The sequence below is a fragment of the Bidens hawaiensis genome, unplaced genomic scaffold (assembly GCF_021521415.1).
Source record: "Bidens hawaiensis isolate Kalapana, Puna unplaced genomic scaffold, B.hawaiensis_p1.1 tig00048329_1, whole genome shotgun sequence".
Classification (NCBI taxonomy): domain Eukaryota; kingdom Viridiplantae; phylum Streptophyta; class Magnoliopsida; order Asterales; family Asteraceae; genus Bidens; species Bidens hawaiensis.
Window position 1 is genome coordinate 35,354 of NW_027506077.1, and position 63,460 is coordinate 98,813.

General features: G+C 36.0%; 2 protein-coding genes and 2 pseudogenes across 2 annotated transcripts; all 4 read left to right on the plus strand.

Moving 5' to 3' along the window:
- The first annotated feature begins 5,823 nt into the window (after nucleotides 1–5,823).
- On the plus strand, nucleotides 5,824–6,713 carry LOC143616621 (RING-H2 finger protein ATL40-like). The gene has a single exon (XM_077089405.1). It carries the CDS (start codon nucleotides 5,835–5,837, stop codon nucleotides 6,711–6,713), a length of 879 nt encoding a protein of 292 aa, XP_076945520.1. The 5' UTR covers nucleotides 5,824–5,834.
- Nucleotides 6,714–14,796: 8,083 nt separating this feature from the next.
- On the plus strand, nucleotides 14,797–20,439 carry LOC143616618 (carotene epsilon-monooxygenase, chloroplastic-like). Its single transcript, XM_077089403.1, has 9 exons — nucleotides 14,797–15,285; nucleotides 17,069–17,365; nucleotides 17,450–17,647; nucleotides 18,740–18,841; nucleotides 18,946–19,086; nucleotides 19,184–19,291; nucleotides 19,383–19,465; nucleotides 19,682–19,844; nucleotides 20,090–20,439. Exons 1-9 carry the CDS (start codon nucleotides 14,818–14,820, stop codon nucleotides 20,147–20,149), a joined length of 1,620 nt encoding a protein of 539 aa, XP_076945518.1. The 5' UTR covers nucleotides 14,797–14,817; the 3' UTR covers nucleotides 20,150–20,439.
- Nucleotides 20,440–20,996: 557 nt separating this feature from the next.
- On the plus strand, nucleotides 20,997–22,746 carry LOC143616619 (putative pectinesterase 15; annotated as a pseudogene).
- An 8,800-nt stretch (nucleotides 22,747–31,546) lies between these two features.
- Nucleotides 31,547–38,201, plus strand: LOC143616620 (uncharacterized; annotated as a pseudogene).
- Nucleotides 38,202–63,460: the final 25,259 nt, after the last annotated feature.

Genomic DNA, 63,460 nt, shown 5'->3' on the forward strand with positions numbered 1-63,460 from the left:
TTCAGAGCAATCTAGTCTGATTCTCACGCCGGAGGGTGGTCACAAGGAAGAACCCCCCCCCTTCTCAGTGACGAGCTCACTGTGTCTGTTTTGCAGGTCAAGAAGAATAATCATCTTTGCCGGACCTAACCCTCGTGGGAAACATCTACTTAACCTCCAGATTATCCGTAATCTGCCGGGGTCACTTAGTGTTTCTTCAATGGCAAAAGAAATGTAATTAATAACCATCGATCGTTACAAACGAGTCTTATTTTAAAGTGTCAAAAACTTCATGTACACATAAATAAAAACATTCATATGTCAAAAACAAGTTTTACATTTACACCATGTAACCCTTCAAGCCAAAACACACAATACAATAAATAAAGATTAATAATACATGGCTCTCTTTTTTGTGGTGGGGGTGGAAAGGCATGAGAAGGGTATGGTGAATTGGTGAGACATGGTCAATGGTGATGAGTGTGTAAAGGGATCGAAAGGGGATATGTGCTTACGAGGGGCATTAAGGTCATTTACATTATTTGTACTTAGTTGGGTGCCCTATGAGGAATCCCCTTTCTTCTTCTAGTGGAAGGAGTGTGAGTGTAAATGTGGTGATGTTCTTCTTCATCATCATCATCATCATCATCATCATCCAATATTATCCCTATTCTTCTTGTTCTTGATGATGACATTAATCTTGTGGTTGATGATTTCCTTTCTAATATAAACCTTGCATTTTCATTTCTCTTTATCCCAACAAGCTACACAAATAAGTTCAACTCCAAGTTGTCAATATTAACAAATTTGTATAACCATATATCATTTTTATGTTAAAAATATATAGAGAAACCAGATCATATACCTAATGCACAACAAATATGTATCTAGAAGCTAGAACCATGAAAATTGCAATGTACAATGATTTTTTACAATGAAAAATAATAAACTTCAAATAAATGTGACAAAATAACTTTTACTAAAAAAAACTTCATGAATCAAAACCAATATTTCTCGGGTTGAAAAATTTTTAAACAACCTAGAAAATGATATAAAAATACATTATAAAGAAAATGTAATACAAATGCTACAAAAATTAAGTATATTCATTTAAAGACACTTGATAACAAATAATTCATGAAATAAAAACAATGTCACGTAGCATATTTATCAAAAATAAATCAAGAGGATGATTAATCAGCAGGAAAACTAAAAACATTTGGTATTAATTAAATAATTCACAATGCATGTGTGATTATTGGTAGACAATGGGTTGGCTTAACTTTTAGTTAATTTGAATTTGCATGATGAAGTAATGAGCAAATTAGTGAATGCCAATTCACATTGTGAGTTGTGTTGTCTAACAATGTGAAGCAAAGGCAATTAAGATTAAACTAAAAAACTTAATTAAATTAATAATAATTATTATTGTAATAATTACTTTTTCAAGTTTGAATCTTGTATCATTAAAACTCAAAAATTATAAAAGTGGGAGAATAATTAATGCTAACCTTACAACCAAGTGAACAAAAAAGAAACATATCCAAAAGGCTCCTTCCACAAACTTGACATATTTTAGAACCTGTTTTTCCTGATAATTTAGGTTGTGGTCGCTCGTTTAAAAACAAAACCTTCGCACTGTTTATAACATATGTTTGAACACCATCAATGTTCAACACCTTCTCTATCTCTGAAACTCTCACAACATCATGATATGAAGATCTCCTGATCTACAGCGATGAGCAATAAACAAACCGTTAACCAAAACCAAACCGTTCATATTTTTTTATATATTTCTAACTTGTATTTATATCTCTAATTCATGTATTTTTAATTACCATCATTTTATGTATTTATACATTCATTTCATGTATTTCTAAGCTGAAAAAATTTAGTCCAAGTTTGTTTTGATTATTAACCGAACCGACAAGCTAACAGAATATACCAAACCGATTAACCGAAAACCAATTGGTTAATAAAATATATTAACCAATGATTTCAGTTTCAGTTGAAGCTAATAACCGAACGGAACAAAACTGAGCACACCCCTACCCTACATTGTGTAATGCAAGTAAAACACATGATAATATAAACTTTTCAGAATGTGTATGAAAAAACACCATAAAACACACACTGACCTGAATGACATGATGTTCATTATGTTTAGAAGATTTACAATATAAGCAAAATGCTTCATCATTGCAATCTAAGCAGTACATGTTAGATTCACTTTTAGCGGCGTCTCCATGTGTCCGGCACACCCGAAAAAACTCCGTTAATAGCAGCTTCTCCAGCCATGGTGGCGGCATAATCTGCTGCTGTTATTATAAATTCAACATTCAACATACAAAAGCATACATTATACATTTATGTTAAATGAATTAACATACATATATGAATTATGTCATTGATCATTAACAATAATATAAAACATATTTACCATTATGAAATTGGTGATAATTTGGAAGATTGGAAAAAGGAAGATTGCTCAGATTTGGAAGATTTTGTTAGTGAGAGAGAAAGAGAGTAAACAAGTTGTAAGTTTGAAGTCATCAATGAAAGTACGAAACAAAGCATGTAAATGGACAAATGGAAGCCACCTTTTTCTATTAATATTGAAATTTAAAAGTGCTAATGGTCCCTTTTTTAAGTTTTAAACTTTTAATATAATAAAGAAAATATATATGTTTGGTTACTAATTCTTTCATCATTTACATGTTTGATCCCTAAGATTTTTGTATGCAAAGTTGCTCAAAATTATGTGATAGGTATGCATACGGATTTGCTTCTTTCTTTTTGATATTACACCTTTTAATTAGTATCACTTTTGAGAAAGTATGATGTTTTTTTAGTCTTTATCATACGTTAAGAAATTATCATTTAACTTGTCATGTTAAAGTATTTACTTAGGAAAATATTATTTAACTTGTCATGTTAAAAAGTATATAGTAACAAATAACAATTATAAAATATAATAATCCCATACCCTAACCTTTTCCTACAAATCAAGAAAAATGTCTCTATGGTCCCCTCTCCCACCCTTTCTTCCACAACCTAACTAATTTGTTCAATTCCTTCTACCATCGCAACACCACCGTTCGACACCTATGTGTATCGCTCACTTCTCACATGTTTTAGTCTTGGTCTCCTCTCCAACACCTAATTAAGTGACTCCAATTGCCACTTGCAAATATCATGCTTTGCTAACCACTAACGTGGTGATGCTTGTTTAACCAATTTATATATTATCTCTATAACACAAGTATCAAAAATGAATGCAATTTGTTAGTATCTCATGTATCAAGAATGAGAAATGATGAAGTCTAATATACTAATTTTTAATTATTTAAAAAATATTAAATTACGTAGTGTACTTTTAATTTACTAACACAGGTTTAGTCATGTCTTAAACATATTAGGATTTGCTAGCCTTAACTATAGATCAATTAATTGTTTGATAAACGCCACAAATCCGCAATGATATATGTTTGGAAAAGTCATTCAAACTGGTAGCGCGTGCGACTTAATGTAACGTTTGATGAGATTTTATGTGTCGCTTTCGCAATAAACTAATTATGTGTTTACTACCGTCTTAAATTTATCATTTACATGTGTTTGTTTCCTTGTATTTTTACATGATTTGTTTACCAAAAAAACACATTATTGAAACTTTGTCTTCCAAGCTCCATCCATGTACACAGTAATTAATTATATACCATACTTGTAATTTGTAGCTCATATTCTAGTATATATTCTAAACCGTATGGTTTCATAGCAATGCAAGAAGCAAACAATCGTGGCCACCTCTACTGCTGAGGCAGAATGCGTTGTTACTTCGAGCAACATGTGTGATTTTATGTAGCTCCAACATTACATGACTCTATGTTTATTTTTATTAAAAATATATATTTGAAATTACGAGGATATATATATGCTATATTAGATACTATAAGGACTAGAGGAATATAATTACTCTTTCAATGTATGGGATCTATATATAGTATGTGGATTGTAAAAAAATAATCTATTTTATTCGATCAGTATAGATCTGATAAAAAATTATTGTGATTCACAAGTTAAGTTCTTAGGATTTCTATTTTATTTGTATGGTTGAGTTTTTAAAGTTAATGTTTAAATGATTAATTAAAACATTAACTAGAAACTTTTATCAAGATTCAAGACATGTTTTTAGTCCTTTAAGCGGATAATTTCGTTGATGTGTATGTGATATATGCATTGATAAACTCGGTGTTCCCAAACTATCCGATTTCACCTCACACAAAGCAATATTGTTCTTTGTCCAACATTTAAGATACTTTTATCCGACTTATTTCACCACGTCACTTTGCCGAACCAATGAAGGTCGTGTTCTAGTAGTACCCGATCAATCTGATATGGTTTCCAGAGTACGCACATACACCCTAGCTAACCCATGTTAAAAGAATAAAAGCTTTCAAGTTTTAACAAAAGAATAAAGTGGCAATTTCCATGTATTTAGTTATGAGTTTCAAGGTTTTAGGTCAACTGAAAAGAGTCAAGATTCATCAAAGTATTTCTGAGCCTTATAATTAATATTCATTTTTTCAAGATAATATGATATTCACATTTGAATCATTAATGATCCATTTTTTAAACCAACTACAAAAATGTTTCTGGTTAACATGACATTGTCATGTCTCTTTCACCTTACAAAAAAGTAAATGTATTATATTTACATTGTTCTAAAGTTTTTGTATCATGACCCAATATGTCCAACCTTCTGTTTAAAAATTAACTCCGGTCCAATAAGTTGCACTTAAAAGCAATGGCACTATCGGTTTGGTCCAATATATTGGGTGTAAATTAACCGTGGAATTTTCAAATAAACAAGAAGGAAACAATAAAAAAATATTAAAGCAAAGCCATATATGCTTCTCTCCTCACATTGCAAAATTGACCATCTTTTAAAACTAAACCGACATGTTGAAACAGAATGATATCACTACCCTACTTAAAAAAAAATTATGATCCCATAAAAGTATAAACCGAATACCGTATTGACTTATCAGTTATGTACTTGTACTACTGAAATACCATAAAAACACCCGAAGCCGAATGGTATCAATACCAATAACGTGAAAAACAAAAAATGGTATTGATACCAATCGTATTCAATCAACTCGATACAAAATTGCTCATCCCTAGATTGACTCGGTATTGCTAGCTAGTGGTTCAACTTAACTGCGTGGTTTAATTATTAGACTATGTACTGGGTTAGTGTCCCAAGCCACCTCACCATTTTTAACTTGCCAAACTAAAACGGGAAGGGCGTCGAGGGCAGGGTACCCCTTTTGGCGCTACATTGTCAACTGGCTCAAGATCTGAGGCCACAATTAATCCAACCTATCAAATTCAAAAACTCACTTTTTGTATATAAAAATATCAATTGCGTTGCTAATACACTATTACACGTTTTTTTGTGAAAAAATAAGTTGTAAGAGTCTCGTGGTTACATGGCAGTGACATGAAAGTTACGTTTCTAATTTGTTTTTATTTTTTCTTTTAACCATTACATACGGTCTTAGACTTCCCATTTACACTCAGTAGGTTTGGGATTTATATATTACTATTTTTAACATTCCACCTGGCCATATTCCCACCCCTAGTCACCACCCTAACTACCCTTTCGACAAGTGTTCACCTACTTCTATATTGTCCAACAACCTAAACCTTTTAACCTTAAAAGTAGGCAATTGTTTCCCATCAAAACATCTCATGTGATATACCTTCAACAAACTAACAAAACACAACCGATTATAGACAATATTTACTAAACCAATTACCTGCTACAACTCTTCATTTCAATGAACAAAGCCATGCCGGATCCTTTAGAATCATCATCAGGATCACAAACAGCCATATCCAACAATTCATTCTTCACTCCTTTAGTCATATCAATAATCGGAATCACTGCGACCGCACTCGCTGTTATATTCTACCACCTTCTACTTGTTAGATATTGCATTAGACGACACGCCGCAAGAATGGCGGCGTTACAAACATTTACGGGAGAAGAAACACTCACGGGAGTTGATGACAAGACCCTTTCAACAATCCCCATAATCACATACAAGAAACCGAACCCTGAATTGGTTTCGGATCAAACTGAATGTGCGGTTTGTTTGGCGGATTTGGAGGATGGAGAGAACGTTAGGTTGTTGCCGGAATGTAAGCATTTGTTTCATGTGGGGTGTATTGATGAATGGTTTGATGGTCACACGAGTTGTCCGGTTTGCAGGGTTCCAGTGGTAGCACTTGCACCACCGGAACCACCGGACAACGAGATTAATTGTCCGGTTTGTAGGGTAGGAGGTACGGTTGCTGATGACCGTACCTCTGTTGGTTCTGATGACAGGACCGAGGTTGATAACATTGGTGGATTAACATCCGGGCCAAGGATAATGCTACGTCATTGTCATTCGTTGGTTTTGCCTGGAGAAATAAAGGGGAAGTTAACCGGGATGGAGTTAAAAAGATCTTTTTCGATGGGGCACAGTGCATGTGTGGTTATCGATATCAGTATTGATTATATTGATCAAGATTATACGTATTATTGGCCGTTTAGAGATTTCTCAATTCGACAGTTTCAACGTGTGTCCACGAAGGGGCACACGAAGGTGAAGCAATCGGTTTCTCGCGTATGTGTAGGACAAAGACAAAGGCAAAGACATGGGAGTGGGATTCTCCCATATTGAGATGTTTCTTGATCCTAGCATTCTATGTTGTCGTTAGGGTTACAAGAATTCTTTCCAACGTAACAGGAGAATCTTGTTTTGGATCGAATCGGTTAATAAGCAAATCTATTTCCCGATTAAATGGATCATGATTGATCCGATCAGGTCAAACTTGGACCTGATCAGATTAGATGATCATAAGACATGACTAAAGATCTAGTTAAATATACATACATAAATACTTACATATATATATATATATCAAGATCGATCCAACTAATCTAAAAATTTATCTTTTTATTTTGTGTCTAGTTTTATTTCAAATTAATTGTTTTTTCATGATATTACGTGAAATCTTTGGAGAAGCCTTCTCATTGACAATGGTGGTAGTCGTAACTTGTAAAGCTGATAATAATCACACGGCTCTACTGGTGGTGATTTGGCATTGTGGCCCTACGTGGAACACCACGGCACCCTTGGCCGGACCACTAGTGGTGTTCCCACTCAGGGTGATGGTACCCTAGCGGCTTATCCTCATAATCGGTGATGATTTAACCTAGGAAGTGTAATGATCATGACCCGAATTTTATGGCTAAAAGCCTGAATGTAAAGATGGTACAAAGTCTCATTCTTACATGAAAGAACTAGCATGAACGAAATCTTACTGTCACACCCCGAACAAAGGCGGCGGAACATGCCGGGGTGCAACGGTTGCTCATAAGCGCATGACACTATTTAAAGCGATAATATTTAACAAATTTATTTCATTTTACAACATCGAAAATGTCACATAACAATATTCATAAGTCAAATACAACAAAACATAACAAAACATAGCAAATCAAACATTTTTCATTTTTGCTAATATCCTAGAGGTATTTGTGACGTTTTCTTTTCCAAACTCCATAATCAACCTAGATGCAAACCTGTAACATTTCATAAAATAAAGTTTATCAACACAAATGTTGGTGAGCAATTCATAAGTTTGAACAATATGTATATAATAAGAAAAGCCACAATCTTGTATACAAAACAACAAATACATAGCAATAATTTGGATAATATGAGGTCGCTAATAAGAATATATTAGCGACACCGTCTATAAGAGAATATCAAATAGATTCGGATTTCATGAGGTCGTTAATAAGTTTACATTAACGGCACCGTGTTATAAGAGAATACCATATAGTTCACGGATTTATGATTCAACCCTCCAAAAGCGGTAATCATGTAAGCACATAATCATGTAAGCATAGAACACCAAATCGAGCATTTATTTAAGTAAAATATACAATAACGTTTGTGGTTTAAGACTCAAATATAAAGCATTTAATTTGAATAAATATGAAATGTCACCCCCAAAACAAAAAAACGGGGGATGAATGTACTCACGTTCAAGTAATAAACTTGAAAAGTTGGTAATTTGAAGATTTACCGGAACGACGAGTTTAACGTATGAAGCCTAAATAAAAGAAAGTTTTGGATTTAGAAAGGTTGTTTTGAAGATCTTAAAATAAAATAATTGTTTGCAAAAAGTAAACAATTAATGTTCAAGGTTTAAAATGTAACTATTTAAGAATTTATAATAATAACCCTTTAAAAATGTAAGTTTGCTCGAAACCGGGTTAAAGTATCTAACCTTAATATTTACTTAACCAATGTTAAGTAATAAGGTGGAAAAAAATGCAAAAATGCAAATTCCTTTGGGACAAAGATACTAGAACGGGTCTTTAATGAGTGTTCGGGTTGTTGGTTTGGGTCTTGGTAATTGGTCAAACCCAAAGTCAACTTTCCAAAATAATGAATGTTATGAGATAACTCAATAAAACTTAATAAAGACTTAACCAAGTATGTAGATCTATTGTTTTAGAACTAAAACGCACGTTAAGCGAGTGTTCGGTTTTGTCGGTCCAAACTATGTTATGAGATCAAGTTGGATCCAACAATTCCAAGTACTTAAGAAAATAATTAAAATCAGTTTGTAAACTATTTTTAAAGAAATATACAAGTCTTGATAACTAAAAACACATTTGTGCGTCTTAAGCTAGTAAAAATCGGATCGGTTTGGTTTCCATCTCACAACAAGTTCATAGACGGTTTTCACATGCCCAAATATCATAGATCTTGTATAATAATGTATAAATGAAAATATCAAAGTTTTGCAACTAAAAAGTCAACAACGAATCTTTTAAGCAAAAGTTCGGTTTGGTTCGGTTTCCATCTCACAACGAGTTCATAGATGGTCTCCACATACCCAAGACTTGTAAATGTGACAAACAAACTAAAAATGAGCAGAAGTTAAGTAAGATTAATATGTATAAACAAGTTATATAAGTGTGTGTGTGTATATATATATATCAAGAACACGAAGCCCTCCATGAAGCCTTGCCTTACGAGGCCCGAAACCTCTCCAGTCGGAACCGGAGAAGTAACCACCAAAGGTAACAAGGGGTATTATATTATATATATGTCGTGCCACCATAAACAAGTATTAATAAGACTACATAAGCTAATTAGAATGAAAGAAATAACTCAGTTTGACTTTTAGAAGTCAAACATTCAAGAACACTAAGAAAACAACCCTAAGATCTTTAAATTTGAGAGAGTTTTTGGAGTTGTAACAGGGAATAATGGATGGAAATGGTGGTGTATATATAGGATAAGTTGAAATGGTCAAGTAAAAAGTGTTCTGCATGAAAATGGGATGATTTGGTCACATGTTTGCATAAAAATAAGTATCTAGGATCATTTGTTCAGAGCGATGGGGAATTAGACAGTGATGTGACCCATCGAGTTCAGGTAGGATGGTGTAGATGGAAAGCAGCCACAAGTATATTATGCGACAAGAGTTTTCCAACTAAACTAAAGGGAAAATTTTATAGGGTAGCAGTTAGACCTGCAATGCTATATGGAATAGATTGTTGGGCCATCAAGAAGGCACAAGTGCGGAAGATGGAGGTAGCAGAGATGAGAATGCTACGCTGGATGTGTGGGCACACAAGGTTAGACCGAATAAGAAACGTTGTGTTTCGAGAGAGATTAGGGGTAGCTAACATATCAGACAAGATTAGAGAGTGGAGATTGAGATGGTTTGGACATGTGAAGAGAAGACAGACGAACCCGTTTAGATCGGTAGAAAACATTACTATAGAGGGGAGGAGGGGTAGAGGACGACCTAAATTGACGTGAGATGAGAGGATTTGGCATGATTTGATAGACCTAAATCTCTCAGAGGACATGGTTAGGGATAAGAATTCTTAGAGAAGTAGAATTAACGTTAAGGATTTTTAGAGAGAAATGAATACCTTAGGGGCCTCTATTTACCTTATTTTTGGTCACACACCATTATGGTATTTTCTTTCCATATATATATATATATATATATATATATATATATATATATATATAGTTGAACTTTGATTTCCTTTTATATTTCCGCATACAAATGTAATCAAGAGCTGAGGGTCTTTCTGAAAGCCACCTCTCTATTCCATTGGATAGAGGTACGGTGTGCCTATATCCCACACTTCCCAGACCCTACTTATAGTTTTACTATTGGTGGGACTACACTGGGTATGATTGATTGATTTTGCATAAAAATAAGCCAAAAACGCATTCTGTGCAGACCTCCCTTAGCGCGGCGCTAAGGTCTCTGCCCCTTGATCTTAGCGCGATGCTAAGGTCACAAAGGGAAAATTCTGAACTTTCAAAATTGGCAGTTTTGGCCCTCGAGTTGTTTTTAAGCGTTTTAAGGCCATTTTAGGGACTGAAAAAGGTGTTTTTGAGACCCGACAAGTATAAAACAATAATGTAACATAAAATCCATTATTTTGATTATGTGGAAGGTTTCGGTTTACAAAACGGGTCGGTTTACATAATAAAAGATTGCAAAACGAATACAAATCGAGACCCGAAATTGACGAATGTCACACTTACCAACCATACATTTAGTTTTGAAGTTTGGATAACTTGTGATTAGTTATACATTTAAGGCTTTAAGTAGAGTCTTACTCTCACGCTTGAAGGTGGTCATAGAGGAAACTTTTTCCTCTCTAACGAGTGACGAAGGCTAATAAATGTTGTTAAGGAGAAGCACCATATTTATAATTCAAAATAGCCGAAGGAAATAATAGTTAAATATGTCTAACAAGTTCATACCTCATCATGCTACCATGATCAATAGAAATCAATGTCGCATAGCAATTGAAGCAATTCAAATGCTTCTACCCCTTACCGAGTGTCATTGAAGACATTCACTAATCATCACGTAGGCATAGGCGTCATTTACTAACCGTCACGTAATGATTTAATTGAAAACACAATTATTTTAGAAAACATTTCTTTTTTCTTATTTTTCATCTATTTTATAAATGACAGTGAAATATTATGATTGGTTGGTTTTATAGTTAGTCCAACCATTTAGAGCTCATTGCCCGTTGCTACACTATTGCACAAGGAGGCATTTACTTGTTTGACGCCTATATCTTTGAAGGATTAATGGTTTGGCCGGCATGATGCCCATAACACATAACACATAGTCTAACAACAAAACGAAAGTTTAAACCATCCTTTTTTTTTTCCTTTTTTTCTATTCTCTCTTTCTTGATTTGTGGGACAAGAAATTAAAAATCAGCAACAGATTTGCTGCCTCATTTTACGTGCCCAACCCCCTTTTGTTTCTTTTATTCGGCCATGAGCCATGCTCGTTTCAGGAAGCCCGCTGAGTTTTTTTAGTTGAGGTGAGGCCCGACTATTGTTATTTTTATTTTTTTTTAACTCAAGATTCACCGTAATAAAACAATAAATTAATTGTAACGATTTGTGACAGCAATGACCATTGCAACGAGGCTAAAATGATAAGAATTCTAGAAATTGTCAACATCAAAAGAGAGAACGGATCAAGTTTACACATAAGAAATAAATTTAGGAGTTTGTTTTTATTGTTTTTTTATTTATAAATAATAAATATATCATCCATTTTTTTATAGAAAAATTGGTTTTAAATAATCTCAACTATTGATGTTGGTAAATAGCAGTTCCAACTAACAACATAGCTAACGGATGGTCGAATCTTGTAACATGTGTGTTCGCTACGATTCGTGACTAACATAACTCTAACGTCGTTAGTTGCAGGTCGCCGGCAAAACCTTTTTGACGGGAAAACTCACAACTCAACCTAAACACCACCAACAACAACAAATGACTCACCACCAGCCAACCACCATCACTTGAGCACCACCAACTGACTCCGGCAATGGTTTTCGGATTCCAGCGACATCAATAACTAAGTTTTTTTAATAGAAAAGGATTCATAAAAGCCCAATCTAAGAGGTTTGCAATGAAAATGTTGAATTTTCTGGCGGAAAATGTCACTTTTCAGACCAAAAATGTTTTCCGACGACATACAACTAACGCCGTTAGAACTGTTAGTCGTGGACAATTGAGAACAAATATGATAAAAGTTGGTACATCGTCAGCCATGTCGTTAGTTAAGACTTATTTGCCAGCAATCAATATTTGAGATTATCTAAAACCAATTTTTCTTAAATAAAAAAAACAAAAACTATTATTTGCTACCGAGCCAATAAAAGATACAACCATGAGGGGTAATTTAAGTATTTAACTAAACTAGTTTCACAAAGAATGTAAACCATGTGTCCATGACCCTAAATATATATTTCACGAAATAATTAAATACCAGGACAGGTACACTGTTTGAGAAAAAGACATAAGCCTGAATATGTCCTCTTGTTTGTTCTTTTATATATGTGCGAGTGTATTGCTTATGAAAGTTAAAAAAATTTAGGAAAATATTAATTTTCAAATGTTTATATTATTGTCAATGTTTAATGGACAATACGTAAAAAAATATATTATAAAGTGACATATAATTTGTTTTTCCGAAGAACGGGTTACAAGTTTGCTCATTTCAATGACATACTTAGGGGTGAACATAAATCGGGTCCCGAATCGACCAGACCTTGTTATTTACCATAGGATCGGTTCTTGTGTACTAAGAATATCATTAATAGGGTTCGGATGGACCGGATCAGGTATTGCAAGCAAGACCTATTTGCTCATCCCTAAACATATTTACCTTTTTAACTTTGTTTACTAATAGAAAAAAGGTTTTTAGAAAAAAACCTTTAGAAAGATATGTGATCTCTACACTTTTATGTATCTTCAAATGAAAAGTGTTCTCCAAATCTTTTTTACTTTTTCTATGTAGATTTGTAGTGGAGAGATCAATGAACTTAAGTGCAATAAGGCTTTTTTTTTTTTTTGGGCATACTTCAACTACTTATGTACTTATGCCAATATTCAATTGTGGTAATCTGCAACTACCTTTCACAAAATGAAAAAAACATGAATAGAACACATCAATGCTTTAGAAAAGAGTTGTGTTTATATAAACTTTTAAGCTTGTGATTTATAGAGTTGTTTCATTTTTCGTGTTTATGTATATTTATATATATTTTATAAAAACTTAACATACATGTGAAACCTTTAACCTCAATCAAGTTATTACTTTTATAACTATTTGGAACACTGTTTTGATTTAACTACCGGTGTAAACGACTTGAGCCATAGATCGAACTCATCTAAATTAAAGCTCGACCACATCTAAACTAAAAGAACTCAAGTTTAACTTATAAGTCATTTTCAAGTGAGCCAGGACTTGTCTCGACTTTATAATTACCTTTACAAATATATTTATAGTTATAAACTTTTATTACATATAGCATACAAAACAACAATGATACTCAGTAGAATCCAATAAATAGCCAAGCTATCAATATGATACGTGGACGGTGACATGCACACAAACTATACATTTATCCCAAATGCCAAAATAATTACTTCCAGAAAGACATTTAACTCCAATAACCATCTATAGACATGAAAAAATAAAACATAAACATAAAGTGTCTCTTATATAATCAAGACAACATAAAATGAAAAGTATTGAACATGTATTATCATTAGTTTATCAATAACTAGAAAAGTGAAAAAAAAAGTAACAAAAAAACGTCAAAGATACACGAAAATATGAAGAAAATAACATGGAAAGCCTATCACAAGGAAAGACAAAATTAAGCACACATGTCAAAACTAGGCCACATTTAATCATCTTTATCATAATTTCACCTATAATAATCGGCCCTAGTCCGTTTTTCAAACGAGCTTAGTCTATGTCTGAGCTCAATACGTATAAGTCTGGTTCAAGTATGTTGATTAAATAAGCTTCAATATAGGCTCGAGTAGAGGTGCACAAACCAGTTTAAAACTCAAATCGGCTTGGGTTGAAACCGGTTTAGTTTGGTCAACAAAGTCAAAACTAATTTATGAGCGGTTTCGGTTCGGGTTGAAACGGGTTTCTTGACCAAGTTACCATCAGTTTTGGTTTGGGTTTTGTCTAGTTTAAGTTCGGTTAACCGGTTTGAAACTGATTTTGGTGGAGAAAATTACGAATCAGTTCCGAAAATACGGTTTCAATCGGTTCAAAACCAGTTTCTATAAAATCGGTTTCAAACCGGTTTGATTTTCATGTTGCTTCAGTTAACCGGTTTATTTGTCAACTACTAGGCTCGAGCTTGTTTATAGTGAATTAAATTTAAACTTTTAACAAACCAATCAAAACTCATGAATAGCCCACCTAATTCAACAAAGTACAATTTCATAACTCATAACATCCTTAGGGGTGGTTGGGATTCCTTATTTTCATCACCTTGTAACTTATAAACTTTTTGAAAAATTAATAAAGTGTATAAGGTGTTTGGCAAACCATAAGGCCTTTTGAATTTTAACTTATGGAGTAGGCAAAATAAAAGGGTTTTGAAAAGTTAGGAATCTCTAACTTATTAACTTAAAAGATTTGAATTACCTATTACACCATTTAACCCTCAAAACCCATTACACTTCTTTTAAAAAAGAGTGCCTATTTTGATCATTTTGGTTTTCTCCACCACATAAGCTAATCCAAACATTTATTTGAAAACTACTTTTCAAAAATTCATAAGTTTATAAGTCATTTTTTACTTATTAAATAAGCAATTCCAAACACACCCTTAACTCAAAACATAAAAACACAAAGACACAACATACTTTCAATCCTCAAAACACCATGCCCACCTTACACTCACTCTCACCTCTCATAACCACCACAACTAACCACCATAACAAACACCATAACCACCACCACCACCACTTCACCATCAAATCCTCCCTGAAGCCCAAACCCATATCCAAATCCGGGTCATGGGTCAGCCCGGACTGGCTAACCTCCTTATCTCGGTCAATCACCACCCAAACAGACAACTCAAACATACCCATTGCAAATGCTCAGCTTGATGACGTGTCAGACCTCCTGGGTGGGGCCCTGTTCCTGCCGTTGTTCAAGTGGATGAATGACTACGGGCCCATTTATAGACTGGCTGCTGGCCCAAGAAACTTTGTGATAGTGAGTGATCCTGTGATGGCGAAACATGTGTTGAGAAACTATGGGAGTATCTATGCTAAGGGGCTTGTGGCTGAAGTGTCCGAGTTCTTGTTTGGCTCTGGCTTTGCTATTGCTGAAGGCTCACTTTGGACGGTAAATAATAAATGTTTTATATTTGTGTGATTTTATAAATTTTGTTTGTTGGTAATTTGAAAAGATTTAGAAGGAGTTGTTATTGTTGGGAATTTGAAATCAAGATTCTTTAAATTGTTAATATTGTGTTACTAGGGGTTTCGTCGAATTAGCATATATTTTACTATTTTAGTGTAATTGGATTGACTTGACCAATGTGAATCATTATATTCATCAAACAAGTTAGGAGGTGTGGGGTGGGTGCATGCTTGTTTAAGTTTATTAAATAAATGTTTTTTAATTTGTGTGATATTCCGATTATTATTTATAGATAACTAGGTTAGATAAGAGGTGTCTTTTGGGCTTTGGGTGTTTCGGGTTTTTGGCTGGAAAAAAGTGGCCCGATAATCGACCCATTTAAGGTTTGAGTTGGTTGGGTTCGGGTATTCTCAAATTCAGGTTTGGGTTTCATGTAAAAATGACAACCCTAGGTTAGATATCCACGTAATACTAAATAAAGGATGTTAAATAATAAATGATTAGTAAAATTTATAAAACATCATTTTGATATAAGATATGACCGATTCATATTGTTTTTTTAATTATATTTTTTAAGTAAAGAAATGGTATACAGACGGACGGACATAAATGTGATATGTGACGCAACCAGTCACTTATTATTAGTTATAGATTTGGAAAGATTTGAGTTAAGGAAGTTGTTAGTTATTGCTGGAAAACCTCAAAAATCTTGAAATTCTGGGGAAATTTGAAATCAAGATTCTTTAAACCGCTTAGTATAGATATTAATATTGTATTATTAGGGTTTAATAGAATAGACAAAAGAAGGCCCAAGCCTTAGAAAGGTACAAGTTAAGCTATGAGTAAAATTCGGGAGCCCATTATCGAGCCCATTATCGGCTGTCAGACCCAATTTCCTAGGGGTGCAAATGAGCCGGCATGCTTGCGAGCTACTCGAGATTGGATCGATAAAAAACTCGAAACGAGCCGAGTTTTTTTTTAGCCCGAGCCTCAAGTTATAGCTTGATTAGCTATCGAGCCCAAGCTCGAGCCTTGTATGGGAAGCTCGTTTAGGCTTGTCGATCATTAACGATCCTTTTTATTTTTAAGTTTTTGGACTTCTATGTATTAATTTCACATTGTAGAATCGAGCTTGGGCTGAGCTTTGGCTTGTGTAAGGTAGTACATGAGCTCAAGCCGAGCTTAGGCTCGTTTAAAGTTTTTCTCAAAATATATAAAAATAATTAATAAACGTATATAGCTTAGTTAATAAATAATAAACGAGTCGAGCCCGAGCTTGAAATAACGACCCATGAGCTGAAATTGAGCTTTAGAAAAAGAGCTCAAAACGAGCCGAGCTTAAGCTCTAGCTCTCGTAAGTCAAAACGGGCTTAGCTCCGGCTTGGCTTGACTCGGCTCCATCTCCATCACTTAGGTTCCGATTTCGCCAATAAAGATTTTTCCACAAATATGATAATATTCAAACCTCTCCTTATTTAGCATCAACGCGTTTTTTCACTGATTAGCATCGTTTATTCGTTTACTTTCATGTTTTTAGTCTTAAGTCAGTATGCATAATTTGCAAACCAGCAAAATTTAGAATTTTCTTTATAAGGGCACCTTGTGTAATTGTTTTAAGTATTCAGAAATTTATCAACTTTTATTTGAGAATTACTTTCTGTGTTTCTTTATTTCTTGCTTCCGCTCTGCGTCAAATCATGTAAAGAACATGATTAATATTAAATTGATTATCTCAATTTTGGTTGCAAATTCTAATTGTTGATAGGCGAGGCGCAGGGCTGTAGTTCCATCACTTCACAAGAAATACTTATCAGTAATAGTGGATCACGTGTTTTGCAAATGCTCCGAGAGGCTGGTTGAGAAGCTGAAATCATACGCGCGCAATGACACGTCTGTTAACATGGAGCAGCAGTTTTCTCAATTAACTCTTGATGTTATTGGCTTAGCAGTATTTAACTACAATTTTGACTCACTTACTGCTGACAGTCCCGTAATTGAATCCGTTTATACTGCATTGAAAGAAGCCGAAGCCCGTTCAACCGATCTTTTACCATATTGGAAGGTTTTTAACTTTTTATTACTATCTGTTTTCATTTACTATCAAAATAGTCAGTGTTTGACTTTTTGAGGTCAAACATTGGTGCAGATAAAGGCATTATGTAAGATTATACCGAGACAAATAAAAGCCGAACAAGCGGTTACTGTAATCAGAGAAACGGTTGAAGAACTTATTATGAAATGCAAGGAAATGGTTGAAAAAGAAGGTGAAAAAATTGATGATGAAGATTATGTAAATGATGCGGACCCGAGCATCCTTCGGTTCTTGCTTGCTAGCAGGGAAGAGGTCTGCAAATAGTGATTTTTGTCAACTTCTTTTCATGTCAACGGGTGGGGTAATGGGTCAACCGGGTAAGGTCGACCTGAAACCTTTATGTCACATATGATTACAAAAGTTATTTTATTTCAATCATTATCTAACTTAGGCTGTTGACAAGTCAGCCGTCTCGGCTCATGTTTTTTTTAACAAGTTGAAATTTTGAGCTCAGGCTTGGCTCATCAAAAGCTCGTGGCTTGTTGAGCTGGCTCGTTTATTTTAAAAATGGCTTTCTTCTTTTGTATATATATATAAACCAAAAATAATATTTGTAATATTCACATAATGCATAATTTATAAACTATCGAATTCACAATTTATAAATATTAAAATTTTGGCTTTGCTTTTAAACAATTCAAATATGAATTTTCAGTATGAAGTGAAATTTCATTCCCCCCCCCTTTTTTTTCATTAAAAAATGTCATATAGCTTTAAGTTAAATATATATATATATATATATATATATATGGTTTGGATCAAATACAAATGAAATTAACGTGCTAAACGTGAGAATCAAGTAGAGTAATTATGTATACAGGTAAAGCAATATCATAGAGTAATTACATAATTACTCTATGATATTGCTTTACCTGTATACATAATTACTCTACTTGATTCTCACGTTTAGCACGTTAATTTCATTTGTACGTTAACCTTCCCCTATATATATATATATGTGTGTGTGTGTGTGTGTGTGTGTAAATTTGGGCTTTAGTTTTAAACGAGCTAGCTAACGACCAGGCCGACTTGGCTCTTTTGCAGACTGAACCGGTTCAGCTCGAGTCGTTTACAAATGACCCGATTTCGAGCGAGCCTTAGGCTTTTTGAACAATCCTAATTTAACTTACAGAATAAATTGTTTCAAGAGGTTTTATGCGCCAAGGTTACAATTTGGGAAACTTTCAAGTTTCAACCGTTTCCCTTTAGTGTACTTTTTTTTCTTTAAATTGTAAGTGTTGACCCGTTAGAGAGATAATATAAACCGAAACAGTTGCTATTCAAATTGTTAGTTGCTATACAGATAGTTAATATTTGGTCTTTGTTCTCATCTTTTGAATTTAGGTTTCAAGTCAACAGTTACGTGATGACCTTTTGTCAATGTTGGTTGCTGGACACGAAACAACCGGTTCAGTGTTGACTTGGACTGCATATCTTTTAAGTAAGGTACCCTCAACAACTCATCAAACTTTTTATATATTAATTCACGTGTTACAACAATAATAATATAAATCTTTGACATGAATTTGACAGTTTTAATTTATATGTAGGACCCGTCTTCTTTAGCGAAGGCACAAGAAGAAGTTGATCGAGTTTTACAGGGCCGCAATCCAACTTATGAAGACATAAAAAACCTCAAATTTGTAACACGATGCATAAACGAGTCTATGCGTCTCTACCCACATCCACCGGTATGCGCATACACAACATTTTTAAATATTTTGTTTTATGTCTTTTTTACATTTAGGTTTTAAAAATTGTTACACATTTTAATGACATCTTTATTAGGTCTTGATAAGAAGAGCCATAGTTGCAGATGAGCTTCCGGGAAATTACAAAGTCAACCCTGGTCAAGATATAATGATATCGGTTTATAACATCCATCATTCATCCAAGGTGTGATTATTACATTGTAACATTATACATTGTTTCTTGTGATTTTGCATTTTACCTTTTGTATCTATTTAATTGTTTATGAATTCTGAAGGTTTGGGAAAATGCAGAAGAATTCATTCCTGAAAGATTTGGATTAGACGGGCCGGTGCCAAATGAAAGCAACACTGATTACAAGTAATCTCGTATTCACTTTGACTTTGACTTTATATGTAGTCAAACAAGTCACTTTTTAAATTTGAAATTATTATGCATTTGGTTTAGTTTTGCATCAATCATTTTTATATGCCATTCATTGGTATAATGCTATATTTATTAATCGAAACTTGAATAACTTTATTAATTTTGAATTCGAAAGTCAACTTGTTTGATCAGCAAAAGTCTTCATTGTAGGTTTATTCCGTTCAGTGGTGGCCCACGAAAATGTGTAGGTGATCAATTTGCAATGCTGGAAGCAATTGTTGCGCTTGCAATATTTTTGCAGAATATTGAATTCAAGTTGGTTCCAAATCAAAAGATTAACATGACAACGGGTGCAACCATTCACACGACTAGTGTAATTTCTCACACGAATCCTTTTAATATGTGGTAAAATTGGCGGGATGGGTCTGGTAAGCGGGTATATTTGTACTTATTGAAATGGCCGGGTCGGGTCGGGTCAACCCAAATAAGAATTACATTATTTTAATGATGATAATAATAATAATATAATTTTTTGACATTGTTACAAAGTACATATATGTATTTGTGCTTACCTTATTGTTTGTCCTACCGATAACTAAATATTTACGTCTTTTACAGGGTTTGTACATGAAAGTCAAAGAACGCAAAGTCAACTATATGGCGGTATCTTCAACATAGGTCGTGTATGGCAATATCTTGAATGTAGGTCGTGCACTTCTACATACAAGGATTCGCAGTAAATTTAAACGCATATCCATTTTCCCTAGAGTTTAAATGTAGAGTTCCTATATTTTAATAGTTTGTGCCAGTTTGTACCGAGATTTGTTTCTGTTGTTAAAAGCAGTTTCGGTCGGAAAAGATGTCAAGTTAACGAGCATATACCGAATGCAGCATACACTTCAAATGTAACTTATCTTGTACGTGATATAATATAGTGATATAAATCATAATGGGATGGCATATGGAAATCTTTGGGTTTGTTACATTTAGAAATTGGTCAATATGACATCAGTTGTGTCACGTTTAGAAAACGAAAGGCGATAGGTCAATAATACAGTTTGATTCCCATGTCACAGGTATGGTAACACGTTTGCAACTTATTATAAGACAAGAGCATGGGTGGCGTAAGCCGAGAGTTAAATGTATTCGTGATCCTTGATGGGATAGGCCTACAAAAGGGTTTGTTCTATATACAAATATATTGGTATTACGCCTTCAAGCTTACATACGAAACCAATTAAATCTACATCGTGTAAAAAATTGATTTTATTTAAAATGTTATAAAAATAAAATATAAAATATACACACAAACATTTGATATCAAGATAGCTATGATAAATACAATTAAAATAAAACTTATCAAATACAATCTTGTATTTATAGAAGACTTATAAAAGATATACTTATAACAAGCTAAATAAAACAAGTTCATCTCTAATATGCAGACCATAAATTAATCATGTAATAGATGATAAATACAAAAACTAATCAAATAGAATACCTTATTACATAAAAGAAAAGATAATCATAACGAACTTGCTAAAATTTAACAGACATATTTATCACTTTTTTTATAGTTTATCTCTATTACAAAGCCTTTAGATTCTTATGTATATATATAGCAATTCACCTTACAAATTTTTTTAATTACAATCCTTTGGTCTGAAAACATGAATACTAACAAAAGCATATTGTTTGGGCTCTCTGCAGCTGCAGTTGTTCTTCTTTCAATCTTAGTTTCTTTCTACATCACCAACCATTCAAACATAACCACTTCCATCAAAAGTTCCAAAAACCAAACTATTGCCCGCCATGATAGGCTACTTGCCTGCGACGAAACAAAGTGGAAATCCCCCCTCATAGCAAAATATGGGGTGGCGCTTACGTTAACCGTCGATCAAAAGGGTTGTGGCAAGTTCAACAGTCTTCAGAAGGCGGTGGATGCTGTTCCTGATAATGCACCACCTGAAAATATTTTTTGTGCATAGTTTTTGGTTAAAATGTGTGAAACTAATTAACCGAAATCGTTTTATTGTTTTGGTAGGGAGAAAGTACAGGTGGAAAATACTAAATCCAATTTGATAATTCAAGGTCAAGGTTATAAAAATACATTCATTGTTTGGGGAGACACGGCGGCTAATTCTAATGGCACAGTCAACAGTTACTTGGTTGGTGTTTTCGCACCAAAGTTTATTGCTTACGACATCAGTTTTAAGGTAGGTTATAGTTCAAGTAAATCATTCTCACGAAGCGCAAAAAAGATAGTTTTTTTTTGTTCTTATATATTCAAGATTATTGATAAGCTTGTGATGTTATCGAATGATAAAGAAAACAGATCCTCCTCCAAAGCCACACAACGATGGACAAGCGCTCGCATTCCGAATAAGTGGTGATCAAGCAGCTTTCTATGGTTGTGGATTTTATGGACTTCAAGATACTCTTCTTGATGACTCAGGAAGACATTATTTTAAAAATTGTTTCATTGAAGGAACAATGGACTTTATCTTTGGAAATGGTAGATCACTCTATGAGGTAACTGCGTTTACCGTACATTATTATATACGACAATGGATCTTTGCATATCGAAATAACACGTCTGTAAATCTTCATCAATGATAGTCTGTTTTCTAGTAGTGTTTCTATATTTTTTTCATGTATATAAGTTTAAACATATTCTACGCGTGCATATAGTATTAACAACTTCTCAACCAATTCAATATATTCCTAAACTGATTAGAAAAAAAAAGTGTACGCCTTTTAACTATTTTTCTTTTATCTTTATTTTAGAATTGTAAGTTGAACTCCGTGGCAACCGGGCCTGGGATCAATGGAGCGATAACAGCCCAAAAACGTGAATCGTTACAGGAAAACACCGGGTTTTCGTTTGTGAACTGTGAGATTCGAGGACATGGTAACATTTGGCTTGGGAGGGTGTGGGGTCATTATTCAACTAGTGTGTTCATAAAAACTTTCATGCCTGCTATTATCGCTCCTGGAGGCTGGGATGACATGAGCGACGCCTCTAAAGATCAGTTAAGGCTATTTAGTTTTTCTACATAATATTATGATATGCATCATGTTAATCATTGTTATTCACATATGTTGTGTCTAACCTTTGATTGTTTTTCAGGAAAGTGTTCTTCGGACAATACGAGTGTGATGGTCCCGGATCATATACGCAAAGGGTGAAGTATGCAAGAAATTTAACCTTGGCGGAGGCAACTCCTTACATGAGTATTGCTTACATTGATGGAAAAGACTGGCTTCATGCATAACATCTATAACAGCATTTTTTTAACACATATATATTTGATTTATGTCATGTGCATAGCGCCTTTAATGCGTTGTTACTATATTTTCTTAATCTGATAATATAACAAAAAAGTGTTGGATGAATTTTTTGTTTGGTTGATAAAGAACGATTAAAGTCGTTTAATGATTAGCGAGATTCATTTAGAGATCATTTATGACTATTTAAGGGGTACTGTACGTTTGGCGTTGTTTTGTTATAATATGATTATCTTAGCTTCATTAGCGAGTTGGTTCTATACTAGATACTTGAGTTCGATACCTCACTAAGAGCCAAGAGGAACCTCTAAATAACATCTTGTTAGCAGTGGCGGATCTAGAAGATTATTTCAGGGATAACCCAATTTTTTTTTACCGTACATTGGTGCACGTCTATGAGAATTCTAGAGTCCTCAATGGCTTTGTACGAGTGGAAAAGTGGACCCCTTAATTTTTACATTTTAATTGGGTTAATGTCTAAGACTCTAGTTGTTTATAACATCATATTTGACCCTACTCGGTTTTAAATGAAATTTACGTCAAAACGTAAAACGGATAGTTCGAATAAAATTTATATAAAAACGTAGACAAAAATAAACACGACTAAACTATATATGTCGAAGTTTAGAGAACACTATATTTAAATTTACAAAAAAAAAAAATTAAAAAAAAATATGACAAATTGTGGCTTAAACAGAAATTAGCAACAATATCATAATATATATTTGTTTATATCTGATTATCAGTTGCCTGTGAATAAAGTAAGAAAACAAAATATATTTTAAAGTTTATATATAAATAAAACAAAAGAGTTAAAGTATTAATGAAATAGGATATAAACTAAAGTAACTATACCAACAAATGTATAAATAAGTAATAAGTAAAAAATTACAAATTCTAGATGAACTTTTAGCTTCCTATTATCAATATTAGTATTTTTTTATTTTAATTTAATAAAAAGTCAAATTAAACCACATTAAATAAAAAACAATTTACCTTTATTACTTCATACATCGTGCATTTAAAAGAACCTATAGTCTATACCTAACTACAAAACAAAACCTTCTTTTTATCTTATCATCTTCTTCATCCTTCAACTCTACATCGCCGGAAAAATAATTCCAATGAAAGCATGAACATTCCTCACTTTTTTTCTTTATATAAAATTTGCTCAGGGGTAACCTAATACATGAAGAAGGGAAGAAAAATTTCGTTTGCACTAATTTTACATATCATCGTGAAAGTTGAGGGGTAACCCAGACTACCCCTGGATAAGCCATAGATCTGCCCTGCTTGTTAGGCATGTTTGACCCGCTCTAGTTACCTCTCACGTGATGGGCTTGTAATCGGTCTAAGCTAGTTATGGGTCTAAAATATTTTCTCATACTAAAAATAACTTAAATTAATTTGATAACGTGTAGACATGTACAAACCCTTAAGTATTTATTTACATAAATTAATATGATTTGACTGATATTCTCTTACTAAACATACATCTACATATATGTATGTAGATATACATCTGCAAATCTTCAAATATACATCTACATACACATATATACAGCATTTTGTAAATGCAAAACCAAATAATATATTTAGAAAAAAGTTTCAAAATATTCAAAAATCATGTTTCAAAGCACCACAAATGCAATCCGCATACAAAAATCATGTTTGCAAATCTTCAAATATACATCTACATACACATATATACAACATTTTATAGATGCAAAACCAAATAATATATTTAGAAAAAGGTTTCAAAATATCCAAAAATCATGTTTCAAAGCACCACAAATGCAATCCGCATACAAAAATCATGTTTCAAATATTCAGTTCACAAACTCTAACTTTCATCCTTGCAACCCAGGAGACACGACTTCAATCTTCATACTTGCAATGCAATCCGAATCCAAAGTCTTCATACTTGCCTAACAAAACAACATATCCAAAGTCTTCATATATGCATTTACACTGACACAATCATATGTATTTTGTACTACATGTGACACGTATATATACATATAATGCCACACCTAGGTGTTTATTCAATAAAACAAAAAAACTAATAATAAAGTTTAGCTTATGGCAGTTTACGCATCAACCATCCAATGCAGGTTGGAACTTAACCCTATAGTTGCATGCATTTTTCCACCGGAAGCTAAACTCAAAAATGATAATAAAGTTACCTAAAATATAAAGTATTCAGTTCACGACAAAAGGCAATTTCGTCATTAAAAAACCAGTATCGTTTAAAACCGCGAACAACACAAGTCAAAAGTTAATCAAACTCAAACCCTACTACATACTAATATTTAAGCGAGATTGTACTTGACACGTTAAATATAAATGAACATAAAATTGTAGAATTTGGGATAACCTTAGGAAGCTTTAGAGAGTTTCATGATCGGCCCTCAAATAATCAAACTCCAAACACCTTAGTAATCTAATGACCCATTAATTCTACGACCATAAACTCGATGTTCTAATGAGAAGTAATCTCTTTTGTATTCCACAACTGAAATAAATAAACAAGGTATCTAAATGTATACATATAAATAGAAAAGTTGATATTTTAAATATGTAAAACACTTACCTTTTCAATAAAATCATGTTGAATGGTCTCAACAAACTCTCACATATGTTTAATAACCATAAAACCACATTCCCATGCTCATTTTTGTTGGTTGCATTACAATTAAAGTTCACAATTAATTATTTTAAACACTTGAAAATAATACGTTGATAAAAGAGTAGAGAACATACATTCACCATTATCCAAGTAAATTTTCTCCCGAAAGAATTATCAATGAGACCCGATATGATGTAACTCTCCTTATGTTTCCCCCTTTTTAAAGAATCAGCAATATAGGCGGTTGAGATGCCCGATTCAAATATTAAAAGCGTCCAATGAACAATGAAAAGGAGAAATTATAGAACAGTTAAATATGTATGTATATGATTATATGTATGTGTATGTACTGTGAAAAAGTAAATATTACCCTTCAATATATGGTGCAAGAAAATATCTTTTGTTTCCATGATATTTGAATATTTCTTTGATGTATTCTACAACAGCATCCGAACTTGTGTCACATTCTATAGCTTTATTGCAGTTCGGATTAGGGCTGTTCAAAAAGCCCGTGGCTCGCGGCTCGCTCGAAAATAGCTCGAAAAAATCTCGGCTTGAAAAAGCTCGATTCTAAATGAGCTCGACTCGTCTCGGGTCGATTTCTAAACGAGCTGAGCTCGAGCCAGGGTCGGCTCGGCTCGTGGCTCGGTCTTGGCTCGACTCGTTAGCTCGACTCGTTGGCTCGTTTAGATTAAACGTTAAATTTTAATATTTATATATAATAATATCATACCAAGAAAAATAAATAAAAATTATACATATATTATCTCACTCGATACCTAAAACCTTATAAAAGAATAACGAAAATAAAACATAATAATTTATAAATTCTCTAGTTTATAAATTTTATATAATATGTATGTTAAAATTATATTTTTTGTATTTTATATATCAAAATTTGTAAAATATAAAATTAAAAAATAAAAATAAAAAAATAAAAACAAATTAAAGGAGCCCGGCTCAACGAGCTTGAGCTCGGGTCGAGTTTTAAACGAGCTGAGCTCGAGCCAGCTCGATTAAGTTCGAGCTCGAGCACACTCTGGCTCGACTCGACTCGGCTCGACTCGACTCGGCTCATTTACAACCCTAGTCCGGATCAAAGAATGCGCATCCGGATTTGGGCAAGAGAAAAAAATACCTTGAAACAAATATTATATATGTGTGTGTGTGTGTGTGATAATAGTTAGAAAAGCAAATTACATTTAAATGACTAAATAGTTTATTGAACTGTATTTAGACAATAATAACTTACATTGCAAATGAATGTATAATGCTCAAATCAAGACACTCATTTAAAAATATTCCTAACATCTCCGAATATGGGATTAAAAATGCAACTCGTTCGGGGTACATCCCTTGGGGTGAAGAAATGCAAATAGAATGGTGCTTACCAACAAATTTGTGTAAATGATTAAACATAACTCGAATGATACCCGTTTTTTTTAATCTCTCCAATTTCTGTTCCAAATCAGGATCTTCCCATGCGTTCAGAATCATTTATTACTGTAATTTGCGGTTCAGGCTCAGGTACGGTAGCATATGTAGCAATATGTTGTTGATCCATAGTTAATAACTAAAAACGATTACATAAACATTAGTACGATTGTAAACATATATGTGTATATATACTAAGTTTTATATAAACAGGTTTTTGAAAACTTACAGCCTTTAAAAAACCATCTTGAAAAGGATCAGGATTTTCCATTTGAACTTGGTTTCCTTCATCAACCTAAAATAACAAACGAATTGTTATAACAGTAATAAATCAAACGAAATTAACAAAAAAAAAATAAAAATAAGAGCAAATGGGTCGGCTACTAAATGATAACATGAACTACTCACCATGTTGTCAGTGTGGACGTTCGATAAGTCACGATGCAATTTAGCAACCTAAAATCACAAACAAATTGTTATACTATGAACAAATCAAACTAAATTAATAACATAATTGTTAGAGTAAATGAGTCAACCTTTTGTGGACGATAACTTGAAGTGTATGTGGTGTCATCGTCATGCATTTGTGGCGATGTATTTGTACGACCCTGTGACCCGCGACTTGAGTCCACTCTTGGGGAACTATGTGACTTGCTAGGTGGCCCTTGGTTCGCAAGCTACAATTTAACAAAAAAGTTACAAAAACAAATATTATAGTAATTAGTATTGTATTGATAAACTAAAATATCTATCTATTCTAATAAAAGACTACCATTTTTGCTACTTGTCAATCTTATAGTCATCTTTACTTATTTTTTCAACCAGTTTTAATATATGGTTCTTATCTTTTAAGTTATTTCAATATATGAATAACAGTTTATTTTTATTAAATGTAAATACAAACTGATTCATTCATCAACATTAATGGTGAAATAAAGAAATATCAAAATTAAAGTTGCAAGCCTGTTAAAATAAAATTTGAAAGTCACATGTAATTGCAAATTTAAAAAATAAATTGCATCATTGTCAAAGAATTTGGATTTGTATGGTAAACTACAAATTGCTTTTAAGTTGGGTTTCGAACAACACTGCATAATTTTTTATATAAAATTGGTTTCTAATTTGGATTTAGAATTTTCTCATATGCATTTGAACTCATGAAATTTGTATTTTCTTAATTTTCTACAAAAGAATTGTATAAATATTACAAACATGAAGAATACATATTATATATATATACATATATATACATACAGGGAGGGGTTATCCTAAAAAGATGGGTGTGTCTAAAAAGTGTAGGAAGTAATCTGGATGGTTAGATCTTGGTAGTCAATGGTCAAGATTGAAAGATGGGTGTAGATGAGGAGTGTTTTATTTTAAAGCGTTAATTTGGTGTGTTAAAGGGTAGTTTAGTCATAGTATGTATAATAACTTACTTTAGAATGTCCTACTTTTAAGCAATGATTCTCTCAATCTTCCAAATTATGGTTAATAATATAAAATATTTGAATTTTAATTTCAATCTCTCAATCTTCAACCCAAGTCACTTTATTCTCCAAATACCACCGTCACTGATGAATAATTATTTATACATCTTTATTGCATCATTTTATACTTGATTCATGTTATTTTCATGATAATATTATTGAGAATCGGTTCTAATAAACCTCTATTTGTTTTTGTAAAAAAATGAGCTTAGAAAACCAAATATGAAGAAAAACAAAGAAAAAAAATCAAGAAAAATGAGAATCTGTCAGCTAAGCATGGGCCAAGCCTCAGCCAGGCATGCCCCATTTCCATCTGAAGACACATCAGCTAAGCATGAGGCTGTGCCTCAGCAGACATGCCCCAAGCCTCCTCAGAAGATGACAAAATAAAGTACACTGTTGGCTGTCCCCCTTTTTGAAGACACACAGGGTCATGCCTCACCCGGGCATGCCCCATGCCAATCAAGCTGCCAAGAAAGTAAAAATCAGTAGCATGCACATTTAATGCTTGAGAACCAGCACAGGCCATGCCTCACCCAAACATGCCCTGTGCCTAGCAATATGCCAAAGAGTACAACTAGGGAGCACGTGGTGTACTACATGGGGACCAACATGGGTCATGCCCTACTAAGCATGGGTCATGCCTTGAACACAAGTGAGCCTATATAAAGACCATGCATGTTGCTCATTTGGTGTGCACAATTTTGGAGAAAAACACTTACATTTTCACTTCAAATATCTATAGAATTAATAGAAGAGAAGCTCTTGAACCTTCATACAACATCAAGAAGAAGTCTTAGCATCATCATAATTATCTAGCTTGGTTAGATTATCTTAATATTAAACATGAATGCTATATTATTCTATTTTGGTGTATCTTTTATAATTATCATGAACTAAAACTCTTTATATCACCTTAACCCATGATGAAACTTGACAACTTTTGATGGTTGGAATTAATATATGACAATTTTATGTTAAAATAATGACTAATTCTTGGTTATCTTTTGATGAAATATTGTGTTTAAACAATTGAAAGTAATATACAAGAATTATAAATGGTACATCTTGTTATGTTCAAAGACTCTTGATTTTATCATTTATTTATAAATGTTATTCATGCAACTTTATAACTTTTAATCTAGAAATAGTTAAAATAATTCTTGTATGATACATGAAAATTAGTTAAACACATATCCTTAAGTTTAGATTTGAAAAGATTGAACATTTGTTATGAATTGATATTCTTGTTAAGTAATATTATAAATAATTTGTTAACACAACTATTTTAATATTACACTTGGGTTGAAAATTCATAAATCAAAGGAATACTTGAACTTAGTCTAATTCAATCAACCATAGGTGGATTATGTGTTGTTCATGTAATCTTTTCGACCGGTTGTTAGATTTGAGTTTCGTAATTGAATGATAATCTATATCTTTAAATTTCAACATAAAGGTTCACTTACATTATAGTATGAATTGAGGTGATTAGTTTGTATAATTCATACTAAGTTTTCAAAAAAATCATTTGGATGGTTATCTATAACTAGAAACTATTCTTTTTAAAAAAACAAAATAGTGAATTTATCATATATTTAAGTTTACCATCATTAATAGTCAAGTGGATTCTAAGTTAAGGTGACAGCTTCTTAATTCTTATTTATCTCCATTATCGTGTTACTTGCTTTAATTTATTGTTACGAGTTTTTCTAAAAAAAAATTAATCTTAAAAACAAATCATTTAAGCTCATTTCTCACGGTTATTATATTTGCAAAGGTTTGATATTAAAATTTACGTGTCCATAGATTGATACCCGGTTCTCGCCGTTACTATATTAACACACGACGGGTACACTTGCCTTTTGTGTGTGTGGTTAAGTCTAGGTGAAAACCATTTTTAAAACCCGACAAAGTTTGAAAAATCTTTAATAAAAATATATATATCTCACGTCACATCAAGTTTTTGGCGCCGTTGCCGGGGACACGGTAAAATTTTAATACTAATCTAAGTTTTTTTATTTTAACTGTTGTTTATAATTGTTCAAAAAAAATTAAATTAAATTTTTTCATTTTAGTTTATCTAGTTTTAGTCTAATTATTAAAAAAAAAAGAGTAATTAGTTTATTTAGTTTTAGTCTAATTAATTAAAAAAAATAATAATAGTTTATTTATTTTCGCTTTACGTGTAGTTCACTTTTACTTGTTAGTTTCTTTATTTATTTTCTTAAGTAATGAATGTCCACCACGCTCGCACCTGAGCTTGTTTCACTACTTTCGGAACCCGAACGTCACCTTCACCAAAGGTTACGCAACCGTTCACGTGTAGTAGCTGAGACAATAGAAAACGAGGCATTTGCGGACATAATTACCGAAGAAAACGTAACGGAACAAAACATGGCGGAACAAAATGGGCCAGAAAACGAACCTAACATGAACCAATACGGCAAACCGACCCTCGAAGGTTATGGAAGTGGCGTAGCACCACCGGAAATCACTGTAAACTTCGAAATCAAATCCAGCATCATTCTTATGGTGGAAAATTCTGTTCAATTCCATGGGCTTCTCGATGAAGATCCCTTGTCTCATATCTCTCGATTCTTACTAATATGCGGTACTTTTAAAATCCAAAACTGCTCTGAGGACCAAATTAGGCTCAAGCTTTTTCCCTTCTCCCTTCGAAGCCATGCCTTGGATTGGCTAGAGTCACTCCCATCTAGCACCATTACCAATTGGGACCAGATGGTAAAACAGTTCCTCCTAAAATTTTTTCCACCAGACAAAACCGCAAAGTATCGAGCCAGCATCACCGGATTTAGAACCGACGAAGACGAATCGCTGCACGCAGCCTGGGAGAGATACAAAAGCTTGCTAAGAAGTTGCCCACACCATGGGTTGAACAAATGGCTACAAGTTCAAACATTCTTCGATGCCCAATCCAGCCAAAACAAGCAGGCAATTGATCAAATCGCCGGTGCAGATCTCGGAACCAAATCTCCTAACTAAGCATTCAAGGTTCTAGAGAAAGCAGCAAAGAAAAGCTTTGCGTACAACCCACCACGATCAACCCCATCACACAAGGGTATGCACCATGTTGACTCCAACACTCTTGTTACTGCATAACTCGAAGCACTCTCAAAGAAATTTGAGCAACTACAAACAGATTTGGTGAAAGCCAAGACCAAGTGTGACACTTGTGGGGGTGAACACAAAACGAAATATTGCCAGCAAAGCATGATGGTTGAAGATGTTGACTACGTGAGCCAACAAAACAACACCTTCGGGAACACATATAACCCTGGTTGGAGGAATCATCCTAATTTCAGTTAGAAGGATGGAGCAAACAATCAAACACCACCTGGGTTTGACAAACGTCCTTTTAACCAAACTCATCCATCCCAACCAAAGCCTCAATACCACAGCCAAGGGCCAAGCACCAGTCAACACCCAAACAGTGGGGATACTGTGGAGATTCTTTTAACACGAATCTTAGCCAGTACTGAAACTTCAAACAAATTGACCGAAGAAAGGTTACAGAAGAATGAGGCGGAGTTAAGGAATTAGAAGGCATCTTTACAAAACATCAAAAATCAAATGGGTTAACTAGCCCAGTTGCTTTCTGAAAGACAACCCGGTGGTCTTCCAAGCAACACGGTAACAAACCCAAATGCTCAAGCTAATGCCATAACATTAAGAAGTGGCAAGACCACTCAAGATGTGGTATCCCCATCACAGCCAGTTGATGATGAGACTGAGATTCCTGACAAGGTGCATGATCGGCAAGTCCCAACAAGTACCGCACAAGTCAGAGATCCAGTAAAACCATATGTCCCACCCATTCCTTACCCAAACCGTCTTAAGAAAGAAAAGACGGAAGCCCAGTATGGCAAATTTCTTGAACTCTTTAAACAATTACACATCAATCTTCCTTTCATTGAGGCCATCTCACAAATGCCAAAATATGCAAAGTTCTTGAAAGATGTGTTGACAAACAAGAGAAAGTTGGAAGAGTTGTCACATGTAACTCTGAATGAAGAATGCTCTGTTGTCCTTCAAAACAAGCTACCGACAAAGAAGACCGATCCAGGGAGTTTTACCATCCCTTGCTTGATAGGAGATTTATTTGTCAGCAATGCCCTAGCTGATCTCGGAGCTAGCATTAACTTGATGCCTTATGCGGTTTTTTCTAAATTAGGACTAGGAGAACCAAAACCAATCCGCATGAGCATCCAGCTAGCCGATCGATCAGTGAAGTATCCTAGGGGAATAGTTGAAAACATGTTAGTCAAAATTGATAAATTTGTTTTTCCAGTAGACTTTGTAATCCTCGATATGGACGAGGACAAATCTGTACCCCTCATCTTAGGAAGACCGTTTCTAGCCACCGCTATGGCTCTCATTGATGTTTGCACGGGCAAACTCACACTAAGGGTTGAAGATGAGGAGGTAACATTTGATATAGGCAGATCCATGAAACACCCGCAACACACTGATGATTCAGTTTATTATATTGACGTGTGTGAGTCTATAGTGAGTTGTCACCTTCTTGAAACCATTGAAAAGGAAGCATGCAACACTCAACTGATTGAGAAAAAGGCATACGCCATCCTCCATGAGGAGCAATCCACTGAGGATCAGGAGGCAAGTGAACATCAAGATGCGTACGAGACCGTTGACCGCAAATTGGAACGAAAGGCGAAACCTTCAGTTGAAGATTCGCCAGTTCTTGAACTTAAGGAACTTCCCTCCCATCTCGAGTACGCCTTCCTCGATGGTGAATCTCAATTACCCGTTATCATCTCTTCATGTTTATCAAATGAGGAAAAGAAAAGATTGCTTGAAGTTCTCAAACTCTACAAGAAAGCAATTGCTTGGAAAATCATGGACATCAAAGGAATCAGTCCATCATTTTGCACTCACAAAATCCTGATGGAAGAGGACTTCAAACCTGTCGTGCAGCATCAAAGACATCTCAATCCAAACATGCAAGAGGTTGTAAAGAAAGAAGTCATTAAGTTGCTTGATGCTGGATTGATATACCCAATCTCCGATTCCCCTTGGGTAAGCCCAGTACAGGTGGTACCAAAAAAGGGTGGTATGACGGTTGTAACAAATGATAAGAATGAATTAATTCCCATGAGAACCGTCACAGGCTGGAGAGTTTGCATTGATTATCGCAAACTGAATGACGCTACAAGAAAAGACCATTTCCCCCTTCCTTTCATTGATCAGATGCTTGAGCGTCTATCAGGGAAGATCTATTATTGTTTTCTTTATGGTTTTTCGGGATACTTCCAAATTCTTATCTCCCCTGAAGATCAGGAGAAAACGACATTCACATGCCCTTATGGCACATTTGCCTACCGGCGAATGCCTTTTGGGCTGTGTAATGCCCCGGCCACTTTTCAACGTTGTATGGTGGCTATTTTTCATGACATGATCGAGTACTCTATGGAGGTATTCATGGATGATTTCTCTGTTTTTGGAAGTTCTTTTGATCATTGTCTTGAAAATTTGAGAAAAATGTTAACAAGATGTGAAGAATCCAATCTTGTTTTGAACTGGGAAAAATGACACTTCATGGTCAAATAGGGCATTGTCTTGGGACATAAGATACCCCAGGCAGGACTTGAGGTCGATAAAGCAAAAATCGAGACCATTTCAAAGCTCCCGCCACCCACATCTGTCAAATCCATTCGAAGTTTTCTTGGCCATGCTGGTTTTTATCGCCGCTTCATAAAAGACTTTTCAAAAATAGCTCGGCCAATGACACAACTTCTAGAAAAAGATGCTCCCTTCGTGTTCTCCGAGGAATGTCTAAAAGCATTCCAATTTCTAAAGGATAAGCTTGTTGATGCCCCAATCATGGTAGCTCCGGACTGGACACTCCCGTTTGAACTCATGTGCGATGCAAGTGATTTCGCAGTTGGGGCAGTGTTGGGTCAAAGAAAGGATAAACACTTTCATCCTATTTACTACGCCAGCAAAACTCTCAATGATGCTCAAGAAAACTACACCACCACCGAGAAGGAGCTTTTGGCGGTAGTATTTGCATTTGATAAGTTTCGTTCTTATCTTATCCTTTCCAAAACCATTGTCTACACAGACCATGCAGCCATTAAATATCTTTTTAGCAAATAGGATGCTAAACCTCGATTAATCCGATGGATTCTACTTCTTCAAGAATTCGATATTGAAATTAAAGATAAGAAGGGCGCCGAGAATGTAGCAGCCGACCACCTCTCCCGTTTGGAATGCCCAGCTTCAAAAGAATTAGTGGGGTCCTATATAAATGACAATTTCCCCCACGAACTTCTTATGTATATCCAAACAAAAGAAGAGGAATGTCCATGGTTTGCTGACATTGCTAACTATCATGATCAAAGGTTTGACACATCAACAAAGAAGAAAATTCTTTTCCGATGTCAAACATTATTTTTGGGAGGATCCACACTTGTTCAGAATCGGATCCGATCAAGTCGTTCGTCGATGTGTGTTCGGAGATGAAGCAACCAAAATCCTCCAACATTGTCATGAAGGACCCACGGGAGGATATCATGGGGTCACATCCACCGCGAAGAAGGTTTTTAATGCCGGTTTCTTCTGGCCTACCATCTTTCGAGATGCTCATGACCTTGTAAAATCTTGTGATGCATGCCAACGGGCAAGCAACGTTTCTGCACGAGATGAAATGCCTCAAAAGGGCATACAAGTTTGTGAAGTTTTTGATGTTTGGGGGATTGACTTTATGGGACCATTCCCAAATTCATTTGGAAATCGGTACATCCTAGTTGATGTCGATTATGTTTCAAAATGGGTGGAAGCTCAGGCTTTACCCACCAACGATGCTAGGGTAGTTGTTAAATTCCTAAAAAAATTATTCTCGCGCTTTGGTGTCCCAAAAGCACTAATTAATGACTGTGGAACACATTTCTGCAATGCCCAGATGGAAAAGGCATTGTCTCGCTATGGTGTCCACCACAGATTTTCAACATCATACCACCCACAAACCAATGGGCAAGTTGAAGTCACTAACCGGGGCATTAAGCGTGTTCTTGAGAAAACAGTCGGACAAAATCGTAAGATTTGGTCTGAAAAGTTAGATGACGCATTATGGGCTTTGCGGACTGCTCATAAAACTCCTATCGGTACCACACCATTTTGGTTGATTTATGGAAAAGCTTGTCATCTTCCTGTGGAATTGGAGCACCGAGCTTACTGGGCGTTGAAAGCCGTTAATCTCGACTTAGTCGATGCGAGCGAGACTCGGTTCATGCAAATTCATGAGCTAGACGATTGAGAAATCAAGCTTATGTGAATTCCATAATATACAAGAAACGCACTAAGTTGTTACATGATAAATGTTTGAAAGAAAACAAAGAATTCAAAACGGGTGATCGTGTTCTACTTTACTGTAACATCCCGAAATTTCAAGATAATATTAATTATATTACTTAATAATAGAGGGAAAGTTTACTCGGGTTATCAGGAAATAAATAAAAGAGTAGGAGTTGGTATGGGTCGGGCTAGTGTCGGGTAATGGACGTTGGTTATGGATTTGGATTAATTGAGATGGGTTAAATGAGAATGGGATTTCAGGGATATAAATACCCCCAAAATCCCAAAATATCTTCATTTTCACCAAACTTCCTAAACACACACATACACACACACCAAGCACACCCAAAACCGCCGCCGGCCGGGCCGAGAAAGAAGGGAGGATCGAGCGAGGTCCGGGTAAGAGAGAAAGATTAGTGGTGATACCAAGATAAACGAGATCCAAACAAGCTCAAAAGGTATGATTCTTGATCTTGGAAGTTTAAAGATCCGAGCTTTTAGTGTATAAACGACCGAAAATGGTCGGGAAGTATAGTGGGTGGTATTGAACCTTAACAAGGGTGTTAAAATCGCCCGAAATGTTGATCAGAAACCGAAACAGCGGACATCTGGGCAACTTCGCCTTCATCTGGGCAACTTCGCCTTCATCTGGGAAACTTCGCCTTCAAGCGATGAACTTCGCCTGCAAGCTAAGTTCGCCTGATGATAAGTTCGCCTGAGGTTTAACTTCGCCTAAAGCCAAGTTCGCCTGAGGTTTAACTTCGCCTAAAGCTAAGTTCGCCTGAGGTTTAACTTCGCATAAAGCTAAGTTCGCCTGAGGTTTAACTTCGCCTAAAGCCAAGTTCGATTAGAAAATAAATTAAAAACCTAATGAAAAATGTGTTAAGACAGTTAATGGAAATAAAATTTTTCCAAGCTGACCTGGCAGCTCGACCCCAGCCAGGGGCTCTGCCCCTTGGACCCTGCTAGGGGCTGCCGCCCCTAGACCCCGCTGCCAGGGGCGCTGCCCCCGGACCCCCGTTCGTTGTGGGTCATATAAAGATAGAAATACATTATGAGAAGTGATAGTTAATTGATACGTATACTTGTTATACAGTCAGCCGTGCACAACTGAAGAAAGGGATTACGATTAACGGTGAACGTAACCGTGTTCAGGTGAGTTTCTAGCCCCATTTATGTGTTATGTTTTCGGGGCTGTGTGCATACTCAATATGTTTGTCAATACACTTATCCTAAGAGATAAGTGTATGCCTTATATGGATAATGTGAAATATATGAATGATTGCTTGATGGTACGTGAACGATCTTCGGATATCGCACGTACTGTCAGGTTGCAGCGCTAAAAATAAGGTAAGTATATCATGTATGTTTATGTGTATGAACATGATAGAGATAATAGAAGAAAGAAATGATAACGTATGGTTGTATGGTTACGAAGAGGGTACCGAGCCCTAGTAATACTCGAGGAATGTAGGGCGTAATATTCTTTATAACGTAAGATATGAAAGTAAGATAATACTAAAGAAAGTAAGAAAGTATGAACGAAAGGATATAAATTTTATGTGTATGCCTTATATGGATAATGTAAAATAGATGAATGATTTGCTTGCCGGTACGTGAACGATCTTCGGATATTGCACGTATCGTCGAGGGAAGTGACTAGCTCCTTACATGGATATTAAATAATAAAGTATAGAGTTCCTTTTATGGAAAGTATAGTGTTCCTTTTATGGAAGGTATAGTGTTCCTTTTATGGAAAGTATAGTGTTCTTTTTATGGAAAGTATAGTGTTCCTTTTATGGAAGGTATAGTGTTCCTTTTATGGAAGGTATAGTGTTCCTTTTATGGATAGTAAAGTGTTCCTTCTATGGATAGTATAGTGTTCCTTATATGGAAATTATATATGGTAGGGTAATGGTAATGGTTCTTTTAATAGATATTACGTGACGATCCTCCTATGGATATTTATATAAGGTTAAGGTAGTAATATGTGTCTTCGGATACGGGAAGTAATATATGGGAATGGATTGTATGTTGCCTGATTAACTAGAACTCACTCAGCGTAGCTGACTTTTAGTATGCACGCAGGTGAGCCGATTACAGAGCTAGCGAGAGGATGACGCATGGCATGGATTGAACGGCTGGCATCTGAAGAAAGAAGTAAAAATGTTTTGGATATAAAGTTTGGTGTTATGGTATCAAAGAAAAGATTTAATGTTTTGTAACAAATGATTGATGTTTTATATTCCGCGAAAAGTTTTAATAAACTCTGATTTGAAGGACTGTGTTTATGAGTAAATCCGTCACTAAAGTAGGGCTACCGGGTTCGGGGCCTTACATTTACAACTCTAGGTTGCGTTTATTTCCCGGAAAGTTGAAGTCTAGGTGGTCGGGTCCGTACACGGTCCGAAAAGTCTTCCCGTACAGAACCGTGGAGGTAGAACATGATGACGGTAGCAGTTTCAAGGTTAACGGCCACCGCCTAAAACAATATCTCGACAGACCGGTCGAGCCAACTTTGGAGGTTGTTCACCTCCACCCCAAAAACGAATAAACAATTCTCGGGTCTCGCCAAGACCCAAAACAAAACTAGGCAATTGTAAGTAGTTATTTTAAGTTAAAAAGAAAAAAAACTATCTAATTAGTTGTTTTAATTTTCGTATTTTAAATTAAACAAAAAAAAGAAGAATCAATCTAATTAGTTGTTTTAAGTTCTGCGTAACAAATGAAAAAAAGAAAATAAATAAAAGAGGGTAAATTATTATTAATAATAAATAAATAAATAAACAAGTAAGTAAGAAAGAAAAGACAAAGGTGCCTAGGGATAGGCTTGGTCTTATGTTTCAGAATATCATTTTCCTTGATTTGTGCTGCACTTGTTGCTTTTTCATCAATGCACACAACAGTGGAGCAGGCTTGGGGCATGCCTCGTCCAGGCATGAGGTTATGCCTACATGCATTTTTGGCTATAAAGAGCCATCTTCACTTTCTGTTTATGCACACATTTCCTATTCACTAAATCATGTCTTCCAAGGCTAGCATTAACAGCCCAATTCCCAAGAAATCCCGTACCGAAACGCAAGAGGCGACTCAGACAGCAATGTTGATTCGTCTCCATGAGCTCGTCAAGGAGCTTAGTTGCTTGGTGATGATGAATGGCCAAAAGCTCATCGAAGTGGGTAAGACAGCCAACGATGTCAAAAACGAGATCACTTTTGCTAATGCTCAAATCACAGAGCTCGGTTGTTCGGCTATCAAGAACGAGAAGAAGGTGGCGGAGATGACCGACACCATCAATGAGCTCAAGAACGAGCTCCTGGCTGTGTAAGCTCAAGTCAAGGAACTTGAAAGCGGCACCTTGCACTACCCGATTCCGTCGTTCCCAACCGACCCGTTCAACGGAAACCTTTTTTAGGAAGGAATTTCGTTTTTATGCTAGTATGTACTTATGTTTCATGAGCCGTATTTTCCCGTGTTCGGCTCACCCGGATATGTAACCGTTATCTTTGAATGAAATTTTAGTTTCGAATTTATTTGTTATTTGTTATTTTTATATTTAGGCTTCAAAATTTATTTATTTTTTATTTTTTTAGCCATTAAGTTAATTTATTTATTTTGCATAATCGGACCTACTTTTGAACTCAAAAGGTGTTAACTACTTTAGGATAAATCTGAACAGGTTTGAATTCTGTCATATAAAGGCAAGCTTTGGGCATGCCTTATCCAAAGCATGTGGTTTGGTCAAATTGGAATCTTTTCCTTGATCATCGCTGAATGCCAAATCGTCCTTGTCTGAATCTTTGATATTATGCATCAGCATGGGGCATGCCTCTGACACACATGGGTCATGCCTGAAGCCAATGTTTCCTTATAAATTCATGCTGCTTCTTTTAGTTTTACTCACACCTTTAAGCACTTCTAAAAAAAACTGTATGAGAGAGAGAATGGAGTGGTGCCCGGTTAAGAAAACCGCTAAAGAAATACGTGTGCCAACTTCCGAAGAAACCTTGCACAACTTGCTCGAGAAAATGAAGCACGTGGCGGAAGCTAGTGTTGCAAACGAGAAGCGTTTAGTTGAGTTAGGAAAAAAGGTCGAGCTCATGAGGCTCGAAATCCATCTTCAAGTCGAGAGGCGTACGCTTGATCTCGACCAGAAACTCAATCGGTTGCGTACCGATTTTGCAAGCCTCACTAACCAACTCCATGAACCGCTTGACCGCAACCGCTTGTGCGCCGATCTCGCGCGCAATAGCAACCAGCTCAACGAGCCCGTCAATCGCACCGCTCACTTTCCAACTCCGCCTCCACCCGCCGAGTACGGGATGGGTAGGGGTCGTTTCATGCAGTATCTCGGTTGTAGTATCCTCTAGTAGGTTTCGTTTCTATTGTAATTTTTTTCTTTTTAGGATTTCGTGTTTTAGGATTCGTGAGCCTAATTTTGGTCGTTTTGGCTTACTCGGCATGTAATCGTGTTTACTATTTTAATGAAATGTTATGATGTTTAGTAATTTACTCTTCGTTCCCATATTTTTTTTTTCTTTTTCACTCTTAGTATTGTTTAAAAATACAATTCTGCAGCAGCCAAACATGGGGCCATGCCCATCTTTACACCTGCACAAATTAATTAAATGAATATGTGAAGTGTTTAAAAGAAAGTCCTTGTCTCTTTCCCCCACCCATACACCTGCACTTACTTTCTTAAAACCCTGGTGTTGAGTTGAGTGTCACCTACTCTCTTGCACATATTATTTTAAATTCCTTCACCTGTGCATTTTTTTCAAACAATCGACATCTCCATTCCTTTTCTTTCTTCCATTTCATAATAGGTATGTCTCTTAGTAATTATTGATTTTAATTTTTTTAGGGTTCATGATTTGGGGGTCCCTTGAAATCGGTTGAAACTTCATTCGAACTTGGCATGATAACCTAGAATCAACTTGATTTTTATTTTAATTTCAATTGTACAGCCGTTTTCTCTTGTTTATTAATCGTTTTGCCAAACCGGTTCGGGTTCGATTCTGTCAAGTATACAGCCGTGGTTTACACCTCATTTAGGAACGGGTTTGAGCATCCTTCTCAAATATAAACCCATACCCGTTCTTAGCTGTACTTTAACCTTTTTACACAACCCCCGAATCAGATTTTTATTATTCGCAAACAACGCGGGCATGACCAATGCCCCGCCTAGGCACAACGCTGTGCCTTTTCTTAGAATAGGTCCTGTCCATTTTAGTTTGTATTCCTTTGCTGACTTTAATCGTTTTTAGGACCATGGAGCACGCGTACTTGGTCTTCTAACTCGATCATGAAAAATTTTGTCGTGATCGCCTCCGCATCCTCCTCAATCGTCGTGAAGATCCCAACTTTTGGGTCTGTGAAGAAACTTTAAGACAAGTCGGTAAAGTGGATCGTTACAACGAACTTTTTACGGGCCCTTGGCGCCGTCTTTTTGAACGCGATAGTCAATCCGTTCGTGAACTTACCTTGGAATTTTTAGCTTCGTTCACTTTCGACATTCAAAAGTTGGACCCATGGGACGATTCTGTCATTAAGTTTTGCCTAGGAGGTTTGTGGAGAAATTCATCTATCGCCCAATTTGGAGTTGATTTGGGCCTTTACACAGTTGATGAGATCGAAGAGCCTATTTTCTACACTACGAAACATACTTTTTCCGATGAGGAAACCGGAGATTTTTATGGTAGTGGTGATCAGCGAGCAGCATTCTGGGCATTAATTGGGACAGGGGAACATAATCCAAGTTCAACTAAAAGTACGGCTCTGAAAGACCCCTTACATAGGTATGTCCACCGTCTTCTTGCACGTTCAGCTACCGCGCGCGGTCAGACGGCTGGAGTCGTCACATTAAGTGACCTTTTTGCCCTTTACTCCATGGTGACAAAGGAACCATGCAACATCGTTCATCTTTTTTGTCACATGTTCAAAACCAACTCCACCGCCATCTCGAGCAAAACTCCGTTACTTGGTGGGTGTTGGATTGTTGAGCTTTATAAAAATTATGGAGTGTCGACTGAGGGCACTGCCGGGGTTTCTACAAAAAAATTGGCCATTGAACTTTGTTCAAGTATGGGGATGATTGCCGACTTACCGGGCCCTATTCGTCGCTTTAAGGATTCGTATGGTCGGGTTTGGGACCCGAATGATCCCACTCAAACTACTATGGAAATTGTTACAGTTGATCAAGATGATGAGAACACTTATGCTCCACTTTCGCCAACCCGCTCTGAACAGCGCGATACCGCATCCCCTTCCATGGAGGATCTCATGACGGCCATTCGGATTGCCTCCAATAACGCTCGTCGGGCGTTGGAAATTGCACGGTTAACTTCTCACCAAGTTAGCGAGCTTGCGACCACGCTTCATCGTATGGAACAAGGCATCACTTTTTTACGCCAACACATGGCTAGGAAGTCGGGATCGGAGGATTATAGCCGAACCGTGTGTTGTCTTCTTTTGCTAACGCTAGCTGCTCCACATCGTTTATTTCGTTTGTATCTTTTTAGGTTATTTTGTACCCAGTTCTAGTTGATCTTATAGTTTTGAAACCTTTCTAGTAGTGTCTATGTTGGCTAAATTTGTAGGACTGTCTTTTTATGCTATCTATGTTTTGTTTGTTTGAATTTTTGCGTTTTAGGCTATTATGGGCACCGACCATACGCTTGGGTTACTACGGCATTCAGGGGAGTCTCATTTTACCTTGTCTCCTAATACTTTATAACACACTTTATGCTTATTTATTTTCACATTGAGGGCAATGTGAGATTCAAGTGTGTGGAGGGGTTTACTTAAACTTTGTTTTGTCCAATAAAATATTTTTTGAAAAATCTCTCCAAATTTTATTTTTATGTCAAAAAAAATAACAATAATAATAATAAAATAAATAAATAAAAGACCGTTAAGCCTTTTAATGAATTTTTGACAAAACCAAAGGTTAAGGTTGTATTTCAAAAAGCGCTCGTTCAAACCAACCACCGAATCAACTTTAACTTAAAGTGAAAACCGAAAATATGGTTTGTATTTTTTCGAGACAAACTTTATGCAAAATGTGGCGTGCAAACCCAATCCCTCTGTTTCCGTGAGCAAAGCTTCAAGCCTTATTACAATATATCATCGCTTACGTTTTGATGGATTGAGTGAGTCATTTGTTTCGTGTGATTTAGAACTTGTCTTGGGAATGCTTTTCGAGATCATAATGAAATGTTGCATAAAAATGGAGGTAATATATAGCCAAACATAACCCTTCCCTCAAACACCATATATAACCACATCCTCCACTTCACTTCAAAACTTCCTATATAACAACCCTTTCAAATTTAGCCAACTCCCATTTTTATTTCCAGTTCAAGTCAAGTCTCAAGGATGACCAATGCTAGTCAAGAATTAATCTTCATATTTCGGTCAACAAATTTTATAAAAAAAAAGAAAAGAAAAATGGTTTCAAGAAAATCACCACAAAATAGGTGATAAAGAGAGCAAGAAATTGTGAACTCAAGACATTGAAGACAATCAAAAAGCTCCCGATTCAAGATTGTACATACACATCTTTCAAAATAAAATAACTCTAAGTCACCAATCATACCCACACCTTCACAACAGAAAACCAAAAAAAACAACTTATATTACCTCTCCGTTTATGCAACATTTCACATTAGTTCGTGAAGATTAGATCCCTCGACAAGCTTATTTTTCACAAGTTGCATTTTGACAAGAGTTTCATATACATACAACATTACATGTATGATCAGATATAAAGACAAGTGTGAGTGAACATTGTGAGAACGTGTAATTTTGCATAAAAAGAAACTCATAAATACAAGCCATGTTTTCCTATGTCACTACATATATTCATACGATCTCCGATGGTTGGGTTGTCCGTGTGTCTTTCTTTGAGACCACCTTAACGTTTTGGGGGTGTTATAGCTATGGTCTCGTAATCTTTTACAATTTGGAGAATTTTTATATTTAAGTTTGCTTGAGGACAAGCAAGGTTTAAGTGTGGGGATGTTTGATGTATAATTATTTATACATCTTTATTGCATCATTTTATACTCAATTCATGTTATTTTCATGATAATATTATTGATAATCGGTTCTAATAAGCCTCTATTTGTTTTTGCAGAAAAAATGAGCTTAGAAAACCAAACATGAAGAAAAACAAAGAAAAAATCAAGAAAAATGAGAATCTGTCAGCTAAGCATGGGCTAAGCCTCAGCCAGGCATGCCCCATTTCCATCTGAAGACACATCAGCTAAGCATGAGGCTGTGCCACAGGCAGACATGACCCACGCCTCTTTAGAAGATGACAAAATAAAGTACACTGTTGGTTGTCCCCCTTTTTGAAGACATACAGGGTCATGCCTCACCCAGGCATGCCCCATGCCAATCAAGCTGCCAAGAAAGTACAAATCAGTAGCATGCGCATTTAATGCTTGAGGACCAGCACAGGCCATGCCTCACGCAAACATGCCCTGTTCCTAGCAATATGCCAAAGAGTACAACTAGGGAGCACGTGGTGTACTACATGGGGACCAACATGGGTCATGCCCTACTAAGCATGGGTCATGCCTTGTGCACAAGTGAGCCTATATAAAGACCATGCTTGTTGCTCATTTGGTGTGCACAATTTTGGAGAAAAACACTTACATTTTCACTTCAAATATCTATAGAATTAATAGAAGAGAAGCTCTTGAAACTTCATACAACATCAAGAAGAAGTCTTAGCATCATCATAATTATCTAGCTTGGTTAGATTATCTTAATATTAAACATGAATGCTATATTCTTCTATTTTGGTATATCTTTTATAATTATCATGAGCTAAAACTCTTTATATCACATTAACCCATGATGAAACTTGACAAATTTTGATGGTTGGAATTAATATATGATAATTTTATGTTAAAATAATGACTAATTCTTGGTTATCTTTTGATGAAATATTGTTTTTAAACAATTGAAAGTAATATACAAGAATTATAAATGATACATCTTGTTATGTTGAAAGACTCTTGATTTTATCATTTATTTATAAATGTTGTTCATGCAACTTTATAACTTTTAATCTAGAAATAGTTAAAATAATTCTTGTATGGTACATGAAAATTGGTTAAACACATATCCTCATGTTTAGATTTGAAAAGATTGAACATTTGTTATGAATTGATATTCTTGTTAAGTAATATTATAAATAATTTGTTAACACAACTATTTTAATATTACACTTGGGTTGAAAATTCATAAATCAAAGGAATACTTGAACTTAGACTAATTTAATCAACCATAGGTGGATTATGTTTTGTTCATGTAATCTTTCCGACCGGTTGTTAGATTTGAGTTTCGTAATTGAATGATAATTTATATCTTTAAATTTCAATATAAAGGTTTACTTACATTATAGTATGATTTGAGGTGATTAGTTTGAATAATTCATACTAAGTTTTCAAAAAAATCATTTGGATGGTTATCTATAACTAGAAACAATTCTTTTAAAAAAACAAAATAGTGAATTTATCATATATTTAAGTTTACCATCATTAAGAGTCAAGTGGATTCTAAGTTAAGGTGATAGCTTCTTAATTCTTGTTTATCTCCATTATCGTGTTACTTGCTTTAATTTATTGTTACGAGTTTTTCTAAAAAAATTAATCTTAAAAACAAATCATTTAAGCTCATTTCTCACGGTTATTATATTTGCAAAGGTTTGATATTAAAATTTACGTGTCCATGGATTGATACCCGGTTCTCGCTGTTACTCTATTACCACACGACGGGTACACTTGCCCTTTTGTGTGTGTGGTTAAGTCTAGGTGAAACCATTTTTAAAATCCCGACATAGTGTGAAAAATCTTTAATTAAAATATATATATATCTCACACCACATCAGTCACTTTAATCTCTTAGTCTTCTACCCATCGTATCTCAACTTCCGACGACATTAAAATTACGTTGGTGAGTTTTATTAATATACAGTTCAACTAGTTAACAAATACACACTATTACAAAAACACACCATAATTGAAACACACTCTAATTTGAAATCTTTACTATATTAATCTTTAAAGACATGCTCGTTTGCCTCTTAATTAAATTGCATCCACGATTACATCCATAAGTTTTGGATTCTCTCAATCTGGGTAGAACAGTTCTTCCTGAAATACTTTCCACCAGACAAAACCGCAAAGTACCGAGCCAGCATCACCGGATTCAAACCGACGAAGATGAGTCACTGCACGCAGCCTGGGAGAGATACAAGGGCTTGCTAAGAAGATGCCCAAACCATGGGTTGAACAAATGGCTCCAAGTTCAAACATTCTTCGATGCCCAATCCAGCCAAAACAAGCAGGCAATTGATCAAATCGCCGGTGGTGATCTCGGAACCAAATCTCCCAACGAAGCCTTCGAGGTTCTAGAGAAAGCAGCTAAGAAAGGCTTCGCGTACAACCCACCACGATCAACCCCATCACACAAGGGTATGCACCATGTTGACTCCAACACTCTTGTCACTGCACAACTCGAAGCACTCTCAAAGAAGTTTGAGCAACTACAAACAGAGTTAGTGAAAGCAAAGACTAAGTGCAACACTTGTGGGGGCGAACACAAAACGAAATATTGCCAGCAAAGCATGTTGGTTGAAGTTGTTGATTACGTGAGCCGACAAAACAACACCTTCGGGAACACATATAACCCTAGTTGGAGGAATCATCCTAATTTCAGCTGGAAGGATGGAGCAAACAATCAAACACCGCATGGGTTTGACAAATGTCCTTTTAACCAAACTCATCCAGCCCAACCAAAGCCTCAATACCACAACCAAGGGTCAAGCACTAGTCAACACCCAAACAATGGGGATATTGTGGAGATTCTTTTAACACAGCTGTTAGCGAGTGCTGAAACTTCAAACAAATTGACCGAAGAAAGGGTCCAGAAGAATGAGGCGAAGTTAAGGAATCAGAAAGCATCTTTACAAAATATCGAAAATCAAGTGGGTCAACTAGCCCAGTTGCTTTATGAAAGACAACTCGGTGGTCTTCCAAGCAACAAGGTAACAAACCTAAATGCTCAAGCTAATGCCATAACATTAAGAAGTGGCAAGACCATTCAAGATATGGTATCCCAATCACAGCCAGTTGATGATGAGACTGAGATTCCAGACAAGGTGCACGATTGGAAACTCCCAGCAAGTACCGCACAAGTCAGAGAACCAGTAAAACCATATGTCCCACCCATTCCTTACCCAAACCTTCTTAAAAAAGAAAAGATGGAGGCCCAGTATGGCAAATTACTTGAACTCTTCAAACAATTGCACATCAATCTTCCTTTCATCGAGGCAATATCACAAATGCCAAAATATGCAAAATTTCTGAAAGATGTGTTGACAAACAAGAGAAGTTGGAAGAGCTATCACATGTGACTATGAATGAAGAATGCTCTGCTGTCCTCCAAAACAAGCTAACGACAAAGAAGACCGATCCAGGGAATTTTACCATCCCTTGCTTGATAGGAGATCTATTTGTCAGCAATGCCCTAGCTGATATTGGAGATAGCATTAACTCGATGCCTTATGCGGTTTTTTCTAAATTAGGACTAGGAGAACCAAAACCAACCCGCATGAGCATCTAGTTAGCCGATCGATCAGCGAAATATCCTAGGGGCAAATCTGTACCCCTCATCTTAGGAAGACCATTTCTAGCCACCGCTAGGGCTCTCATTGATGTTTACACAGGCAAACTCACACTAAGGGTTGAAGATGAGGAGGTAACATTCGATATAGGCAGATCCATGAAACATCCGCAATACACTGATGATTCAGTTAATTATATTGACGTGTGTGAGTCTATAGTAAGTTGTCACCTTCACGAAACCATTGAAAAGGAAGCATGCAACACTCAGCTGATTGAGAAAAAAGGCATACTCCATCATCCACGAGGAGACCGTTGACCGTAAATTGGAACCAAAGGCGAAACCTTCAGTTGAATCTCAATTACTCGTCATCATCTCTTCTTGTTTATCAAATGAGGAAAAGAAAAGATTGCTTGAAGTTCTCAAACTTCATAAGAAAGCAATTGCTTGGAAAATCATGGATATCAAAGGAATCAGTCCATCATTTTGCACTCACAAAATCCTGATGGAAGAGGACTTCAAACCAGTCGTACAACATCAAAGACGTCTCAATCTAAAGATGCAAGACGTTGTAAAGAAAGAAGTCATTAAGCTGCTCGATGCTGGACTGATATACCCAATCTCCGATTCCGCTTGGGTAAGCCCAGTACAGGTGGTACCAAAAAAGGGTGGTATGAAGGTTGTAACAAATGATAAGAATGAATTAATTACTATGAGAACCGTCACAGGCTGGAGAGTTTGCATTGATTACCGCAAACTAAACGACGCCACAAGAAAAGATCACTTCCCCCTTCCTTTCATTGATCAGATGCTTGAGCATTTATCAGGGAAGATGCATTATTATTTTCTTGATGGTTTTTCTGGATACTTCCAAATTCCTATCTCACCTGAAGATAAGGAGAAAACGACATTCACATGCCATTATGGCATATTTGCATACCGGCGAATGCCCTTTGGACTGTGTAACGCCCCTGCCACTTTTTGACGTTGTATGGTGGCTATTTTTCATGACATGATCGAGGACTCTATGGAGGTATTCATGGATGATTTCTCTGTTTTTGGAAATTCTTTTAATCATTGTCTTGAAAATTTGAGAAAGATGTTAAAAAGATGTGAAGAAGCCAATCTTGTATTGAACTGGGAAAAATGTCACTTTATGGTTAGAGAAGGCATTGTCTTGGGACACAAGATAACCCAAGCAGGACTTGAGGTCGATAAAGCAAAGATCGAGACCATTTCAAAGCTCTCGCCACCCACGCCTGTCATATCCATTCAAAGTTTTCTTGGCAATGCTGGTTTTTATCGCCGCTTTATAAAAGACTTTTCAAAAATAGCTCGGCCAATGACACAACTTCTAGAAAAAGATGCTCCCTTCGTGTTCCCAGATAAATGTCTAAAAGCATTCCAATTTTTAAAGGATAAGCGTTTTGATGTGTGACACTCGTCAATTTCAGGTTAACTCCGTTAATCCAAACTCCGTCAATTCAAACTTAAGATCACTAGAACTATAACGCACATCTCATTACATTTAAACTAGGGTTTTAAATAACGCTCGACAATCACTACACATGTAGTCTTTCGGGATTGCACCGAAACGTAAACGAGTTGACTCAAACCATTGGTGAACAAACGAAAAACATCAAAACAACAAATACGTGATAATTATATGTTACTTGATATGTTATGTGTAATGCTAAACACAAGAAGCAAGAGCTAATTGTTTACACTAGAAAATTAATAACTAAAAGTAGAGGGGCCATTGTGTAACATATTATTATTATAATAATTAACAAAACCCTAAACTCCCTCCCCCTCCCAAGAACCGGTCGGCTCTCTCCATCTCTTCCCCCCCTTGGCTGCCGTCACATCACACACACATACATACAACCTTTTTCAAGTTTTATTGGAGAATTAAGGTGCTAGTAGGTAATTAAAAACTCCTCTATGCATTCTATGTGTTAAATTTTGGTATTGAATGGGTTAATCAAAACCCTAATTCTCGAAAATTGATGATTAAGATGAGTTAGGGTTTGATTATATGCTTGATGATGAATTGCTAATGAAATTGATAGCTAGTTGTGTTATTGTTGCTTGTTAATCACTTGTTCTTTGATTTTAAACTTTCAAGAAAAACCCTAACTATGTGTGTAATGTGAAATTGATATGCATGGTTGGTTAATCTTGTGTCTAGAGTGTTATATGCATGGATTATGATTCATAGATTGTTGTTATGTTGAGTTTTGATGTAAACTGGTGCTGGACAGATTGTTAAATTTATGTTTAGACGACTGTAACTGAATGTTAATGTGGTAATTGGTCAAAATTATTAACACTACAGTGTACTAGATTGAGTCTAGTTTCTAACAAGTCCATTTTTGTAATTTTTGAACGTGTAAAAGTTAACTTTTATTATTTTACAAAAACGTAGTGCAAGTCTGAATTGTGGGGTCTGCTGTTAGGTCGTTTTGAAATTATCATATCTCATAAACTACAAGACCAAATGGGTTAGTTCCACTTCTGGAAGTTAATCAAGAATCTAACCCAATTGGTCTTGCATTAATTGAATTTACCATTTAACAGGAATAACAAATATCACTCTGTTGCGCACGATTTTGACTGCTGTGAGTTTACTGTAATGTTTTGGTCTTTGTGAGAAAACTATGTGGAATAAAAATACAATAAAAATAGTTCTGGAAACCTAACTCATGTGTTCTTTTGTGAAGAGTTTTGGTGAATTAATTGATATGTTATGATCTATTGAATAAAGTAATCTTTCCAAGTAGAAATCTGTCTTGATAAAACTAGCTGCTGAGCTATGTGAAAATACATGAAACGTGCTTGTTGATAGATAATTGCTATGTTTTTGACTAAATTGCCCTTATGGGGAATAATTGCTAGTAATGTACAATGTTGATACTTGACACTTAAGTAGTTGTTCACACATGTAACGTATCACCAACGTGTTTGTCTAGTCGCACTTATTTCACAAACGAAACACGAACGCATCTCATGCATAAGATGTATGTGTCGAGTCTAGGGACTCACTCGTAGTTTAAATACTTAGAAAATCTCGTTTTTGTTTTTAGAACACTAGTGAGGATTTTCTGTGACGCACACCTTTTCTCGGATCTTTTGGTTATCTTCGCAAACAGTGAGTTTCACGTTCCCCTTTTACTCTTTTAAACGCTTTTTACATGGGAGAGATAACATACTCCAAACACTTTAGATTTTGTTATTGGTTATATATCGCTTGTAAGGCTAAGTGGCAAACAAACAAACTAAAGTCCTTCATAACATCGAACCGTTTAGTATTTGTATAATAGCGAGTCACTGTTGAGTAGTATTACTGGGTTTGACAAACCCCACCCAACTCTAAACTCGATTGTAGGTCGAGTGGGTGTAATCTTGGCTAACACATTACCATGGTCGTGGTTGACATGGTGGCAAGGCATATGATAAACAATCAGCTTCGGTGTCGAACACTTAGTAATACTTGTTTTATAGGCTAGCTACCTATTGATATATAATTGACTTAACATTATCTAGTAACGCAAACGCAAACACTTAAACGTAAACGTTTCCTTTATTTATATATGTGAACTCACCAACCCTGTGTTGACACTTTTAGTATGTTATTCTCAGGTAGCCGAGGCGGGTGCGCAGTATAGGGACATGCATTTCATTGAACACTATCGTTTTGAAAACTTGCTTTTAAACTTTTATTAATTTGGTTTTAAGTCGTCCTGCGTGACGCAGCACTTGGCTTATGATTTACGCTTCCGCATTCATTAAACTTTAATATTTGTGGTTTAAGAACTTTGAATATGATGTTTGATTATAATTAATGATTCTGATCCTGTTAGTTCACACCCTCTGACGGTAAAACTCCGTTAGTGGATTTTGAGGGTGTGACAATCAGACAAAATGGAAAGACTGACTCGCATCTATATGAAAGAAGTAGTGTCTAGACACGGAGTGCCTGTCTCAATCATATCTGATCGAGATTCCCGCTTCACTTCGCATTTCTGGAAGTCATTACAGAGTGCACTAGGCACCCGCTTTGATATGAGCACAGCATACCATCCTCAGACGGATGGGCAAAGTGAGTGCACCATTCAGACCTTGGAGGACATGTTGCGTGCATGCATGTTGGATTTCGGAAAAAGTTGGGAACCATACTTGCCTTTGGTAGAGTTTTCGTATAATAACAGCTACCACGCAAGCATTAAAGCAGCGCCATTTGAAGCGTTGTACGGAAGAAAGTGTCGATCACCTCTCTGCTGGGCAGAGGTGGGTGATAGCCAAATCACTGGTCCAGAATTAGTACTTGAAACCTCTGAAAAGATTGTTCAAATCCGAAACCGCAAGGCAGCAGCACGAGATCGCCAAAAGAGTTACGCCAACAAGCGCCGAAAGCCTCTTGAATTTCAAGTGAACGACCAAGTTTTACTCAAAGTCTCACCTTGGAAAGGTGTAGTTCGCTTCGGAAGGCGAAACAAACTCAATCCACGATACGTTGGCCCTTACCGGGTAACTAAGCGCATTGGTCCGGTAGCGTACCGATTGGATTTACCAACGGAACTCAGTAGCGTACACAATGTATTCTATGTATCCAATTTGAAGAAATGCTATTTCGATGAAACCCAAGCGGTCCCTTTGGACGAGTTGCAAGTTGATGAACAGCTACGCTTCATCGAAGAACCAGTCGAAGTTTTGGATTGGGAAACCAAAACACTCAAACCCAGCAAAATTCCAATCGTTAAGGTTCGTTGGAACTCGAGACGTGGACCAGAGTTCACGTGGGAACGCGAGGACTAAATGATGAAAAAGTATCCTCACCTTTTTGAAGGGTTGACCAAACACCGAACCGCGAAAGCTGTCAAACCGTCAGAAATCACCAGAGGTATGAATTAAATTTCGGGATGAAATTTCTTTCTACTAGGAGATGATATGACAAACTGAAAATTTTTCTTGCTTTTTCAGACACCCATCGCGACTTGACTCAAATTTTTGGGACGAAAATTCTTTCAACATGGGAATGATGTGACACTCGACAATTTCAGGTTAACTCCGTTAATCCAAACTCCGTCAACTCAAACTTAAGATCACTAGAACTATAACGCACATCTCATTACATTTAAACTAGGGTTTTAAATGACGCTCGACAATCACTACACATGTAGTCTTTCGGGATTGCACCGAAACGCAAACGAGTTGACTCAAACCATTGGTGAACAAACGACAAACATCAAAACAACAAATACGTGATAATTATACGTTACTTGATATGTTATGTGTAATGCTAAACACAAGAAGCAAGAGCTAATTGTTTACACTAGAAAATTAATAACTAAAAGTAGAGGGGCCATTGTGTAACATATTATTATTATAATAATTAACAAAACCCTACACTCCCTCCTCTTCCCAAGAACCGATCGGCTCTCTCCCTATCTTCCCCCCCTTCGCTGCCGTCACATCACACACACATACATACAACCTTTTTCAAGTTTTGTTGAAGAATTAAGGTGCTAGTAGGTAATTAAAAACTCCTCTATGCATTCTATGTGTTAAATTTTGGTATTGAATGGGTTAATCAAAACCCTAATTCTCAAAAATTGATGATTAAGATGAGTTAGGGTTTGATTATATGCTTGATGATGAATTGCTAATGAAATTGATAACTAGTTGTGTTATTGTTGCTTGTTAATCACTTGTTATTTGATTTTAAACTTTCAAGAAAAACCTTAACTATGTGTGTAATGTGAAATTGATATGCATGGTTGGTTAATCTTGTGTCTAGAGTGTTATATGCATGGATTATGATTCATAGATTGTTGTTATGTTGAGTTTTGATGTAAACTGGTGCTGGACAGATTGTTAAATTTATGTTTAGACGACTGTAACTGAATGTTAATGTGGTAATTGGTCGAAATTATTAACACTACAGTGTACTAGGTTGAGTCTAGTTTCTAAAAAGTCCAATTTTGTAATTTTTGAACTTGTAAAAGTTAACTTTTATTATTTTACAAAAACGTAGTGCAAGTCTGAATTGTGGGGTCTGTTGTTAGGCTGTTTTGAAATTATCATATCTCATAAACTACAAGACCAAATGGGTTAGTTCCACTTCTGGAAGTTAAAATATTGAGTTAAGAATCTAAATCAATTGGTCTTACATTAATTGAATATACCATTTAACGGGAATAACAAATATCACTCTGTTGCGCACGATTTTGACTGTTGTGAGTTTACTGTAATGTTTTGGTCTTTGTGAGAAAACTATGTAGAATAAAAATACAATAAAAATAGTTCTGGAAACTTAACTCATGTGTGATTTTGTGACGAGTTTTGGTGAATTAATTGATATGTTATGATCTGTTGAATAGAGTAATCTTTCCAAGTAGAAATCTGTCTTGATAAAACTAGCTGCTGAGCTATGTGAAAATACATGAAACGTGCTTGTTGATAGATAATTGCTATGTTTTTGACTAAATTGCCCATGTGGGGAATAATTGCTAGTAATGTACAATGTTGATACTTGACACTTAAGTAGTTGTTCACACATGTAACGTATCACCAACGTGTTTGTCGAGTCGCACTTATTTCACAAACGAATCACGAAACGCATCTCATGCATAAGTTGTATGTGTCGAGTCTAGGGACTCACTCGTAGTTTAAATACTTAGAAAATCTCGTTTTGTTTTTAGAACACTAGTGAGGATTTTCTGTGACACACACCTTTTCTCGGATCTTTTGGTTATCTTTGCAAACAGTGAGTTTCACGTTCCCCTTTTACTCTTTTAAACGCTTTTTACTTGGGGGAGATAACATACTCCAAACACTTTAGATTTTGTTATTGGTTATATATAGATTGTAAGGCTAAGTGGCAAACAAACAAACTAAAGTCCTTCATAACATCGAACCGTTTAGTATTTGTATAATAGCGAGTCACTGTTGAGTAGTACTACTGGGTTTGACAAACCCCACCCAACTCTAAACTCGACTGTAGGTCGAGTGGGTGTAATCTTGGCTAACACATTACCATGGTCGTGGTTGACATGGTGGCAAGGCATATGATAAACAGTCAGCTTCGGTGTCGAACACTTAGTAATACTTGTTTTATAGGCTAGCTACCTATTGATATATAATTGACTTAACATTATCTGGTAACGCAAACGCAAACACTTAAACGTAAACGTTTTCCTTTATTTATATATGTGAACTCACCAACCCTGTGTTGACACTTTTAGTATGTTTTTCTCAGGTAGCCGAGGCGGGCGCGCGATATAGAGACATGCATTTCATTGAACACTATCGTTTTGAAAACTTGCTTTTAAACTTTTATTAATTTGGTTTTAAGTCGTCCTGCGTGACGCAACACTTGGCTTATGATTTACGCTTCCGCATTCATTAAACTTTAATATTTGTGGATTAAAAACTTTGAATATGATGTTTGATTATAACTAATGATTCCGATCCTGTTAGTTCACACCCTCTGACGATAAAACTCCGTTAGTGGATTTTGAGGGTGTGACATAATGCCCCAATCATGGTAGCTCCAGACTGGACACTCCTGTTTGAACTCATGTGTGATGCAAGTGATTTCGCAGTTGGGGTAGTGTTGGGTCAAAGAAAGGATAAACACTTTCATCCAATTTACTACGCCAACAAAACTCTCAATGATGCTCAAGAAAACTACACCACCACTGAGAAGGAGTTGTTGGCGGTAGTATTTGCATTTGATAAGTTCCGTTCTTATCTTATCCTTTCCAAAACCATTGTCTACACAGACCATGCGACCATTAAATATCTTTTTAGCTAACAAGATGCTAACCCTCGATTAATCCGATGGATTCTGCTTCTTCAAGAATTCGATATTGTAATTAAAGATAAGAAAGGTGCTGAGAATGTAGCAGCCGACCACCTCTCCCGTTTGGAATGCCTAGCTTCACAAGAATTAGTGGGGTCCCATAATGACAACTTCCCCCACGAACTTCTTATGTATATCCTAATAAACGCAGAGGAATGCCCATGGTTTGCTGACATTGCCAACTATCTCGCAAGTGGGGTCATGATCAAAGGTTTGACACATCAACAAAGAAGAAAATTCTTTTCCGATGTCAAACATTATTTTTGGGAGGATCCACACTTGTTCAGAATCGGAGCCAATCAAGTCGTTCGTCGATGTGTGTTCGGAGATAAAGCAACCAAAATCCTCCGACATTCTCATGAAGGACCCACAGGAGGACATCATGGGGTCACATCCACCGCAAATAAGGTTTTTAATGCTGGTTTTTTCTGGCCCACCATCTTTCGAGATGCTCATGACCTTGTAAAATCTTGTGATGCATGCCAACGGGCAAGCAACATTTCTACACGAAATGAAATGCCTCAAAAGGGCATACAAGTTTGTGAAGTTTTCGATGTTTGGGGGATTGACTTTATGGGACCATTCCCGACTTCGTTTGGAAATTGGTACATCGTAGTTGCTGTCAATTATGTTTCAAAATGGGTGGAAGCTCAGGATTTACCCACCAACGATGCTAGGGTAGTTGTTAAATTCCTAAAAAATTGTTCTCGCGCTTTGGTGTCCCAAAAGCACTCATTAGTGACCGTGGAACACATTTCTGCAATGCCCAGATGGAAAAGGCATTGTCTCGCTATGGTTTCCACCACAGATTTTCAACACCATACCACCCGCAAACCAGTGGGCAAGTTGAAGTCACTAACCGGGGCATTAAGCGAGTTCTTGAGAAAACAGTGGGACAAAATCATAAGATTTGGTCCGAAAAGTTAGATGACGCATTATGGGCTTTGCAAACCGCTCATAAAACTCCTATCGGTACCACACCGTTTAGGTTGATTTATGGAAAATCTTGCCATCTTCTTGTGGAATTGGAGCACCGAGCTTACTGGGCGTTAAAATCCGTTAATCTCGACCTAGTCGATGCGAGCGAGACTCGATTCATGCAAATTCATGAGCTAGAGGAATTGAGAAATCAAGCTAATGCGAATTCCACAATATACAAGGAACGCACTAAGTTTTTACATGATAAACGTTTAAAAGAAAACAAAGAATTCAAAACCGGTGATCGTGTTTTACTTTACAACTCTAGGTTGCGTTTATTTCCCGAAAAGTTGAAGTCTCGGTAGTCGGGTCCATACACGGTCCAAAAAGTCTTCCCGTACGGAACCGTGGAGGTAGAACATGATGACTGTAGCAATTTCAAGGTTAACGGCCACCGCCTAAAACAATATCTCGACAGACCGGTTGAGCTAACTTTGGAGGTTGGTCACCTCCATCCCAAAAACAAATAAATAGTGCTTGTGTCTCGCCAAGACCCAAATCAAAACTAGGCAATTGTAATTAGTTATTTTAATTTTCGTATTAAAAAAATAAATCTAATTAGTTATTTTAATTTTCGTGTTAAAATATATATATATATATATATATATATATATTATAATAATAATAAGTAAATAAATAGATAAGTAAATAAGAAAAGAAAAGACAAAGGTGCCTAGGCATAGGCTTGGTCTTATGTTTCAGAAGATCATGTTCCTTGATATGTGATGCACCTGTTGTTTTTTCATCAATGCACACAACAGTGAGACAGGCTTGGGGCATGCCTCGTCCTGGCATGAGGTTATGCCTACATGCATATTTGGCTATAAAGAGCCATTTTCACTTTCTGTTTATGCACACCTTTCCCATTCTCTAAATCATGTCTTCCAGAGCTAGCATTAACAGCCCAATTCCAAAGAAGTCCCGTTCCGAAATAAAAGAAGCAACTCAGACAGCAATGTTGCTTCGTCTGCAGGAACTCGTTAAGGAGCTCATCTGCTTGGTGATGATGAATGGTCAAAAGCTCATCGAGGTGGGTAAGACAACCAACGATGTCAAAAGCGAGATTACATTTGCTAATGCTCAAATCACAGAGCTCGGTTGTTCGGCTATCAAAAACGAGAAGAAGATGGTAGAGATGAACGACACCATCAATGAGCTCAAGAACGAGCTCATGGCTATGAAAGCTCAAGTCAAGGAACTTGAAAGCCGCACCTCGCACTACCCGATTCCCTCGTTCCCAACCGACCCGTTCAATGGAAACCTTTTTTTAGGAATTTCGTTTTTATGCTAGTATGTACTTATGTTTCGTGAGCCGTATTTTCCCGTGTTAGGCTCACCCGGATGTGTAACTGTTTCCTTTTAATGAAATTTTAGTTTTGAATTTATTTGTTATTTTATTTTTAGGATTCAAGTTTTTTTTAGCGATTATGTTAATTTCTTGATTTTGCATAACCGGGTTTACTTTCGAACTCAAAAGGTGTTAATTACTTTAGGATGAATATGAATAGATTTGAATTTTGTCATATAAAGGCAAGCTTTGGGCATGCCTTATTCAAAGCATGTGTCTTGGTCAAATTAGAATCTTTTCCTTGATCATCGCTGAGTGCCAAATCGTCATGGTCTGAATCTTTGATATTGTGCATCAGCATGGGGCATGCCTCTGACACACTTGGGTCATGCCTGAAGTCAATGTTTCATTATAAATTCATGCTGCTTCTTTTGGTTTTACTCACACCTTCAAGCACTTCTAAAAAACTGTCTGAGAGAGAAAATGGAGTGGCGCCCGGTTAAGAAAACTGCTAAAGAAAGACGTGTGCCAACTTCCGAAGAAACCTTGCTCAACTTGCTCGAGAAAATGAAGCAAGTGGCGGAAGCTAGTGTTGCAAACTGGAAGCGTTTAGTTGAGTTTGGACAAAAGGTCGAGCTCATGAGGCTCGAAATCTATATTCTAGCCGAGAGACGTACGCTCGATCTCGACCAGAAACTCAATCGGTTGCGTACCGATTTTGCAAGCCTCACTAACCAACTCCATGAACCGCTTGACCGCAATCGCTTGCGCACCGATCTTGCGCGCATTAACAACCAGCTCAACGAGCCCGTTACTCGCACCGCTCACTTCCCAACTCCGCCTACACCCGCCGAGTACGGGATGGGTAGGGGTCATTTCATGCAGTATCTTTGGTTGTAGTATCCTCTAGTAGGTTTCGTTTCTTTTGTAATTTTTTTCTTTTTAGGATTTCGTAATTTAGGATTCGTGAGCCTAATTTTGGTCGTTTTGGCTCACTCGGCGTGTAATCGTGTTTAATATTTTAATGAAATGTTATGATGTTTAGTATTGTTATTTTACTCTTAATTTTTTTAAAACTCTTCGTTCCGAATTATTCAACTTCGAAGCTTTTAAAATGTTAAAAATCCAATATGCAACAGCCCAACATGGGGCGCGCCTACCTTGGACACGGGCCATGCCCATCTTCACATCTACACAAAATAAATAAATAAATACAAGAAGTTTTTAAAAGAGAGTCCTTGTTTCTTTTTCCTCCCATCCACCTGCACATTACTTTCAAAAAAAAAAAAACCCATAGTAGTTTCTTTCTACACCCACCTACTCTCTTACACATATTTGTTTGAACTCCTTCACCTATGCATATATTTCGACATCTCCATTCCTTTTTCTTTCTTCTGTTTCGTCATAGGTATGTCTAATAGTAGTTTAATTTTAATTTTTTAGGGTTCATGATTTGGTGATTCCTTGAAATCGGTTCAAACAACATGCGAACTTGGCATGATAAACCCAGAATCGACTTGATTTGGATTTTAATCTCAGTTGTACAACCGTTTTCTCTTATTTATTAATCGTTTTGCCAAAGTGGTTCGGGTTCGGTTATGTCCAGTGTACAGCCATGGTTTACACCTCATTTGGGAACGGGTTTGAGCATCTTTTTCAATTATAAATCCATGCCCGTTCTTAGCTGTACATTAACCTTTTGACACACCCCCGAATCAGATTTTTTTTATCGCGAACAACGCGGGCATGACCAACGCCCCGCCTAGGTACAGCCTTGTGCCTTTTCTTAGAATAGTTTATGTTCGTTTTTGTTTGTATTCCTTTGCTAACTTTAATCGTTTTTAGGACCATGGAGCACGCGTACTTGGTCTTCGAACTCGATCACGAGAAATTTTGTCGTGATCGCCTCCGCATCCTCCTCAATCGTCGTGAAGAACCCAACTTTCGGGTTTGTGAAGAAACATTAAGACATGTCGGTCAAGTGGATCGTTACAACGAGCTTGTTACGGGCCCGTGGCGCCGTCTTTTTGAACACGACAGTCGATCCGTTCGTGAACTTACCTTGGAATTTTTAGCTTCGTTCACTTTCGACATTCAAAAGTTGGACCCATGGGATGATTCTGTCATTAAGTTTCGCTTAGGAGGTTTGTGGAGAAATTCCTCTATCGCCCAATTTTGAGTTGATTTGGGCCTTTACATAGTTGATGAGATCGAAGAGTCTATTTTCTGCACTGCGAAACATACCTTTCCCAACGAGGAAACTTGGGATTTTTACGGTAGTTATGATCAACGAGCTGCATTCTAGGAATTGATAGGGAGAGGGGAACATAATCCAAGTTCAACTAAAAGTACGGCTCTGAAAGACCCTTTACATAGGTATGTCCACCGTCTTCTTGCACGTTCCGCTACCGCGCGCGGTCAGACGGCGGGAGTTGTCACATTAAGGGACCTTTTTGCCCTTTACTCCATGGTGACAAAGGAACCGTGCAACATCGCTTATCTTTTTTGTCACATGTTCAAAACCAATTGCACCTCTGCCTCGAGCAAAACATCGTTACTTGGTGGGTCTTGGATTGTCGAGCTTTATAAAAACTATGGAGTGTCGACTCATGGCACCGTAGGGGTTTCTACAAAAAAATTGACCATTGGGCTCTGTTCAAGTACGGGGATGATTGCTGACTTACCGGGCCATATCCTCGTTTTAAAGATTCTAATGGTCAGGTTTGGGACCCGAATGATCCCACTCAAGCCACCATGTAAATTGTTGCACTTGATAAAAATGATGAGAACACTTCTGCTCCACTTTCGCCACCCCGCTTTGAGCCGCACGATACCGCATCTTCATCTCATTCCATGGAGGATCTCATGACGGCCATTCGAATCGCCTCAAATAACGCTCGTCGGGCGTTAGAAATTGCACAGTTAACTTCTCACCAGGTTAGCGAGCTTGTAACCATGCTTCAACATATGGAACAAGACATCACCTTTATACGCCAACACATGGCCAGGAAGTCGGGATCGGAGGATGCATAGCCGAACCGTGTGTTGTTTTCTCTTGCTAACGCTAGCCGTTCCGTATTGTTTTTTTTGTACTTTTTTTTAGTTGTTTTGTACCCGGTTTTAGTTGATCTTGTAGCTTTGAAACCTTTTAAGTTGTGTCTATGTTGGCTGACTTTGTAGGACCGTTCTTTTTATGCTATCTATGTTTTTTTTTGTTTGAATTTTTTGCATTTTAGGCTATTGTGGGCACCGACCATACACTTGGGTTACTACGGCATTCAGGGGAGTCTCATTTTATCTTGTCTCCTAACACTTTATAACACACTTTATGCTTATTTCTTTTCATATTGAGGGCAATGTGAGAATCAAGTGTGGGGAGGGGTTCACTTAAACTTTATTTTGTCCAATAAAATATTTTTCAAAAAATCTATCCAAATTTTATTTTTTTGTAAAAAAAATAAAATAAAAAAAATTAAAAAAATATAAAATAAAATAAATGATAATAATAATAATAAAATAAATAAATAAAAGACCGTTAAGCCTTTTAATGAATTTTTGACAAAACCAAAGGTTAAGGTTGTATTTCGAAAAGCGCTCGTTCAAACCAACCACCGAATCAACTTTAACTTAATGTGAAAACCGAAAATATGGTTTATATTTTTTGAGACAAACTTTATGCAAAATGTGGCGTGCAAACCCAATCCCTCCGTTTCCGTGAGCAAAGCTTCAAGCCTTATTACAATATATCATCACTTACGTTTTGGCGGGTTGAGTGAGTCATTTGTTTCGTGTGATTTAGAACTTGTCTTGGGAATGCTTTTCGAGATCATAAAGAAATGTTGCATAAAAATGGAGGTAATATATAGCCAAACTTCACACTTCCCTCAAACACCATATATAACCACATACTCCACTTCACTTCAAACTTCCCTCTTTCACCTAATACACAATCATTCACCCGTAACAACCCTTTCAAATTTAGCCAACTCCCATTTTATTTCCGGTTCAAGTCAAGTCTCAATGATGACCAATGCTAGTCAAGACTTAATCTTCATATTTCGGTCAACAAATTTTATGTTAAAAAAAAAGGTTTCAAGTAAATCACCACAAAATAGGTGGTATAGGGAGCAAGAAATTACGAACTCAAGACGTTGAAAAGCTCCCGATTCAAGATTGTACATACACCTCTTTCAAAATAAAATAACTCCAAGCCACCAATCATACCCATACCTTCACAACAGAAAACCAAGAAACCAACTTATATTACCTCTCCGTTTATGCAACATTTCACATTAGATGGTGGAGATTAGATCCCTTGACAAGCTTATTTTTCACAAGTTGTATTTTGACAAGAGTGTTCATATACATACAACATTACATGTATGATCAGATATAAAGACGAGTGTGAGTGAACATTGTGAGAACGTGTAATTTTGCTTAAAAAGAAACTCATAAATAAAAACCATGTTTTCCTATGCCACTACATATATTCATACGATCTCCGATGGTTGGGTTGTTCGTGTGTCTTTCTTCGAGGCCACCTTAACGTTTTGGGGGTGTTATAGCTACGGTCTCGTAATCTATTACAGTTTGGAGAATTTTTATATTTAAGTTTGCTTGAGGACAAGCAAGGTTTAAGTGTGAGGATGTTTGATATATAATTATTTATTCATCTTTATTGCATCATTTTATACCCGATCCATGTTATTTTCGTGATAATATTATTGAGAATCGGTTCTAATAAGCCTTTCTATTTGTTTTTGTAGGAAAAATGAGCTTAGAAAACCAAACACGAAGAAAAACAAAGAAAAAATCAAGAAAAATAAAGACACATCAGCTAAGCATGGGGCTGTGCCTCAGGCAGACATGCCCCACGCCTCCTCAGAAGATTACAAAATAAAGTACACTGTTGGTTGTCCCCCCCTTTTTGAAGACACACAGGGTCATGCCTCACCCAGGCATGCCCCATGCGAATCAAGCCTGCCAAGAAAGTACAAATCAGTTTCATGCGCATTAAATGATGAGGGACCAGCACAACCCAAGCCTAGACCAGACATGCCTCGTGCCTAGCTATATGCCAAATAGTACATCAGGGAGCATGTGGTGTACTACAAGGGGACCAGCATGGGTCATACCCCTTCTAAGCATGGGTCATGCCTTGTGCACATTTAGCCTATATAAAGACCATGCATGTGGCTCATTTGGGGTGCACAATTTTTGAGAAAAACACACCCATTTCACTCTCATAATTCATAGAAGTAAAGAAAGAAAAGCTCTTGAACCTTCATACAACATCAAGAAGAAGTCTTAGCATCTCATAATTATCTAGCTTGGTTAGATTATCTTAATATAAAAACATGAATGCTATATTCTTCTATTTTGGTGTATCTTTTATAATTATCATGAGCTAAAACTCTTTATATCACCTTAACTCATGATGAAACTTGACAACTTTTGATGGTTGGAATTAATATATGATAATTTTATGTTAAAATAATGACTAATTCTTGGTAATCCTTTGATGAAATATTGTGTTTAAAACAATTGAAAGTAATATACAAGAATTATAAATGGTACATCTTGTTATGTTCAAAGACTCTTGATTTTATCATTTATTTATAAATGTTATTCATGCAACTTTATAACTTTTAATCTAGAAATAGTTAAAATAATTCTTGTATGATACATGAAAATTGGTTAAACACATATCCTCATGTTTAGATTTGAAAAGATTGAACATTTGTTATGAATTGATATTCTTGTTAAGTAATATTATAAATAATTTGTTAACACAACTATTTTAATATTGCACTTGGGTTGAAAATTCATAAATCAAGAGAATACTTGAACTTAGTCTAATTTAATCAACCATGGGTGGATATGTGTTGTTCATGTAATCTTCCGACCGGTTGTTAGATTTGAGTTTCGTAATTGAATGATAATCTATATCTTTAAATTTTAACATAAAGGTTCACTTACATTATAGTATGATTTGAGGTGATTAATTTGTATAATTCATACTAAGTTTTCCAAAAAATCATTT

Coding starts and splice junctions, on each gene's coding strand:
- LOC143616621 (XM_077089405.1), top strand. CDS start 5,835: ATGCCGGATCCTTTAGAATCATCATCAGGATCACAAACAGCCATATCC.
- LOC143616618 (XM_077089403.1), top strand. CDS start 14,818: ATGCCCACCTTACACTCACTCTCACCTCTCATAACCACCACAACTAAC. Junction 17,366..17,449: donor ATCTTTTACCATATTGGAAG/GTTTTTAACTTT, acceptor ACATTGGTGCAG/ATAAAGGCATTATGTAAGAT. Junction 18,842..18,945: donor CTGCATATCTTTTAAGTAAG/GTACCCTCAACA, acceptor ATTTATATGTAG/GACCCGTCTTCTTTAGCGAA.